Source organism: Brachycentrus maculatus, unplaced genomic scaffold (assembly GCF_059751285.1).
Source record: "Brachycentrus maculatus isolate JH-2025_06_01 unplaced genomic scaffold, ASM5975128v1 h1tg000102l, whole genome shotgun sequence".
Classification (NCBI taxonomy): domain Eukaryota; kingdom Metazoa; phylum Arthropoda; class Insecta; order Trichoptera; family Brachycentridae; genus Brachycentrus; species Brachycentrus maculatus.
Window position 1 is genome coordinate 962478 of NW_028280856.1, and position 60948 is coordinate 1023425.

The 60948-nt window shown below is 33.5% G+C and overlaps 4 protein-coding genes across 4 annotated transcripts in view; 1 reads left to right on the plus strand and 3 right to left on the minus strand.

The window, feature by feature from the left end:
- Nucleotides 1-15059, minus strand: part of m-cup (ankyrin repeat protein mann-cup) — a 17405-nt gene extending 2346 nt beyond the window's left edge. The window contains exons 1-12 of the mRNA XM_088258706.1: nucleotides 14790-15059; nucleotides 10951-11115; nucleotides 7613-7770; nucleotides 5749-5929; nucleotides 5045-5220; nucleotides 4106-4201; nucleotides 3301-3478; nucleotides 3088-3188; nucleotides 2190-2345; nucleotides 1689-1822; nucleotides 1075-1209; nucleotides 256-381 (exon numbers count right to left, since the gene is read on the minus strand). Of these exons, the coding sequence (XP_088114832.1) occupies nucleotides 256-381; nucleotides 1075-1209; nucleotides 1689-1822; nucleotides 2190-2345; nucleotides 3088-3188; nucleotides 3301-3478; nucleotides 4106-4201; nucleotides 5045-5220; nucleotides 5749-5929; nucleotides 7613-7770; nucleotides 10951-11115; nucleotides 14790-14950 (1767 nt within the window). The 5' untranslated portion in view covers nucleotides 14951-15059. The remainder of the gene's footprint in view (nucleotides 1-255; nucleotides 382-1074; nucleotides 1210-1688; nucleotides 1823-2189; nucleotides 2346-3087; nucleotides 3189-3300; nucleotides 3479-4105; nucleotides 4202-5044; nucleotides 5221-5748; nucleotides 5930-7612; nucleotides 7771-10950; nucleotides 11116-14789) is intronic.
- Nucleotides 15060-16685: 1626 nt separating this feature from the next.
- On the minus strand, nucleotides 16686-23360 carry LOC148310263 (luciferin sulfotransferase-like). Its single transcript, XM_088258686.1, has 5 exons — nucleotides 22965-23360; nucleotides 22776-22852; nucleotides 21782-21976; nucleotides 18834-18987; nucleotides 16686-17437 (listed from the first exon to the last, which is right to left on the minus strand). The coding sequence occupies exons 1-5, from the start codon at nucleotides 23170-23172 to the stop codon at nucleotides 17076-17078; spliced, it is 996 nt and encodes a 331-aa protein (XP_088114812.1). The 5' UTR covers nucleotides 23173-23360; the 3' UTR covers nucleotides 16686-17075.
- Nucleotides 23361-23782: 422 nt separating this feature from the next.
- On the minus strand, nucleotides 23783-28990 carry LOC148310264 (luciferin sulfotransferase-like). Its single transcript, XM_088258685.1, has 5 exons — nucleotides 28733-28990; nucleotides 27336-27432; nucleotides 27076-27256; nucleotides 26108-26228; nucleotides 23783-25030 (listed from the first exon to the last, which is right to left on the minus strand). The coding sequence occupies exons 1-5, from the start codon at nucleotides 28932-28934 to the stop codon at nucleotides 24642-24644; spliced, it is 990 nt and encodes a 329-aa protein (XP_088114811.1). The 5' UTR covers nucleotides 28935-28990; the 3' UTR covers nucleotides 23783-24641.
- Nucleotides 28991-33575: 4585 nt separating this feature from the next.
- On the plus strand, nucleotides 33576-59779 carry LOC148310265 (uncharacterized). Its single transcript, XM_088258755.1, has 20 exons — nucleotides 33576-33732; nucleotides 33965-34091; nucleotides 36488-36666; nucleotides 39200-39278; nucleotides 40302-40535; nucleotides 41507-41637; nucleotides 42455-42581; nucleotides 43489-43594; nucleotides 46590-46712; nucleotides 46798-46901; nucleotides 47568-47684; nucleotides 48767-48892; nucleotides 49712-49819; nucleotides 51286-51474; nucleotides 52154-52249; nucleotides 52346-52452; nucleotides 56389-56536; nucleotides 58386-58496; nucleotides 58579-58710; nucleotides 59376-59779. The coding sequence occupies exons 2-20, from the start codon at nucleotides 33966-33968 to the stop codon at nucleotides 59532-59534; spliced, it is 2502 nt and encodes an 833-aa protein (XP_088114881.1). The 5' UTR covers nucleotides 33576-33732; nucleotide 33965; the 3' UTR covers nucleotides 59535-59779.
- The last annotated feature ends 1169 nt before the right edge of the window (nucleotides 59780-60948 follow it).

Here is a 60948-nt window from a genome sequence, read left to right on the forward strand (position 1 = left end):
TTCAGAATCTTATTCGTTAAGCAAAACATTTTTCGTTTTGGCTGGCACGGAAGTCCCGGCTACCAAGTGAATGTCTTGAAAAGGGGACTTGCCCTTCTCTATAACTCGTTATGCAAAATGTCGCTCATTAAGGCAGCAACTTTTTCACTTTTTTTTTGCACGTTATGTGAATTACTCGTTATGAGAGGTTCCACTGTATTGATAGGTCAGTGAAACAATGTTTAACCAAAGGGTGAATAATAATTGTTTACAAACCTTTGTTGAGAAATTATAGGGAATAGCCGCAACGTGCAACGGAGTAGATTTAGATTCATTTTTGGCGTTTACATTAGATCCGCAATCTAACAACAGTTTCACTACTTCGTAATCCGGAAAGATGGGCTGTAAAACAAATGTATAATTAATAACTCAACACATTGCACGCATGTCTGTGATTCCTCTAACCTCCGTTTGATTTTTAGTTTAACCGCCCCTATCTCGGGTTATTTTCCTAGAAACAGGCAAAAAGTAATCACCCTTTTTTCTCCAGAATTACGAAAACAATATTTGTTGCTTTCATACCTGACAAAATTTTGCCGTAATAGGTGTATTTAGAAAGGAGAAAGATTGACGCTTTTGAAATGTGGTGTCGGAGGCGCATACTCCGAATTTCCGAGTCCATTCGTCAGGGACTACACTTGGATGGCTTGATTCTGGCCAATGTCTGTACATGACAAATTCTTCAGTTCTTTGGACACGTTGCGCTTGGCAATGAGGCCTGGAACGACTGGTTGTGATCGGTAGCCCGGAGGGGAAGAGAGTGAGAGGAAGATCCCCACACAATGGACCGATGGAGATAGGTCAGCAGCAGGCACCTCGGTGGTTGGAGCGCTACGTGCAGCGCAGTCAAGGGATAACTGGAGAAGAGTCATTGCTTCGGCAAGGGTCATAACCCTCATTTATGAGGAATAAGACATGATATACTCAAGACGAACAAAATAATACTGATGTCCACTACAGTCCATACACATAGAGCTACCTTGCGAGATATTTTGGTTACATTGTATTATCAAATCAATATTTTATTTATCTTACCCGAACGTCCATATCCTCTGCGAAATACGTGCTTTTTATGACATTCAGTCGTGACACAGAGAGATGCAGTAACGTATCCCCGGTATACGCACTTCGAACATTCATTTTCACTAAATTAGTCACCAAATCTCGGGTCTGAAAACAGAATAAGTATGATAAAATATCAATTATTCCTCTTTTGTGGCCTTTATCTGTATCTAATAACATAGGACACTGGATCTAATTGATGCAGTGTTAATAATCTCTTTATTGCACTTCAGAAAAGTATCCAGGGTGATATTACATAAATATTAGAATGAAAAAATAATTTAATGCAAGCAGGGGCGTGCATTCCATATAGGCAGAAAAGCAGTGCCTATTCTAACTTACCCGCGTGACAAAAAAAAAATGCAACCAGTACCTACCCTACCTCACTAAGTAGTACCTAGCTTACCTTACTACCTACCTCTACTGCCTGCCCTAATTAATTATCTGTGCACGCCACTGGTCGCAAGATATTCTTTAAATTTAGGAAGGCACCCCTCCTTTACCCTAATTTCTTCTCTATCCTAATCTCCCGTCACAAAATGAAACACTTATTAAAATCTCTGACTGTAAAGTATACTATAGATTACCTGTTCCTTTTGTTCGGGAGTTTCAGATGTAGTTATGAGTAGGTATATAAGGTGGGTGATACATTTTAGGGTTCTATCAAACATCTCGGATTGCTTCTTATAAAAAGGCCGCACGTCCAGAATAGCGCGAGTTTCTGAAATCAAATATATATGTATCAACACATTGTTTGCGGGAAACGCTTAAAAGGGTCTTACATACTGTTGATAGAGAGAGAAAGACGCTTATAAGTATTATATTTGCTTATTTTTGGTACAGCGCGAGATGCCAAAAAAACACTGTACAGATCGGAGTTGGGTTTGCGGTTACTATACGTGATTAGTATATGACCCTTATTTATATATGTATGTACTAATTATTGTCGGGGTAGATGAAAAAACCACCTGCCATTGTGTAAATGTTACAATAAATATGGACAAAGTGGACCAAAACTTCCGATTCTGACTCTCGTAAGTAGTCCAAGAAAAGTAGTCCACATTTTAAAGTAAAGGAATGAATCATACCTTTGATATTTTCTGTCAGCATAGTGAATGTGAAGACAACATCAAAATATCTGGGGAGATTTCTTGTATTCAGGAAGTCATCGGCCGAGACGTCTAATCTTCCCACTTTTAAATCTATCATTATCTTCACAATAGCCTGGGCGGAATAACAGGTGTCTACAAACGAATTCAAACAAAACATGCCAAATTATTAAAGTAACAAAAAAATAGCTAGAAAACATAATTGCAAATGTTTCATTTGAATTTTACATTCATAACCAAAATTTCAGACTATGGTCTTAGCCGTAATCCTCAACCAAAAGACCTGGGGTGGATAATTATTTGTCTGCTAGAACAAACTACAACATGGAAAGAGATAGATGCCTATCAGGTACTTCAGGTATAAAAAAGATAGCGCAATGATTAGTATGTCGTATACCTGAAAATAAAATCTAGTGCGAAAAAAAATGCTTCATTACAATAACTGGATAGCAAAATTAAGCAGAAGATAGTATTTTTTGTAAGTTTTTCATCAGAAGTATATTATTACTAAAAAAATGCAATTGTTATCACCTATAAATACACCATTTATAGTAAAATAACTAATATAATGTACGAAACACTGAACCTATATATAATACTAAACTTACTCACTCTTTAGACCATATAATGGTAATTTTAATTGGGAATACTTTAATATACTAACTTAATTAAATACATATCTAAATATTATTTAATCTAAGAATGGCTATTTATTAAACTTATATACTAAATAATATAATGTTAAATTTAATTTATGAGTGGGAATTTCTAGAGAATTTCTATCTTTTGTGTGAATGTACACAGCAAGAAAAAAATTATAAATGGACTACTTTGGAACCATAGACTTGTAAAATTACAGTACTTAAATTAAACTTACCAGTGTAAAGAATGGAATCTCTCTGTATTCTGATTTGAAGCGCCCACATCCAGAGATCAATACATCTTTGGTACCTTAGTGCATCAGCGTACGACGCTCCTCTGAAAATAACAACAAATAATTCAATATAGCAAATCCCTCGGTATTTACTAAATGCTGAGAATGCCGCAAATAAAAAGAGGATACTGATTAACTATATGTGTGTGGCCTTACCTATACATTAATCTGAATACTGTGTCTTTGTGTGCAATGCCTAATACTCTCTCACAAATAAGCAAGGACTGTATCCTCATTGCGTCGATATCTGTGGAAATGTGGTCGAGTTCATTTTCTGTTGTGAATTCTACGGCATGGCGATACGCAGCCCTCGGGAACATCTCCGGTCGTTTTGCTGAAGAAAAGAAATTAAAATGATGCTTATGAATTATTAGAAGTAATAAAAACATCACATACTACTATGTACAATACTTTTATTCACATGTAAAGACTTAAGGTGTTTGTATGTTGTGGCATTTAAAAATCTTGAATTTTATGAACTAAAAGAAATACACTAAAAGAATACTAATTCCAAATTCAGGTATTCCATTCTAGACTAATCAAATTTCACGATCACCAAAAAATTACTTTTCCGCGGCAATTTATAACGGATGCGAAATAGGATGGGCATTTTTTCTGTCAAAATGAAATAATGACAGCAACTCTAGAAATTTCAGGTGGTATTTCTAGAGATATCATATAGGTATATTTACGCATAAAAAATAACTCATGTGATAACATAATTTTAAATGCAAAATACCTGATAAGTCAATTGAATTTTAAAACATCAATAGTAAAATTTAAACACAAAAATAAGTTTGCGAAAATCAATGCGAGGACAAGCGATGATTACAATCCCTTAGCTGCAATTAAAGTGTCCATATATGCATAATTATGTCCCCTGAGTTTTGAATTAACGGACTTTTAGTGTATTTTTTTGACACAAAACATAAACTTATATATTTTTTTAAATGTTACCAACCTATGTAACGTTCCCCGTGATGGCGTATTCTATTGGCTATTCTCCAGTGGGACATGGCAAACATCATGTCGTTAAAGTCATCCAAGAGTGTGGAACCTACAAGAATAAAAAATTATTTAGATCAAGGTAAAAATTTAATAAAAATGATTCACATTTCCTCTAGAGAATTGGATTTGCAGCCATTAGGCAGGCACGATTAGCGAGGTGTGAGCCATCACTCGGAAAAAAACCGCATGAACACTGAAGGTAATGTATGTACAGCATTACAATTTCCAGAATACCATTTTAACACATTGTTGTTGGGACACATATAAAAACATTTTTTCTAAATTGTGCGTAGTAAGTATATGCCTCTGTCTGCCTCCGTAGTGTAATGGTCAGCACGCTCGGCTACCGTTCTGGAGGTCCCGGGTTCGATTCCCAAGGGGGGTAAAATAAATATAAGTGATTTTTTCAGTCATATTTATTTAATATTACCCTGGACTGGTACCTGAAGCGGAGGGCTGATCACCTTTCCTTCATGTGTAAATAATCAAGATAACACTGCGTTTATATGACGTAGTGCCCTATGCACCATTGGGGTGCGGATAAGGGTTTTATATATATATTTAAGTATAAATACATTTATTTTTCTATGGGTTTAAATGTAGGCGTAAAATACCACATCACAACTAATGATTCAAGTGAAAACTTCCAATGGAAACACTCATACAATGCAATGGCATGTACTACACATGTACTGGGTCACGAGATTGATGAATGTATCTAGGAGTTCCAAAAATTGTAGTAGTGTGATTGTTAATCATGGGTAGAATTGGTGAATGTTACATGTGTGTAAAGTGATCACTTGACCAGCCTATGACATGTCGTATGCCCTGTTAATGCCTTGACTTTCATATTCTTCTTCATGTATATTAATATGTCATATAACGTATTTACCGATAAGTTCGTGTGCATCGGCTAATCTCTCGTCGCTGTATCTAATTCGCTGACAGAGCAGTGTGAAGATCTGGGAGGCTCCTTTAAGACACGCCGTTTGTAAAGCATCGTCCCCGGACCGTGACAACGCAAACGGATCGGCCCCGTAATCCAACAGCAGCTTTGTGGTTTCAACTCTGCGGAAAGAAAAATATAATGAGAAAATATTGACGCCTAACTTGTGCAATGAAGAAATGAATTAGTATATTCTGCCGTCATCCATTCAAAATCATTAATTTTTCCTCCCACAGGATCCATGTTCTTAAAAATGTAGCAAACTTAAACTTTCAGATGGCGATTCTTCAGAAAATTCATAGAGAATTTATTACAGTACTTAAGTATTGTTTATGCTCAACTCACTAAAAATTAGTCTATGGTATTGCATATTCAATAATCTATGGTGCTGTCAAAATGTTGAGAATTCTCTTATACAGAATGTTATTATGCTAATTATTATCCTGAAAATAGTATGTTTATCGATTTATTACTTATTTATTGCAAGAAACTTGCCAAGAGAAAACTTTTCGGTATCTTAAATCCGGTATAGCAAGAGTCAGATATGCATCGATTTTGATTGCACTGTCATGCCCGCCAAATTGCAGTCCTGTAGTTCAAGTTGTATAATGATTTTTCAGTATAAATAATGTGTTAAATAGATTTTTTACCTGTGTTCCTGAATAGCATAGTGTAGCGCTGTTTTATTCTGCATGTCCGTAGCGTTGACATGGGCCCCGCTTTCCAGCAAGAATGTGCACAGTTTAGCGGATTGCACAGAATTAATAAGGCAAGTCCCTCCATTGTAATTAGCTTTACGAATATCGGCTCCACTTTCAACCAGAAATTTAACTGAAATCAATGAAATACGTCACATATTATCTTTATTTTTCTCCTGACCTTTGTGCGTACTCTGTTGGGTAAGTAAGTAAGATGTTGTTCTCGGTCCAGACAGACTGAGTTACACATGACATTGGTCTTTTTGGCATTCACTCTTAGGCCTAACCGAGCAAAGTTTATTTGGAGGGAGTCAGTTATTTCTTGCAGTGCTCGGATCAATGTTTCTATTAGATATTTATTGGTTCATTTAATTAGTAGAACTCCATTTTAATTTATGTATCAATTTTTAATCAAACACAGATTTTTTGAGTCTACTAAATTTTTCTACGAATTTGTTCAATAATGCCCTAACAAGGCGAAACAATTGTCATAATATAATTTTTTTTTTGCATTTTTGTTAATAAAATACAACTTAGTAGACTCAAAAAATCTGTGTTTGATTTCAAATTAATACATAAAAATAAAAATAAAAGTTTCTATTAGAACTGCATTGTCCGCATATTCTAAATCGCATAGTTTCAGAATAGAACTCACTGCGATTCCTCGATCCGGTGGGATTGACATTCACAGGATGAAGTTCAACATGATGATGAAGAGAAACGGGGCTAGTACACAGCCTTGCTTCACCCCAGTAGAGACCTCAAAAGGATCACTACACATATTATCTATTCTTATGCAGCATTTGCTGTTAAATTCAATTGGTCTGATACAATAATTTTGAATAATCAACATGTCATTCCACAAATTTAACCTTCCCCTCCCGGTGATATGTATTTACTACAACTCGACTTTTAAAATGGGCTCATAATTGCTGTATTCCTCCGTAATATAATAATGTATTGAATAAAATTATTATAATATAAAGTTATTCATTTACAGCTACGGAATGAAATAATTTTTGAAAAAATCGGCGATAAAATCACCAATACACAAACGTTTTTGAATAAGTGCGTGCGTGGACGTTCTTCGCGTATACTCATGTCGTAGCGTGTTTATGGTAGTGCATGTAGTGCGTAGATCATATTACGCGGCTGTTGTGTTGCTACGCTAGCTATTTCGGCTACTTGCGATGTATTTTTTTTCTCGTTTTCAGATACTTACCAGAGCTAACATAGCAAAATTGTTACATTTTAACTTCAACTACGGTCAATAAAAGCAACATTGAGGGATTTTCACTTTTGTCCCGTTTTTAAACCACATTTTCATATGGTGTACAAAATACATATTGCTCACTCCTTTCAAGAACGTCATAAATCAAAAAACTTGATTTTTCAGGAGAACGTTTTTAAAGTTTAAAAATATAATACAATGTATTAAAAATTAATATCAAGCCACTTATTGAACTTTTTACTGCGCAACAGATCTTTTTAGGTAAAACCTGAAGGTTTTTTCTCCATTTGAAAAATATTTAGGATATTTTAAAAAATAATTAAACAATACATTTTTTTCAAAATGTAAAAACAACACTTTCTGCCCTGTAGCAGGTAAATATTAAGTTAAAAATATGCCTTTTTTGCTGGGATATAGTACATTTTGTGGGCGTTCCGAAAACATGCACAACAGAAAATTTAAGGTTTTTTATTTATGCGTTCTTGAAAGGAGCGAGCGATATCACCGGTGCACACGGAAGTTTTTAGCACCGTAAGGGAAAGGTTAATGCCAAACCAATAAATAATATTATAATCATGTTTTTACCAATATCTAAGTGTGTCATGAAGCAGGCACTTCTAACGGGAGTAGAACCACTGTCCGATCCAGCGTTGATATCGGCACCGTTCCTTATGAGACACCTTATCACTTCTAGTTTCCCGGACACTGCAGCGCACCACAGCGGAGTAACGTAATGCACTGACCTGCACGTATTAAAAAAAATACACATTATTTTCCTTCTTTCAACCTTTATCTGCACTCAAAGGTGCATAGGGCACTGCATCGTATCAATGCAGTGCTATCTTGATTAACAATTACGCAAAGACAAGGTGACCAGTTCTGTGCTTAAGGTACCAGTCCAGGGTGATATTACAAAATATATAAAAGTTCATATATACATTTGGTAAAATAAAATTATGTACTTGAAAAAGGAGTAGACAAAAACAAAGAAAAACTTGGCACGATCAGGTATGTCAAATACTTGAAAGCGGATAGGTCAGGAGTCGAAATAATCGGCGGGTATGTATGAGGAGATGCATGAATTTGGAAAAGGCAAAGAATGTTTGCAAAGACAGAGTGGTGTGGCGTTCTATTCTCTCTACTGTTAGTTAGTTTTTTATATAAAAGTCAAATTTGACCCACTTTGATGTCGAATTTAGGACCTACAGTAAGGTAGTCAAGAGTGTCTATGGAGTCACATTATTAAAATTACTAAAGTAAATACTGAACGAGGAGACTATCCATGTCAACAATAGAATTTTTGTAATTGTGGTTTTCAGATAATGTTTATTTGGAGGATTTTAAGCTAATCATAGAATTTGACAAGTACTGTAAACTGGAATGTGGTATAAATGAAAAACATAAAAATAAGTCATTTAAATAAACCACAATCTAAATATCAAACCAAAATGTACACATCATGTAGAAAAATGAATGTATGCAAGTGAATTATTAATTCATAGAAAGTCACACGAATTACGCTGTCTGTAGTTGATTTTAAAAAAAAAAAAAATTTTGACTAGCTAGACATTGCTGCAGTGCAGTCTGGTCAAATGGAAAAGAAAAAAAGAGAAAGCACTCATTTCCATATTCCTATTACAATTATTATTCATATTACACAATTCCTGAGGTTAAACAATGTTTTAGTCAAGAAACATTCTATCTGCCACGAGCAATGTTTATTATTGCGTGTGTTCAACAAATGGCGCTACAATTGCGGCCAAAAATGCATGTTTTTTAAATGTAACAGGTAAAAATACCTGCCATAAGTATGTTAAAACATGGGTACATTCAAATGAAACGCTGTGTCAAAATTTCAAAGCAATTGGTGAATAACTTTAGGGGATTTAAGATGATGAACAAATAAACAGTCACATTTTTACTACTGGTATATTAACACATTGTTATCGGGCTATTTTTTTTATCAACCCTAACCCTACTTAGTATACTAATTAGGGTCGTATACTAATCACAGGTAACTGAAAACTCAATTCCGATCCGTACAATATTTTTTTAACGTCTGCGTTCTACCAAAAGTAAGCAAATAGAATGTATAAGCGTCTCTCGCTCTCTACCAAGAGTGTGCAAAAGACGCTTTTAAGCGTATCATATAATTCCACAATTTTATAACTTTCGTAAACATATTTTAGATAATTTTTTGACATCTCATCAAAGATGAAGAAGAATATGGAAGTCTGGGCATTTACGGGGCTGACGACCGTCATAGGCTGGTTTAAGTGATCACTTTACACACGTGTAACATTCACCAATTCTACTCATTATTGACAACCACACTACTCAAATTCTTGGAAGTTCTATATATATGAACCAATTTAGAAACTTTGTTCTTGAATCACTAGAACTTCACTAGAGACATCTATTGGTGAGATGTAAAGAAGCTTTTTTATCAAGCAGAAACTCTTATATTAGTATGTGAGGTCCGAATCCTGGATTATATTCACACACATGAGAAACGCCAGAAAATACCATTTTCATTTTTATTATTAAGCTTATAATTTGACCAGATAGTTTATTTACAACATTTTGAATGTGTCCAAATACTTGTTCACAAAATCTGGATTATCTCCAATTACAGGAGTTATTTTCTTTTTTTTTTTTTTTTTCAAACTCAAAATTTTGTAAACATATTTTATGTTATATTCTTACCAAACATGGTGATGTTACAATATCCATTGCGAAACGGATATGAAGAACGATGTCAAGTGCGAGTTATTTGTGACTTGATATCAAATCAATTTATTTAAACAATATACAAAGGGCAATCGAATAATAAGTATGCCTTGTGTATTTCAATATTTATTGACTGTGGCAAGTTCATCAGATAGAGAAGAGCAAATAAAAATGTGCAGTACTCATTCCCAAACACATTGATAAGCTTTTAAATAATGGAAAATCACAATAAGTGCTTCAAATATTATTCAAATATTGTATTAGACTTGAAATATATATTAAATGAAATATATGAAAAAGAGTCAAACCAATCTGCATTACATTTTGACGACTTCATTAGTATTTTATACATAAACATAGAAAAGAGTGCGCAAATTTATAATCAAGAAAATTTGATAAAGAGATAATATGATTAACCATTTAAGTGCCAGGAGGTGTTAGTAAGGCTGTTACCGGTAGGCCGTAACATTTTGAGAAAAATAAACCCTAACAAAATTATGTTTTTTGTATATTTATTTAAAGGATTTTATGATAACTTACCAAATATGAAAACTGTGTAGTGTTAAATATGAACATTTGTGTTCCATATTTCAAATTGAAAAATTAGTGCTCGACATATTAACACATTGTATGCGGGAAACGCTTAAAAACGTCTTTTACATACTGTTGGTAGAGAGCAGGAGGTGCTTACAAGCGTTCTATTTGCTTAATTTTGGTAGAGTGCGAGAGACGCCAAAAAAAATTGTACAGATCAGAATTAGGATCATGGTTATTTGTGATAAGTGTACTGAGGGTCGGACGGCAGACTGTCTGAGTATAATTAGGGTTAGTAAATAAAAAACCGTCCGTAAACAATGTGTTAAGAAACAGTCAAAAGTATGAGCGCGATTGCGCGCATATTTATATGGCCAGCATGGTGAGCATAGAATTGGAGAGCGCATAAACGCGCTTTAGTCAGAGAACGGTTAATAATACCAATATTGTGGTGGTTAATAATACCAATATTGTGGTGTGTGTTTAATAATACCAATATTGTGTTGGTTAATAATTCCAATATTGTGTTGTGTGTTTAATAATACCAATAATGTCTTGGTTAATAATACCAATATTGTGGTGTGTGTTTAATAATACCAATATCGTGTTGGTTAATAATACCAATATTGTGGTGCGTGTTTTACAAAAATTGAACCAACCTATCATCTGGCACCTCATAAAGACCCCTTTGTTCGATGTCCACTCCGCAAACCCCAATGAGGTATTCAACTATCTCGAGATTGCCGCGCTTGCAAGCGATGAAGAGCGGTGCGCATCCATCCTTCACGCGGCAACACACTTCCTTTCTGACCGCCAACGGAAACCTGAAAAAGGGCATTGTTGCTATTAACACGTTGACTGCCAACTACGAGGTAACTCGTAGATTGCGTTCTTTGCTAGGATGCCGACTACAAGATATCGCTCACTCCTTTCAAGAACGTCATAAATAAAAAAAACTTGGTTTTTCAGGAGAACGTTTTTAAAGTTTAAAAATATAATACAATATATTGAAAATAAATATCAAGCCACTTATTGAACTTTTTACTGTGCAACAGATCTTTTAGGTAAAACCTGAATGTATTTTCTCCATTTGAAAAATATTTAGTATATTTAAAAAAATAATTAAACAATACCTTTTCTTCAAAATGCAAAAACAACACTTTCTGCCGTGTAGCGGGTAAATATGAAGTTAAAAATATGCCTGTTTTGCTGGGATATAGTACATTTTCTGGGTATTCCGAAAACATGTACTACTGAAAATTGACGATTTTTGATTTATGACGTTCTTGAAAAGAGTGAGCAATATGTTGTACTGTGTTTACTTGCCATATTCGGGCAGCTATGATAAAATTCCTAGTATATCAGTGGTAATATGGATAGATGGCTTCTGGGGAGAGAATAAAAAATCAATGCTTCTATCAACAGAAATTTTATTACTTAATGAACAGAAAATATAATTATTTACTATAATTAGAATAATTAAATGAAATTGGCTGTTTGGAATGGAATTCTGAAAATTTCCATGGCAGTCAACGTGTTAAAAGCAGGGTAAAGACCCAAAGAAAAGCAGGGCAGAGACCCTAGTCTTGGCACTACAATTTACACAAAATAAGAGAATTCAGTTAATAATTTAATCGGAAATGGCATTACTAAACAATCATTCTTTATATTTCTTTTTAGAACCCTTATCCATGCCCAAATGGTGCATCAGGCACTGTATCATACAAACGCTGTGTTATCTGGATCGTTAACACATGAAGGAAACGTGATCACCCCTCCGCTTCAGGTACCAGTCCAGGGTTATATTGAACAAGTATTTGAGTGAAAAAATCACTTGTATTGATTTATTTAACCTCCTCCTGGGAATCGAACCCGGGACCTCCAGAACGGTAGCCGAGCGTGCTGACAATAACAGAGGCGGATACTACTACTACTGACCCTTATTGATACCCAATGGTGCATAGGGCACTGCACCTAATTGATGCCATTTTAATTTATCGTAACCCAAAATACGAGAATTCAGTTAATATTTTAATCGAAAATGGCATTACTAAATAATCATACTTTATAAACTTCAATATTTATTTTATAATGAAACATATAACTAAATAAATAAATTAAACTACTTGATTTTGAATTAACAAAATATATTATTGGGATCACAGGTCAACAACGTACATTATTCACTTAGAAGTGCAGTAAAAATTTAACACAATGCATGTGTAAATAAATTATCCCTTTATTAATGCAGTAAAGTATATACAAGGTTAATTAATTTCATAATTTGAATACAATATGGAGTTAATGCAACTACAAAAATAAATCAAATTAATAATCAAACCAAGTTCATCAATAATGTACTAAATTTTTGGTAAATTGGATCATTTTTTTCGATATCTCAACATGGATGAAGAAGAATATGGAAGTCTGGGCATTTACAGAGTTTACGATCGTCTTCGGCTTGGTCAAGTGATTACTTTACACATCGCTCACTCCTTTCAAGAACGTCATAAATCAAAAAACTTGATTTTTCAGGAGAACGTTTTTTAAGTTTAACAATATAATACAATGTATTAAAAATAAATATCAAGCCACTTATTGAACTTTTTACTGTGCATCAGATCTGTTTAGGTAAAACCTGGAGGTTTTTTCTCCATTTGAAAAATATTAAGTATATTTAAAAAATAATTAAACAATACCTTTTCTTCAAAATGTAAAAACAACACTTTCTGCCCTGTAGCGGGTAAATATTAAGTTAAAAATATGCCGCTTTTGCTGGGATATAGTACATTTTCTGGGCATTCCGAAAACATGCACAACTGAAAATTGTCATTTTTTGATTTATGACGTTCTTGAAAGGAGTGAGCGACATGTGTAACATTCACCAATTCTACCCATGATTGACAACCACACTACTCAATTTTTCAAAACTTGTAGATATACTGATCAAACTCGTAACACAATATGCGCAAGTAAAAAATAGCTATCTATGGTGGGATGAGGAAAGCTTTTGTTTTGTTAAGATGTCAAAAAATAATGTAAAAAATAACTCCTAATTGGAGATAATACAGATTTGTGAAAAGTATTGGGACACACTGAAAATGTTGTAAATTAAATGGATAAAATCCAGATTTTCTCCTTCCGCATGATAAATGACTGTTGTACATCTTATTCCATTTAGGTAACATATTCCAAAATGCTGTGTATCAATTATTCAAAATCAATTATTTTTAATGTTATAGCGTGTAATGCGAGAACGCATCATTTAAATCATTATAAGCGCGTTATAAACGCCGGGTACACTCCGTATTCTCAAGTATTACTAACTAATCAACCATCATGCCACTTCCCCGCAGGGGTAGGCAGAGAGAATAGAATGCCACACCAATCTGTCTTTTCAATGAAAATTATTAAAGAAAACACTTGTTTTTTTATCACTTGAGTTAATATACGACAGCTAGTTTCGGAAGCTAAGCTTCCATCTTCAGATCAAAATGTAAACTAAAACATAATTAATAATAAATTGTTCTATAAATAAGGAGAGGGGTAAGTTAGGGAAACAATAAATAAAATAAAAAATGTCTTTTCAATTGGTTTTTTTTTTATTTCTCATGTATAATAGGATTTTTTCAGTAGTTTTCTTTTTTCTATTTTTTTATATCCGCAGAGAAGTTATTATAATGTATTTTTTTTTTGTTTGGAATTTTGCAGTGGCACATTTTGAAAAAATGGCATAAAACACTATTTTTAAGTTATCGATACCTAAAATGTTTAATGTTATTTACCAATATTATTTACTTACATTATTCGTTCTATTATTATTTACATTTTCTTAAACAAATGCCACCTATAATATTCCTATGTAATAACATATTACCAAATTTAAAAAGTAGAATAAATTACACACAAGGCAATTAGTTGGTGTTAGAAATTTGCAAATCAAATGTGTATTTCACTTTTACTGGGGAATGGACTCATTAATCACAACCATAACACCATTACTTCACATCTTTGACATTCATAACCATGATATGTGAAAGTTTACTATTTGATATGTATTTTCAAAATTATTCAGCTGATTAAAAACGACAACAAATAATATTAGAAAAATAACAAGTTCCATCGTAAAGACCGGGAAAATAGTAAAATACACATAAATGCCGTGATTTCTAGTATCACTACTAGTTTTACAAGTTTACTCAGGGAGAACATTTGGAAAGTTTTCTGGTTTGTTAAAAACACATTAAATATCGGATGAATAACAACATATTTGGAATACAAAATATACATACTACTTTTTTAATGTATTCGTTATAAGTTTCAAGGAGAAAATATCGCTTATAATTGTCTGTTAAATACGAAATAAGGTTTATTTACGTAATTTAAAATAGCCTTGAAGTACTCGGAAATGTCCATTTCTAATGGTCTAACGAAATGAAAACCGAATAAATCTTTGTAATTCAATCATTAATAATAATTAATACGACTAAATGCTTACCTCTCAAGAGATATCCTCAGTTTTGCACCAAGACGGGCCCCCGGAGCGCTATGTTTGCATTCGTGCAACAACTCGTAGAAAACTACATCTTTTAGCTTGCTGAAATCCGTTGGAACAGATTCTTTAACATTAACGTGAAACGTCCCATCAGAGGACCACATTTTAAAATATCACACCACTCACTCGACTAATTCCGTAATAAACAAATAAAATAATTTCGAGCTCCGTTTGACACTTCACTATCCATAAAATTGACCACAGACAGAAAACAAATGATCAGAAATATTAATCATAGACTACGGACTTTGTACATAGATCGTAAGCTACAATTCAAAGATTATCGAATAGTCTATTTTTGTCTCTCTCTGTGATGCATTGAAGAAGTAAATATAGAGCTTTTGGTACTCGTTACAGTTCTCTAAACTAAAGTTATTAATTACAGGTAGCACCTTAGTAGTACTGTAAGGCCTTAAGAGTTTCAGAGCCTTAATTTCACAAAAATATGTTAGATTGCGAGGTTTCATTATTTATACCTAATTTTCATAAACCCTTGTACTAAGCTTGCATTCGTTTTGTAAACAATAAAAACAAATAAATACGAAATCTTTTTTATAATAGTTTAGTTTATACAGAGGTACCATTTTAGTTAACTACTTCATGGGTGCTTTAATATTAACTATTTAAAAAAAACACTATTAAATTAAGGGGAAAAAAAATTACTAAAATTATTTTTCAATCTTTTCAGATTTTTTTTTCTCTAAAAATGATTTCTTTTTTCTAATTGTTAGTAGAAAAGCGTTCCATGCCATGGAGAAGAGGCAGCAAAGGCACGCTCGCTAATCGCCTCGTTTTTTTTTACATTAAAAAATATATATAAATTATCTTTTATAATATTATTTGTACCAAACCTAAACTACCTACCAAAAATATTTTAATTACATACTAAATAACATACATGAGCGAAGCAGCACTTATGATTTAAAACATAGCAGTGTTACTTTGACAATTTAGTAAGAGTACTGGTTTGCAATCTCGAATGCCTTTGACATTGCGCTCACTCCTTTCAAGAACGTCATAAATCAAAAATCGTCAATTTTTATTTGTGCATGTTTTGTACTATATCCCAGCAAAAGAGGCATATTTTTTATTTAATATTTACCCGCTACAGGGCAGAAAGTGTTGTTTTGCATTTGGAAGAAAAGGGATCGTTTAATTATTTTTTGAAATATACTAAATATTATTATTAAAAAACCTTCAGGTTTTACCTAAAAAGACCTGTTGCACAGTAAAAAGTTCAGTAAGTGGCTTGATATTTATTTTAACATATTGTATTATATTTTCAAACTTTAAAAACGTTCTCCTGAAAAATCAAGTATTTTGATTTATGACGTTCTTTCTTTTCTACATACCCCAATTAAATTTTCCATTACACAGTAACATCCTGCAATCTAAACTCTTTTAATTTACAAGAGAGCAGGACTATCCATACTCCCTTCATATAATAAATTATCAATTTTACATCGCCTCAATCCCATTCGGTGCCTTGTGCACCAGGGGGGTGGAGAAAGGTCTATTTTGCACAACTTTTTTTTCATTAAAATATATATACCTATGCTGACAAGATTTTATGCATTCAATTTTTTTTAATATTGTACCTAAACCCTTTACGTCCCACATAAAAAAAGTTTGTTTGTTGTTGTTTAAAATCTTTTATTTCATATTTCGTATAATAACAATTTAATAAACATGGTGTCTTAAATATTACAAAATAAAATTACATAAACCTAAATCTAATATATTTTATTCTTATTTATTTAGCAATTTAATTTTTTGCTTTAAGTAAGTAAGGTTTTTGTATTGAAAAATAAGATTTTCTTAGAAATAAATATATGGTTTTGAAAATTAAAATAAAAAGTTTCTGAAAGATAAGAAGTTAAAAAAAGAATGATAATTTTTGTTTAAATTCTAGTTCATTCTAAAAAAGCGTTCTAAAGCGTTAAAAAATCTAAAAAGCGCGAGAAGACACGTCCGGCTGGATGCCGTTCGGTTCTGAATTTAAACGTTTGACTGATTTGAGATATCACCTTTAAATACAAGACAAAGCAGTTCTGTTTTCTATTGCTTTTTTACACGAGTGTTGAGCGCCAGTAATTCACTAGAAAATATGATGGTTTTGATTGGATGAAGGTATTATACAGTGGGTTGGGATATAATTAATCTACTTTTCATGGGCATCTCTTTTCCCAACTTATTATCTGATAAATTCTACCAAACATCTTGTAACAGTCACTCAAAATCAAGTCCAGTTCCTTTTAAATTCTCTTCGGCCCATTCGTCGAATCGCTGCGCCACTTCATCCGACATGTAATTCTTCCAGTCTCCAATCTCTCCCTTTCTGATAAATCTAAGTTTAGTATTCTCCAGGAATTCTTTCCCGTTAGTCCTCTCTATGATGGGCTCCAGGTTGACGGCCCTGTTGTTTTTCATGTTCTTGAAGGACAGATGTTCGCACAGCGTCTCGACTTGGCCGTCGGTCATGCTTTTCCCCAAGAATGCGGCAGTTTTACGAACTATTCCCGGAAGGTCTCTTTTCATCTCCTCGAACTTTAGAAACAGGACATTAGGATCGTCTTTTCTAGCCCAGTATCCTGAAACAACCAACAGTTAACATGATTTAACATACCTACATAAAAAAAACTTACGCCTGATAGAATAACGATACAATTTGCTCACTCCTTTCAAGAACGTCATAAATCAAAAATTGTCAATTTTCAGTGGTGTATGTTTTCGGAATGCCCAGAAAATGTACTATATCCCAGAAAAAGAGGCATACTTTTAACTTAATATTTACCCGCTACAGGGCAGAAAGTGTTGTTTTTGCATTTTGAAGAAATGGTATTGTTTAACTATTTTTTTAAATATACTAAATATTTTTCAAATGGAGAAAAATCTTCAGGTTTTACCTAAAAAGATCTGTTGCACAGCAAAAAGTTCAATAAGTGGCTAGTAATTTATTTTTAATACATTGTATTATATTTTTTAACTTTAAAAACCTTCTCCTGAAAAATCTAGTATTTTGATTTTTGACGTTCTTAAAAGGAGTGAGCGAATTGTCATTATATTTTATTTATTTATTTTTTATCGTTTACATATTTCGTTTTATTTATTGTTTCGGCATTCACTTTGTGATAAGATACGAGGAAATTGTAAATTGTTCAAATAAATATATCTCAAGTGGTCAAAAACCAGTGTTCTCATTTTCAATTGCATATTTACAATTATAACTTTACAATAATGTGTCTTTACTCGGCGTTTTCATGGCAGGAGCACATTTTAGGAAACAATATCTTTCTTAAAATATTGGAAAAACGTGTTATTACCAACACTGATTGTAAGGAAGCCATACATGGAATTGGCAAAAAAAATACGAAAACAGAGTTAACGCCGTCGAAATGAGATAGCTTAGAAGAATCTGCGGAAAAATCTATGAATGACTTTAATAAAAATGATGACATTAGATTTATGTTAATTTCAAAGAATACACAACTTTTTTACCACTTGAATTATATTTATATTATTTTAACGACTAGTTTCGGAAGTTAAGTTTGTTTATATTTAGACCTGAAGATGGAATTATGGCTTTTCACGTGTTTTCTTTTAAATTTCATCATGTCTTACCACAAAGTGAATGCCGAAACAATAAATAAAAGACATTAGATTATAAGAAGGCAATTTAAGTATGGGTTGAGGGATAATTGAAAATATTTATAAAAGGTCTTTTATGTGGTTTGAATGAGAGATTAGTGAATGATTAAGACCGTAAATTTAAAAAAAATTAATGGAAGAATAGAACAGCCAAGAAAAATTTGCCACGATCCAAATCAAACAGAGAGAACTCTAGAGTCGAGGCAACCGCAAAGCGTGTATAACTAGATGTAGAGGAAACTAGGAGTGTATGTCAGGACAGACGAGTGTGTCGTTTCATCCCTCTGACTACCCCTGTAGAGATTCAGGGTAGAAGTAGTAGTAAATGTTACTTCTCACCTAAGATATGATTCCAGACGGGTCCAACGGGTACTTTTCCTTCTAAAAATAATTCGCAGAATTCGTCGAAGGATCCTTTTAGATTGTGTACAAGAGTACAATAATGGTAAAAGGATACGCACATGTCCTTTGGATTCCTTGCAGTGTAAATTACCTGTAAAAATAAACTTATTAAGACATTCAAAATTTTAAATTTATGAACATTTTAGGAAATTTATAAATACAAAATATGAATTAATAATATGCTTTTCCAAAATACAACACCGTTATTATCTATTTTCACACTAAACTATCTCCTACCCCTTGATGTAGAACACATGCAATACCTATGCTAAAATTTACAAAAAAAATATGGCACAACAGATCAAAGACGCGGCACATAACAAGGATACGGTTTTTTTATTTTTGTTCTTCTTTGTGTTAAAAAATCATCGCTAGTTTTGTAAAATACACCCATTTCAAATTTATTTTTTAATGAATAAAAAATGGTAATTTTTACTACAAAACGTGAAACACCTGTAAACACTCAATATTCAATCATCCGTATAGTACAATAGTTTAACCTCTAAGCTGCTCGATTTCGAGTGTCAAACTTTCCGTCCCGTGCTGAATTATTTTACATTACAATATTTTTGACAAAAAAAGCATATTTTTGCATATTTTTTGTAGTGAAACTTTCGTATATCCATCATAGATGTTCACAGTATACAATGCACTTTACTTATTATGTTTTTATGGTGTATTTACACAAAAATATTAACATTTACGGACTCGCGGCCTAAAGTATGGCGGCTGTATAGAAGACGCGGCTGTCGTATCTGCGGAGCACGAGCCGACCGGAAGTTTTTACGATAAAGTTGACACTAAATTAAAATAATTTTGATATTTTATGACAATAAATCAAAGAGAACTAATTCATCCATGCCTCGAATCAAATTTAAGTGCAAAAAATTATCCATAGGTATTGATATAAGTACGTAAAGTTGAAAAACGACTATGCATGCGATCCGCAGTCAACGGTACTTCTATAAAAAACGACAATAGATGCGATCCGCAGCTTACGGGTTAAGAATTTTGGTGATTTCTTAACAAAAAAGTAAACAATGTTTTTACCATTTCCGTATACAGTGATTTAATTGTATACAAAAAAAACATTACCTATTTATAATTTAGTACAAAAAATATATATTACGTAGGCACCTCTTACATATTTGCTATGAAATACTTTTTATACTCGGTATCAAAGGAAAATGCGGAAAATATAAATTGAAAGTGACTGGTACAAATTTGAAAAGGCTTGTACGTCTTGTACAATCACGGGTGTGCAACCCCGAGTGATATAACCAATGTAGAAATTCTCTTTTTGTTCTCTGTTGGTGACGTAGTATTGACCTTGAAATAAGCGAGTGTCCTTCGCAAGCCGGTCCTCCAAGTGTTGACAATTATAAAACCGCCACCTATCTAATAGGGCCCAAATTACAAATCTATTAAAATTACAACTAACATACGAAAGGAATCCAACAACAGTACATACATTTTTTTAAGAATGCAATAAATATAGATGTTCAATAATGAGGAAAATGGTGAACGTTACACAAGTGTATAAAGCGATCACTTAAGCCAACCAAATACCAGGCCCTGTGATGCTCAGACTTCCATCTCCTTTCGTTTAAAAACAATAAATGCTTCATCTCAAGTTATACCTACGAGTATAATATATACTGAAAGACTACATACCATGTTTCTTGTGAACAGAGTTCAAACAATAACACTCTTCGATAGTTCCTAGATGCTATAATTTTTTTCTTTTCCTTTCCCAAATAGCAGTTCTGTCATTCGCTCTTAACTTCTTCACTTACATCATCTGAATCCCAAGAAATATATTCCAATCCCATCTCATTTGAAACTAACGACCTTGCCTTTATATTATTTATGTTAAAAATTCAGTGCCCTATGCACCAACTAAAGAAAATAAATAATGAATTTCTGAAAATGTTGGTCATGTTAAGCTATCTTTAAAAAATCCATCCAAAATGAATGGTTCCTACTCAAAAATATAATCATGTACAAAAACGTCAGGTTTTGTGCTTACCTACACATCTTATTAATTGACTAGAGATTTTAGGGCTGCCACTTTTTTTTCACGAATGAAAATTAATTTTGGAAAACGTTGATTTAATAATAAGTAATCATCTAACATCACTGAATACAAATGGTATGCATTAATAATTATTTTATTATTATTTATGATATACTAGGTATATTGCAATTAAAAATTCAGGAAAAATTCAGAAAAAGTCGGTAAAGGCTGACTCAAATCCTGGCAAAAAAATACTAATAGTTGAGACTTTTTTAAAGAAAAGATCCTACTTATATTTTAGTCATTATAAGTGTTAGAATTATGAAAATATACCACACTATCCAGACCAATTACATTTTTTTCTGTGATTTATTTTGTAACTTGCGGGAAGATGAAGAATATAGTAAGAATAATAGTGAACAAAAATAACTAAAACAATATGGAAACGTTGAAAAAGAAATTAATCTTTAATAAGATAATAGAACTAATAGCGTTTATAAATAAATAATATATCAGGAAGAAATTGCAGAATAAGAATTGTGATGCTAGAAGGAGGAAAATGTAAAATACAATAAACGTTGGAGAAGATGATGATGTAGGAAAAGAAGAAGACGGTGCTAATGGAAACGATGAAGAGAAAAAAGGAGAAAAATAACAGAGAAAAGCAAAAGATGATGATGGGGACAAGAAAAAACTGGTATTTTTCCAAACCTTTGGCTATAAAACACAATAAACTTTAGAGAAGATGCTGATGTAGAAAAAAATAAGACGATGCTAATGAGAACGATGAAGTGGAAAATGGAGAAGAATTAGAGGGAGAAATAAAGGATGATAATGGGGAGAACAAAAAAATGTATTTTTTTCAAACCTTTGCCTTCACGCTGTTATCGTCTCTGGTGAGATCCATCGGAAGAAGTTCCCAGGGAAGGTGGCTGCGGACATATCGGGGGTGAGGGATGTTATACTTGACCAAGTCCACGGAAGTGCCCTTTATAGACTCATTGTGCCATTGTTCATGGTTCTCTATGATGACAGCCGTCAACTCTAACAGAGGACAGCGAATCTAATTGCAACAATGAACAAAAAATAAACGACAATATTTTTTATAAAAAACTAGAATATGTTAATCGAAATATCATAATTACGATTGTTTCAATAAACGGAGTTAAAAAATCAGTTTATATAGTGGAAAATGTAAAAAAGGAAAAAAGTGGAAAACCAACATTTTGGGTGGAATACCAAACCTTCTCTCAAAAAAATGGTAGAAGTCTACTAAAACTAGAATATCGTAGTCGTACAGGAGAAAGTGATCAACTAACATAACGTAAAATGTTCAGGAGGGCCATTTAAGTCACTTTTGCTTGGCAGAAAATAACCATCAATGCAGTTAGTCATTTTTAATAAGTCAATATATATATATATACTTCCAAGTTAAAAATACTTTGGGATTTTTTTCGGGGTAATATTAAGCTAGTAAGATATCAAATAGTCAATGATCTCGTTTTTGTCACTTTCTCCTGTACGACTACGATATGTTAATATAAATATCATATTTACGATTGTTTTATTAAACGGAGTTAAAAAAATCAATGGAAATATGTAAAAAATATATTATCAGTGGAAAATGTAAAAAATGAAAATATTAAACATTTTGGGTGGAATACCAAAACCTCTACTCCCAAAAAAACTCTACTTCATTGGCATCTTGTAAGACTTCCAATGAAGCATTTTGTAAAATAGGAGTTTCAAACTAAACTATCATTTTTTTAACTGATTTCATGTAGGCTCTTTGTTCAAAGACAAATATTTAAGATCTTTTTACGACAAGATTCATGCCTTTTCTTTTATCAATTTTTAATTACCTGTTGCAAACTCTTCGCCCCCTCGTAATCCAAATCATGACCAATAAGCCAAACCATTTCTTGAGCCCATGTTGATCCTAAATATGACATAAACTCATAGAAATCATTGCAAAAAACAAAGGTTTAAATCAATCGAGAATTGTATTTTAGTATGTACAACATATATGTATGTTGATATTTTATACTCACCAGTCCTTGGGTAAGAGCACATCCAAACATCATTATCCAAAACAGCTAGATCTAAAATATCTTGACCGATTTTTTTGAACGCCTGGGGAAGCAAAACTTTCCCCGGATTAATTTCGATCAAGCAATTTTTCTTTTGAAACAATCTGTCCAATTTTTCGCCAGTCGCCCCCATCACTTCAGAATATGACAACACTGTAGGCGGTCTCATTTTGAAAAATATTTTATGGCTGTTGAGTTTTTAAATTTAGTCGGTCAAGTAGGTACTTTTTTCTTTGAGATGCGTTTGATTTTGCAGTGCACCTATCTTCACTAGTTACAAATTGCAAATGACTCGAATATTACGAAGAAAGTGCATGCATGCAACTGAATTTCTCTAAACAGCATTTCCTGTTTTTATTCTCCTCCACTTTCAGTTTCATAGTTACAAGACAACTTTCCATTATAACAAGTTAGTTCCTATACTTACTTACATGCAATGATCAATAGAAATTAAATGGGAGTCAATTACGTTAACCCTTTTTCTGTCATTACCGGAAAATCTGGTAAAATTACTGTCGAGAGGACGTTACGCGCTAAGGAAATTTAAATTTAAATATAAACATAAATAATGTCAGAAAAGTAAAACCGAGCCCCGTTTATTATCAAGTTATTATAATAAAGTATTTTTTGGTAAAAAAACTTCTTTTATTTCGGTTATTTGAAATTAATTTAAAAATTCCCTTTTTATGTGGAAATTTGAAATACATTTTAAAGACAACATTTTTCTTTTTTTTAAATGTGTGCCTTGTATCTTTAGGATAATTGTCTCAGTAACACTCCATAATTAATTATGAACCATTAAACATAATAAAAAGGACTACTATACTCTCCCGAAACAAGTGATTGAAATTTTAAACATAAATTTATTTAAGAAAAATGATAAAGCTAAATATTTTATCAGTATCATACCATTATAAAATAGTCAGGTATTAATAAATTTAAATATTTTATTAGAAGTTATTACTATTACAGAGGACTGCGAGTATGTATATGATTTATTTATTTAATATGTTAAAATTTTAAATACAATTTTTTATAATTTCTATACATTTCTACTTAATACAATCTTATAATTTTAGTTGCGTTGAGCGTCTGAAAAAAAGAGATTGAGCTTGGAGATTATTACGAAATTTATTTATTTAAAAACTTAATAAATAACCTTATTATGACCCTAATTCCTTATCTTAATAATTATTACTACACAAATAACTATTAAAAGTGTAAAAAACGTTACTTTTAAAAACTCCTTAAAGCATTATATTTTTACATATTGTATGGAAGTGAAGCATAGGAGTTGGTAAATGAAGGATGAAAGTAGACTGAATGCAGTTGAAATGCGATCTCTATCGATCGTATTGAAAAAAACGCGAATATCCAATCTTTTTTTTTTGACATCTCAACATAGATGAAGAAGAATATGAAAGTCTGGGCTGTTTCGGGGGTTAAAAAATAATTTGAAAAATAACTCCTTTAATTAGGATATAATCCAGATTTGTAAACAAATATTTGGACACACTTAAAAGTTGTAAATTTCCAATCACATTATAAATTTCTAAAATATCTTCCGTTTATTCATTCCGTATCCCAATTATTTCATTCTTATATCGCAACAAACACTCGTGAATTCCTATTCCAAATTCAAATTTCAAAATCTGTCCCTTTTACGAACTCTTTACTCCATTTACTAATTTCTTTCAACTGTTCCTCTGTCATATGAGCCTTGGAGTCGCCGACTTTACCAGATCTCATAAAGCAGCCATCTGCATTTATCAGTGCATACTTTTTATTCATCTCAATGACTGGTTCGTAATTGACAGCCGGGTTTTTCTTCATACTCTCGAAGCTGAGATGTTTCGTCAGCTTTTTAATCTGATCATCTGTGTAGTCTTTTCCGAGAAATTTAGAGACAGTTTTGATAACTGAAGGAAGATCAGCTTTCATATCTTCGTATCGTAGAAACAGTATATTGGGTTGATCTCTTCTCTCCCAAAATCCAAGAATGTGTGGCCAGAATGGTGCGAAACAAACTACAAAAATAAAAATAATAAAATGTAATTAATGATTTCGTTAAAAACTTTTTTTTAGTTGTTTACATTTATTTAAATCGCAATTTTTACATATTTAGAACGTTTTTTTTTCCAGAGACCTACCAAGCCGCCTTGTGTGTCTTGTCGGTGGAGTTTTTTTTAATACATTTTTAATTGTTTTTAACGTTTTTAATCTAATATACACACAAAAAAGATAAAAAATATGAAGAATATAAACATTTTACAAAATGAACTCAAGTTAACTAAAGTTATTTTTATTAAAACTTTAATTTATCAAAAATGTATTTTTTTTAGTGAATACAACTCCTAGCAACCTCCATTTTCCAATACCAATTGTGGAGTATAGCGATATATTTTTTGAACAATTTTTTATTTCAGTTTTAGGGTGTAAACACCGGTTTCAAAATTCAAATTATCCAATAAAATTATTTCTATTCACAAAAAACTATAAATTATTTAAAAGAAACACGCACACAAGTTTTTGTTTCCAAAATTGTATTCAACATATTTGAAAATGGTTTCCATTTCATTTTGGTATCTAGCTTATTATTTTAATATTATTTCGGCAACCAATAGCTCTTTTTTGAGTTTTGGTGAATTATATTTATATTTATTTTTATATTGTTTAATATACATATTTTTGCATCTCAAATTTATATTGACATTTTTCTCACGCTTGACATAAAAATACAGAGATATTTTTTTAGTAAGTGTCTTTAATAAAAGTTATTTCTATTTTCAAAGCTCTCTTTAAAGATATTGTATTCGACCCATGTTCCTGTTTGAGAATCAATTACAAACCTAATCACATTTCGTTTTGTATCGAATACTAAAACCAGCCTTTTTATAAAAAAAGTGAAAATATGATAAATTGGTCCGAGAATTACTTTGTACTGTGTCATCTAAAAACGAAATTGTCAATAGTCCTTAGAAAAAAATTTCATTCAAGGACTGATTTCTAATTTCTATTTAAATAGACGTGTCCAAACCGATTTCTGTCAGCGATTTATTGAGGATAGATTTGATTGATTTTCGAGCGCGTTTTTATAAACCTACCTCTTCCGCCTAAAAAAAGTTTGAAGAAATCTTCAAAGCTTCCTTTGTATCCTTCCATCAGTTTGCAGTGATGGAAATATGAAATGAGACAGTCCTTAGCATCTCTGCACACGTAAATTATCTGGAAAAAATCAGTTTACGTTACTAATCGTAATACATGAGGGTATCTAAATGTAACCGTATTTAGTTTATAGAGGATAAGTCAGTCATACTACTGCATTGAGAATTGTGTCGGGTTATCATACTATTCTACAGCCAAAATCAACTGCGGAGTCATAAATACCTACTCTAAAATAATTTCCAGAGAGGTCTCACTCACACTTTAGCATAATTTTTGCCTTGATTTTGACTTTATCAAATTCAGTTTGCTGATGGTAAATATCTTCTCTAATAAGCAGCGTTTAATGAGGATAAAGTAAAGATTTTTAATACGCTTAACAAAACACAAGTATATAGATGTTTTTTATATTTTAAAAAATAAAATTGTACAATTTGAAGATCATCCCTCATTCCAAAACCAACCCTCAATAACGACATTTGGACGCATGATCTAAAGATTTATCCTGAACATTATTCGCTTGATAAATCAAGCGAATAATGTTCAGGAATAAAGGAATATTGTTATCAAATGTGTTATCCACATATATTATATATAAATCAATAAAACAGATGGTAGTTGTACGCAGTGGCGTGCACAGAAAATTAATTTTGACAGCCAGTAGAGGTAGGTAGTAAGGTAAGCTAGGTACTACTTAGTAAGGTTAGTTAGGGTAGGCACTGCTTTTCTGCCTTTATGGAATGCACGCCCCTGGTTGTACGTATCAATCGTCCCTAGTTTTCGTGCGATTTATACCTTCCGATGACTCTCACCTCACTGATAGCTCGGTAACGCGCATCCGTATAAAGGCGGTTAATGAGTCAATTTAACATAAAGCCATGAATCGGGGTGATTAACTATTGCATTGTACCTTAGGATGCTCGGTGTTGTTCCATATTTGTTCGGGAAGAAGTGAATAGGGCAAATGCGTCTTTATAAATCTAGGACTTTGCATATTATTTATAAATCCAACTGAATCCGTAACGAATTTAGGGACGTGAAATTCAGGAATCCTTTCAGAAATTTCCCGGTAATCGAACAGCGGAGTGTGCCTGTAAAGGAGAGAATATTAATTTGGTGCTCAAATGGAGATAATAAGCAAACACGTATAATTTAAACATATTTTCTTACTCCAAAAACGGAAATCGTTGTGGTAAATCAACTTTTGCACCTTCATAATCCAAATTATTTGCAATGAGCCAAACCATTTCTTGAGCCCATGTAGTACCTAAAAATATTACGTCAGAAAAATAAGGCAACATGTAGGTCCATGTGACAAGACCTATTGCTACGTTTTTTTTTCATTCTACTACTTTTTAGTATTATTCTACCAAAATCTAGTTCAAATGCATAGATATTTTTGGATCTGGTAATCCATCAGAAACAATTAGGTACTCGATTATTTATTAATGTTCTAAAAAATATATCTTTGTCCGCCTCCGTAGTGTAATGGTCAGCACGCTCGGCTACCGTTCTGGAGGTCCCGGGTTCGATTCCCAGGGGGTCAAATAAAAAAAAGTGATTTTTTCACTGTAATATTTATTCCATACTACCCTGCACTGGTACCTGAAGCGGAGGGCTGATCACCTTTCCTTCATGTGTTTACGATCAAGATAACACTGCGTTTATATGATGCTGTGCCCTATGTATCATTGGGATGCGAATAAGAGTTTAAATAAAAAAATATAAAACCCTATTGTAGATAGATCTCTTCCTGAAAGTCCTGAAAGTTCTTGAACATCTGAAAACAAACCAGAAGGACGTCTTCCCTTCTAGGGTTCTTTTTGTGTCTTAAAATATCCTAAAGCGCTGAAAAAATCTGAATGAAATTTCCCTGTAAAGTATTTAGTTTGAAAAAAAAGACTTGACAATACGAGCTCACAAATAACCTATGTAAGTATTGATCTGCAAATCCTATACAGGGTGCTTTGCTCTGAACATTTTTTGAACCTTTAGCCAGCAAATTTTAGACAGAAATATTAAGTTGTACACAATAGTGGACAATGTTTTAACTAGGGGTTTGCGAAGCCGGTATAACAAGACTATACTCAATACTAATAGAAAAAATATGATAACTAACGTAAAAGATCAAAATAATCTTTTTTAGAATGGAATTTTTTATACGTAATTCAATAGTATGTATATATTGAGTATGTGAAATAAAGTGGGTTTTATATTGAGAAATTAAGGCAATGTAAACATAAACATATAAAGTGTATTTTTTTCAATAACGTGATACTGAATCATACTACATTTTAATAAGGGATATAAGAGAGCCTCTACGAGCCCCCTGGTAAAAACTTATAATAAAAATCAAATCGATTTTCCATAATATTTAAGTATTTAAACGGTCTATTTAATAAAGGTATAATTCAAAGCTGGAAAAACAATATTTTTTAAAACATTTATCTTTTTCTCGAGTGGTGCATATATTTTTATAAACTTCCACTCGCTTACGAGTAAATATGGTGCATATTGGAAATGCAGAAAATACTCAACACATCACACAACACTATGGCGTCACTTACCGCATTTAGGAAAGCTGCATATCCACACATCGTCTTGCCTAACTTTCATATTTTTAATATCACCACCAAACTCTTTGTAGTATTCTGGCACTATAGTACCGTCGATAGACAAGTACCCAGAACGAAATTGAGTTATAAATTCCGAATTCAAAATTTTTCCCAACTCGTCGGTCACATTTTCGTATTTCAATTTGGGCGCCATTTTCAAAATATTGAGAGAGAAAAATGGCCGCTATTAATTATTGTTGTGATAATGAGGATTGCGAAATGCGATTTGTTATGAACAATTGAAATGGTTTTCCTTTTATAAGGAAACTGTCTACAATTTCAAGGCCATTTTACGTTTTGACTAATCGAAGCAAAATAAAACATTTTAATCGACGCAGGGACTTTAAAATTAATTCCATTGTCCGTCAAAATGAATGATCTTCTATTTACGTGTGCTCATTCTTGCCAAATTTAAATATTTTTTATATTTGTTTTGCTATTGCATTTGCAATGAAAATACTTGTTGATTTTTTTAAAATTCTAAATAAAATGTATATTTAAATCAAGCTTTTCGATAAGAATTCTAAAATTAGTGAATATTTATCGCTACTGGAAAATAAAGGTAAAATATTAAACAACATCGTTATCGAAGTTTGAATATTATAAAATGTAGAAATATCTTTTACCTAAAACTTTTATTTTTTACCTAAAACAAAACAATTCTGAGTTTGTTAACTGTTTAAAAAATAATAGGTACTGTAAGTAAATTAATACACTCGAATATTAATTTCGTATTATCCTGGACTGGTCCCTGAAGCGCAGGAGTTATCACCTTGCCTTTATGTAAGTAACGGTCGATATAGAACTGCGTCAATACGATGCAGTGCCCTACGCACCAATGGATGTGGATAATGGTTAGAAGAAGAAGTAAATTAAAACATACATTTAATCTCTCGACCAACATTCGTCATTTATTTCCATCAAAAGATATATACGTTTTTATTATGTTAATTTATTCAAAGTAAGATTTTAGGTAAGAACGTTTTTGAGATTGCTAAAATGTTACCTATTACTAGAAATATAATTATTTAGTAAAACTCCTATACAGAATTTACATTGGCTAGCTTATTTCTATGAAATTATTTTCAAACCAATCATAAACAGAGCACTAATAGTGATCAAAGTTTGTTTGCATTTAGGGGGCAGATAGTACTTGTGAATAGCAGTTGAGAAGGAGAGGAAGGGATGATGAATAGTTTTGAACGTTTCTTGGAGACCATCAGAGATAGCGCGTTTCTGATGTTGGAAGAGAGATATCCGTTTCGATAAACCTTACCGAAAAAATCCAGAATGATTTATACATTTTAACGTGTTTAGACGACATTGTTCTACGCTGTTTTGTTAGCGTTATAACTTATTGAAACGTATCCCCGCGTTAAATTGTTTTTTGTAATGTAATATAACTACTTAAATGATCGAATTGAAATAGGGACAAACATTACCCACTTGAAAAAAGATTATTTGTTTTATGCAATATGATTTTGAAAAAGATATGATAATAGGTAGGTACGTTTAATAAATTACAATTTTTTTCGTTCAGTAACTAAACAATGGTAACGTTCAGTAACTTACTTGATTTATCATTTTAAAACTCGACGCGTAGGTATAGTTGGCAATGTCTGCACGTGTTTTATTGTACATTATTATACATAATGGATTGGATTATTGAAAGTGAATAAGCGAATGAACAAAAAAATGTACACAATAATTATAACAGATTGACAAAGTTTAAAAAAAGTCGGTTTTACATTAAACGTCGTAAAATTTACCTGTACCTACATAAAATATACTTGCTCTATTTCGAATATTTTTTGCAGATCAAGATTTTTTCAAGAACAAAATCGTTTCCTTGTAATAGGTAGTTTTTAATGTTTTCTGGGGATGCAGACCAACCACAAAAGAATTTAAACTAGTGATTAAGTAAATTTCCACAAGCTTGTACGAGTACACATAGATAAGGGTTATAACCGTAACACAAAAAACGATTTCCTGTAAAAACGCCAATACGACAGTCAGTCAGGAGAGCCTCGAATACAGGAAATTAATGTAGGAAAGAGTGTTCAAAATCAATAAATATCGTTATGAAATGTGTTACGTTTTAAAACAGATCATAATGATTCACAAGGTTTTTCGTTAATGATCTGTTTGGCCTGTAAAATGTATTAAAATAATGTTTTTAAGTTATAACTGAATATGTAACGCAATTTTTAATAATTGCCTTGACTATCTATGTGTAAATTTATTTATTTATTTATTTCAAAACATATTACATACATAAATCATATATACATATAATATTCCCGATGAGTAATTTCTATTTCTCATTTTGGGACATGGGATTAAGATTAACAAGACTGGAACACAAATAATAAAGTAACATTTTTTTAAATAACCAAAACTAATACAAAAACAATAAACAGGTATAATAAATAGGCACAAGAAGCATATAATAATAAGAAATAAATGAGAAAACATAAGGTAAGAAGCATATTTAAAATAAACAAATGAGAAAATATAAAAAATGAGAAAATATAACAATTGAGAAAATATAAAAAAACATAAGGTAAAAACAAAATAAGAAAATATGACTAATCACTACATAAAGTACCTTCTCAGATCATTTATTTAATCGCTGCTAGTACACGGGCTCACATTCCCGCGCGATTATTTTTCGTACGGGATAAACCGCATGAAGACTGAGAGATATGTGCGTACAACTCATGAAAAGTAGCACGTGTTTTATTGACGAGTATGCATGCCAAGACGACACAAGAAATATGCACGCCACTTTTGGCAACCCGCAACTTACTCATTCGTCTATAAATTTACACCCACCACATAAAGCAAGCGATAAAGTCCCTGCGTCTAAAGGCCTCAAATTAATGTCACTCTCTACAAAATAGACTGAAATGCTGCAATATGTAAGATCTATCGGGGATCTTTATAAGCAAATAAATTCATGGAAAAACAGACCATTCTTTGGTATTCTAATCAGGATCTGGGAATAAATTAAAGTGGAAGATACGAGTATAAAATATTAAACTTTCGTGAGAATCGTGACGTCATCTAATGTGACGTCATAATATGTTTTCAAAAAAAAACAATACCCTATCATGCACCTTGCAGTCATAGTGAGAAGCGACACTTAGGTATTATAGGTCAGTGCAGAGGTGGGGAACATTTCATTTCTAAATGCCACATTCATTTATCTCATTCAACATCAACAAGGCCCGGTTTGTTAAAAAAAGTCAAGTGAATCCAGTGACAAGGTTTTGAGTTTTGCGTTCACAAACGCACGGAAGCTGAATTTTTAAATATAAAATATTCAGATATTGTGTTTTTAATTGGCACTAGTCAAAAGGCTGTACCAGAACAGTTAAAAGGCCTCACGCGGTATTAAGGCCGCAGATTGCCCGCCCCTGGTTGGCACTGGTCTCCAAAGAGGAGTACGCAGAAAATTTTAGATGCTACGCCACAGTTATCTTACTGCGAGTGGATGGAACGCCATACTCTTTAGTCCTGACATACACTCCTAGCTTACTCTACATCTATACATCTAGTCATACATGCCCTTCTTCAGATGAAATAAACCTTTCTTAATCTTATCAATCATCCCTTACTCAGCCTATTACATTCGTTACTAATATCTTCATTTTTATTTCTGAAGAATGAGAATAAAATAGTAAAGAGTTCATGGTAAAATATTGTAAATATCTACAAAAATACTACGTTTCGAACCTCGCAAAATGTTTATTTAAAAAAAATACTTATTTGATTTTCTCATGTGTTTCTAAATTAGTTATACTCCGCAGCTACGTCATGCGTCAGTACGACCGAATAATCAAAAAAACCCAAATGCGATTTTCAAGCAGTCAACGTGTTAATATAATTCATTGTCATATGCCAAGTAATACAATTCATAAAAAAACGAAAAACAAGCGTGCTGCTGAAATGTCGTTTTTGTTTTATTTCAAAAATAGACGTCGTATAACATAATTAACAATATCGAGCGGGAAAACGCAGTGATGCGCAAAACACGTACCAAACACGGAAAAACAAATACTTTTTTTAAATCTGTGGATAGGTACCTGTCTTATATCATAGTCTTTATCGAGTTTTAACGTAATTCAGTGTTGCTTATAAACATTAAAACTCGATAAAATGAATAGTAACCGGCGTTTGCTCTATAAAAATATATGTAATATGTATACACACCGCACATCGCGGCCCCCACATTACCTATTTTATTACATATTTTTGATGAAATGATATTTATGAGACCTTTTTGACCACTTATTGATAAAATATTTTTTATCCAGTTCCCACCATGCGACAATGCAATTCTGTGTTGATTTGGTAACTGTGGTTTATTGGCTTCAAAATAAAAATAAATCAGGAGGCTGAGAACAGTCAAGAATTGGTAGGTTTAGGTTATGATTAAATAAATATTGGCTCTGCGATAAATCGCAGAAGCAGGAAACACTCGCTATCTAGAGAAAGCGCGTGTTTTTGCCACTTTTTTGTAAAAAAAAATCACTCAAGAATTACATGAAGCTTTAGTAACTAAAAAAATAAAAATGTATTTAAAGGTAATTAAACTTATAAAGTTGGAATCTAAGTAGGAACATGATAAGCAGTGTTTCATAAGCCATAGCTAGATTTCAAATTCATTTGAATGTTAGGTAATTCCTAAAAAAAATGCAACTTAGATTTCGTCAAACGTGTCCAGAAAAATCTTCGCTTAGTAGGTACTTAAATTCCGAAATAATAAATATTTACCCATCTATTGTATATAATCTATGTAATAGTGATAATCTGTGGAATGACATGTTTTGAATTTATGTCAGGTCCCAACGATTTTTTTATTAAAAGTCTGACAAAAGTATTCCAGAAATAGATTTCTTTAAATTTTACTCTGAATATTTGTAGTTCTTATTCTTTAATATCGAAAAGTAAGTAATTCACTCTCTTGAAACAGATATGTTGTCATATATTATCTAATGAAAACGGCACAGTACATTTTTCATTTGTATTTATTATTGTTTTGTTTTATTCAATAACTGTTTTTTTTTTACATGACATCACGGTCTCAAGTAGTTAAACCATAATGACTTTTCACTCAACGATGTGCGATCGTATTTTGTAGATCGTAATAGATTTTGTTTTCGTTTTATTAAATTGTAGAATGAACGTGGACGTCAACATGGACACCAATAAAACACAGAATATGAAGCTGTTTGTGAGTTCTGCCAGGGAATATGTCGCTTTTCATAGCGATAAGGCTCTAAGCACCATGAACAAATGTCTTTCGGTTCGTAGAAGTTTACTTTATCAAATTCTAGGCTAAAGTTTACTTTATTATATCCAATACCAGTGGAACTTTTGTATGTTGACCCTTTCTATAAAATTGCTGATTACTAATAATGATAGAGATGTGATTTTGTTTATACTTGTTAAATAAGAAATTTAAGAAAGCTAAATCTGTTAAATGAACTCTTACAATATTTTTGCCATAAAATGCTCAATATAACAGTGTGAAGGGAAAGATTTTAACCCTTTTTGGCATATTAATTTATTTTTGTATTTCAATCAAAGTTTAGTTTTCCAATATTTTATATCATGGCCAAATTTCTTAATATTAACTTTATTTATTATTTGCCAGACAGTATTGATAGAACGGTTTGTCCAAAATCAAAACTCTTTACTGGCACTATGCCATTGTTGGGTAGACAATTGGCTGCAAAACGAGGGTAGCAGGTTTAGTTCCCGCCAATAGGTTGATCGCATTCAAGAAAAATATTGGATTTGGCATTCTCTACATATAAAAGGATTTTTTAAAGATTATTTTTTTAATGCTTTCATTTGTTTAAAAGTGATTTTATAGATTCTACATATTTATAATATGAGGAAGAAAAAAACTTCATTTTCATTTGCAAAACTTGCTTTTATCCAGTGGCGTGCACAGAGGTTTATCAGGGTTGGGTAAGGATAAGGCATAGTAGGCACTGGTCGTGTTTCTATATGGAACGCAAGTAATCCAGGGTAGGCACTGCTTTTCTGCCTATATAGAATGCACGCCTATGCTTTTATCATCACTCGCACATAACTTCATGTTGATATATTTGCAACATTGTTTACCTGTGTTGCCAGGGCATGCATCACTTATTCTCCCCAGTTAGTACAAATAGCAAGATTTGCTTGAGGGAGTTTAATTTTAATTTTTTCATTTAATTTTAATAAGTAATGACTTCACATCCAATGATGTCATAGCTTGATAAGAAATATGTTCATATTTAAGGAGTACCTATCAGGAGGCATGCGGAGTGCATGCCTTAGCCAACTAAGTCAACTTTTCTTGGCAACAGTTGTGGCCACAAGTTGCGGAAACATTTAACACATTACCTTATCACATTGTTTGCGGAAAACACTTTAAAACGCTTTTACCTACTGTTAATAGATAGTAGGAGACGCTTATAAGCGTTCTATTTGCTTACTTTTGGTAGAGCGCGAGATGCCAAAAAACATTGTACAGATGAGAATTGGGTTTCTGGTTACTTGTGATTAGTATACGACCCTAATTAGTATGCTTATTAGGGTCGGGGTTGATGAAAAAACCGCCCGACGGCAATGTTTTAGTTTCACGTATTTTAAAATGTCAATCCACTGCATGCCTAAAACTTGATGTACATACATATTGTCAAAATCACAGCTTTATTCTTTATAATATTGTTGCGCACAATTTAAATATATAACTGCCGGTCGTCACCCACTCTCAGCCCCAGTCTCCTACCCTTTGTAAGAGGGAGGGAAAGCCTGCTCGTGCTTCGTTCGCTCCCTTGCTAGCCCTGAAAAGGGCCTTTCAGCAGTCCTGGTCCGACTCGCTGATGCAACAAGAGGAGACGAAATCAGCTCAAGCCAAATTTCCGTTCGAAATCATCGTACACCTTAACAGTCTTGAAAAAGACTTTCTAGCGATCCTGGTCCGACTAGCTAGTTCGATAAGGTGAAGCGATGAAATCTCAGGAGAACTCGGCGGCAGCGAAAGGAGAACACAGCGAGGTAAATGAAAACACGGAGGTTGACTTCAGACTGATTTATTAAATAATTAAGGCTGCATAGCCGGCACGGTTTCATACCGTGTCGGCGTTTTACGGCGCTGAATAACGGTAAAGTACCGTTACTCAGGTAACGGTACAATCCCGTTATCCGAGGCTTTGTCCGTACGGGCCCCTCTATGCGGCCGACCGCGCTCCCCGCTCCCCGCTCTCCCTTCCGGGCGGGCGGAGCTCAGTCGACGCATTCGCCCCGTACGGACCACATAAAAATACATATAAAACACGACGCTTGACAATTTGATGCTTAATGCTAACTTATTTCTATGATGCTACAATACAATTATTTTATTCTTAAAATATGTTAAACTAGCTTATTCTACGTCGGCTACACTTCCAAAAGTCCGATACAAATATATATCAAGCAGACACCTTGGCGTAGTAAGGGAGACACTCGATTGCGAAACTGGCTTCTGATACCTGCCTATTCAAGAAATGTTTAATTTTAATTGGTCTGGGTATTGTACGATGTATTTTTCATATCTACCTTCCCTATCCTTACTATCCCATCTGCAGCCAAACCTCTAAAATAAAGGCTTAGCAGGTTATTCATGTTAAAAATAAGAGATTTTAATTATATTTGATACAATTTCAGAACATTTCTGGATTGGACGTTTCTTCATTTTGCCCTGGAAAATTAGAAGTGAGCGCATTCTTCACTAGCTTATGGGAAGTCATGGCGCAAGCAACTGGCCCTCACTGGGCGGCAGTCTCGGTGCTATCCAAAGCTGTCCTCGACCCTTCCACGCGTCATGCGTTGGTTCATAAATACAGGTATATTAACATTCCATTTACTCTGCCAAAAAAATCCAGTAGCAATACACATGTAAAAATCAAAATAAACTAATTGAAAATCATTCATAGATAATCGCCTATATTTGAAGTGAAAAGTGATGTTTATTGATAGCTGAAAACATGAATAAATTATCTACATTCGTGTGCCATATTAATAAACCCAACAAGCAAATAACAATACAGCTACAATTCTTTTGCTATCATTACCAATCGTGTGATTTTTTTAAATGTTTTTTAGTTAAATTATTAATTGTAGATATATTGCGTATTCAATCAAATAAATTTTAACATTCTAAGAATTTTATTATATAGACAAAAAAAATAAAAGCAATGCAAGATGTAAAATCAGTATTTTGTGTGACCTCCTTTTGCGGTGATAAGGGCATATCCTGCGTGGCATGCTTTCTATGCATTTTTTTACCACCATCTAAAGGTGAGCATTGCGATGCCAGATGTCAATTAGTTTCTCCATCAGCTCTTGTTATGTAATTCTTGTAGATTTATGGACTTCACGCTTCATAAGCTCCCACACATCTTCGATTGGGTTCATGTCAGGTAAATTCCCAGGCCAGTCCAAGACAGTGATATTTTTTTCAGCTTAAAACTTAGTTTTAGTCCTAGTTTTATGGCACAGACCTCAATCGTGCATAAAAATAAGTTTTACACCATCGCTAAACCATTCAGATAGCTGAGGCAAGAGGCGCTCTTCTAAAATTTTCTTGTACTGGTCTTGTTTCATTGTACCTTGCACTATTTGAAGTCGTCCAGTACCTCTGAAATTGATCACAGACCCTACCATGACATGTATGGGATGGTTTACGGTCGGAACAATACAATCGGGATGGTATTTTTCACCCAGCCTCCTCCTTAAAAATTGCAACTTATCAGTCAAGATTTGGAAAATTGATGCATCCGAGAAACATACCTGTTGAAAATGGAAGATATCGTTTTTAACTGAAAAATTTAAAGCACTTAAGATATTTACCCTTCTCCAATCGTCAACTGTAAAAAAGTTTTACTTTTATGCCCATTTCAAATGTTTTTTCATCAGAGCCTCCGTTAACATTGGCTTGCGGGCAGGTTTGCGCGCCTTTATACCAACTTCAGCAAGCCGTCGCTTCACTGTACGCTGAGAAATATTAAATCCCTTGTTGTTTATATGTTAAGTAAGCAAACGTTTTGGAATTTTTCTGTTTTCCAAACATAAATCATGAATCTGTCTTTTCGTTCTTGGGGTTGTAACACTTTTACTCTCAGATTTACCCTTACGCTTGTTGCGTAAACTATCCTCAGAATCAATTTTTTTCAAAATATTTTTCACCAAACTCCATGATACCTCTGCAATATTAGCTATTTCATACTGTGACATTATATTTGCTTTAATCAAACCAGATATTTGGCCAATTTTCTTTTGTGACAAATCAAAAACGTTCCCCATTCTAAAAAACACATATATTGTTAAAATTTTGTACTTAAGCATGATATTTACTACACAATATTTAACAATAGACACGAACAATCATATAAAATAAACATTCAATATAAAAAATCAATTAATTTAATGCCTGTTTTCAAAAATTGTTCCGCAAACACTGGACGAAAAACCACGCGTTACTCATACGGCGCCGTCTTGACAACTGATTTCCGCTGTCGAATTCGTGATTCCGTTTTTTTAGGTGTAAAAACTGTCTTTTAATGTTGTCAGAAGTGCTATCTATTAATGTAATAAAAATACATTTTCAAATAATGCTGTTATTATCTTTTTTTTTAACAAAAAAGTCATAATGAAAATAATTACTGTCTTGGGTCTATTAATTAGGCACACGACTGTACTCATGTTTACAAACGATCGACACAAACACCTCGATTGGCTGCCCGAAAGCTACTGCCTAATTACATAATAGAAACACAACTGAGAACTGAGATGGTATGTCTTGTGTTCCCATATAATCAAGTAAAGTAAGAGTGAGATGTGAATAGCGTCGTGTAGCTTTTTTTTAGCATTATTATATCTACGATATTGCTCCTTTTTTCAAAAACGTCATATGTATAACAAACAAACTTGATTTTTCAGGAGATTGTTTTTAAAGTATAAAAATATAATATGTATTAAAATTTTTAAAAAATATCAAGCCACTTATTGAACTTTTTACTGTGCAACAGATCTTTTTAGGTAAAACCTGAATGTTTTTTCTCCATTCGAAAAATATATAGTATATGTATTAAAAAAATAATAAATAAACAACACCTTTTCTTCAAAATGCAAAAACAACACTTTCTGCCCTGTAGCGGGTAAATATTAAGTTAAAAATATGCCGCTTTTGCTGGGATATAGTACATTTTCTGGGCATTCTGGAAACATGCACAACTGAAAATTGTCAATTTTTGATATATGAAGTTGTTGAAAGTGGAGTTGTAGTAAATACATATCACCGGAAGGGGAAGGTTAACACGATTTATAACCGAATCGGCAGTTGATTTAAATGATTGAACTATTTTATATAATTTTCAGATTCCTTCCGGTGCTATCCAAAATGTTGACCTATAATTTAACCAATGATAAGAAAATGAAGTTGTTGACTCTGATGGAGGTAAATATAATCTTTTTTATGTATTTATTTCATAATTTCTGACATCTCAACATTGACGAAGAAGAATATGGAAGCCTGGGAATTTACATGGCTTACAACCATCATGGGCTGGTTTAAGTGATCACTTTACATACATGTAACATTCATTAATTCTGCCCATGATTGACAACCACACTACTTAAATTCTTGCAACTTCAGGATATATTTTTTTATTATTTTTATTAAAGGAATAACCCGCATGCCTCTACTTTAAGAGGCTGGTCTGCAGGTAGGATAGTAAGGATAGGGAAAGTAAATGTTAGAAAAACATCACCAACACCCAGACCAATTGAAAATAAATATTTCTTCAATTTATTTTGCACTTGGCGGGAATCGAACCCGCGACGCCAGTTTCGCAGTCGTGCGTCTACCCAACTACGCCACGGCGCCTGTCAATTGAAAAACTTGAAAAACAGGTCTTGAATTCAATAGACTACACGGGAATTATCTATGGTGGGAATTTTGTTTGCGTTTGTTTATTTTTATTTATATCTAAATACAATGTTCGGATTTTAAACAGTTTTACTTATTTATTTTTAAACATCTTTTTATATAACATATACAATTAGTCCGTTATATTGAGGTTTCGCTGTGATCTCAATCAGTAAAAATAACATAACGGCAAAGTAATCAATCTTAAAATGTTTAACAATGATAAACAGGAACGAAATGCATTATTCGCCTATGACCAACGCTCCTCAAACTCTCTACACCTAAACTGAAGACAAAAAATTATCACTTGGGTATAACGGATTTCACCCCCTCCCCCGAATTAGTCTGTTATATCCTGATTTTACTGTATTTATTTTAAGACAATGTAGTACTTTTATGAGCGGAGCCGCAATAGCAATTGTGCAAGCCCCATGGCAAGCTTTTTACTAAGCAGAAACTCTTCAACGACCGACCCGCAACGTCAGTAGTTGCAAATTTAGATTAGTAGGCGGAACTGCTACAGTTGTTTACATATATTTCTTTTTATTTCAGATATTGTCGTATGGCATTAAAATAACATGGGAGGAATCCTACTTGGCTGATTTGCTGAAGCTGCTGTCCCGCTGGGTGATGAAGTACGAGGCGTCGGACTTGCAGGCCAAGGCGGTCGCCTCCATAGCCCTGGCCGTCCTGGTCAACCTGTGTTCGGGAAACCCTCAGGTCGTTCTGACGCTGATGAGGACCGTGGACACCCGGGAAATGATCAAGGGATTGATCAGCCTCAAGGTAGGATCCGACATACATTTTCTTCTATTATTTTATCATTTAGAACAGTATATCTCAATGTGGGCATTCTAGAAGACTTTTATTTATTTATTTAAACTTCACGTACAGAAAATAAATAAGCACATTGGCGGGCTTATGAAGAGAAAGTCACATTTGACACTAAAAACATTTGTGATGTTGGGGGATATTTTGACTTTCGCGTGTGTCAGAGATAGTTTTCGAAATTTCAATGTGGGGATTTCGATTTGAAGAAAATCCCTAGAATTGTCACTCGGATATTCATGGTCAAATAATCAACAGTTTTTAAAAGATCGACACATTTTCAATGTGTGCAGACAAGGTAAATGTATACCACATGCGCCATGCTACTAGCACCTCAGTGACCGAGTGAACGCATGCGAAGAGCTGTTACGAATCCAATAAGAATGTATTTTTTAAATGATGTCATCATTTACCCTTTTTTTTTATTAACATGAAGTATACATTTATTTAAATCACAATTTAAACATATTTTTTAAAAAAATTGCAGAGACCCACCAAGCTACCTTGAGTATCTTGTCGGTGGAGTTCTTTTTTAATACATTTTTCATTGTTTTTAACCGTTTTAACCTAATATACACACAAAAAAGAGAGAAAAATTAAGAATATAAACATTTTACAATTTTCATAAAATTAACTCTTGATCATTTACCCATTCCTTTATTTTGCCTATGTTCCATATTTTATTTTGACCTCTAACATACGTCGGCAACAAATTAAAAATGTTCAGAACTATATATTGCAGTGTTTGACTCCCATATTTATTGTTAATTCTTGGGACTATCAAACCTTCGTTGTGTGTAAATCGTGTATCATGGATTAATAACTAATTCCTCGGGATTACATTAAAATTTCCCTGGTTTTCGGGTTTGGGGAAACTAGGGTCAAGGTGCGGGGAAATAGTTGATGAAACAGGAACATTGACCTTTCAGGAAGGCGAGGTGGCGGGAGTGCAGCTGTGTCGGCTGCTGATGGCGCTGCAGGAGTCCCGAGGAGCCCTCACCAACCAGGATGTGAAGAACTTTCTTGCCGAAGCGATGCAAGCGTTTGTGCAAGGCATCAAGTCGGTGAATCCATTTTCTCTTATATGTATTTTAACTAAGATATAGATTAATGTGTACTTAGATTTTGAGAGCATTCATAGGGCGCTTGTCCACTACCCGGAATCCCCTGTAATTCTGTGCAATTTTACCGTCCGGCACGTCAGTTAGCATTTTAAAATGATTGGCTTGGATTGGCTTGTGCTTTTGTCCATCTTCCTTCAGATCCGAGCTCTTGATCGGTGCGTGAATACGTTGCGCGTAAATTCGATCACGCTAAAATGTCATAGCCGTTTTCATTTTTCAAACCCGGACTGCCAGACGGTGAAATCCCGTGTAGTGGACAAACGCCCATACTCAATATAGGTAAATCAAATCCCAATATATCAGGAAATTTAACCCTTTTGGATACAGTGTGTCAAAATGATTTAGAAAATGATATTCATTCTATTTTATTTATTGACTCGGCATTCATTTTGTGGTAAGACATGATGAAATTGTAAATATATGTTTTTTACCACTCAAATGGTAAAAAACAAGTGTTTTAATTTCAGCAATTAGCAAATGCTAAGCAGTTCCTGATTGGCCACACTAGATTATCCTTCCTGTTCCTAACACAGATTAAAATAAAAACAAGTTTTATTTTGTTCCGAAAGTTTTATTTTAATCTTTTAAAAGAAATAAACAAAAATCCAAGGTAAATAAAAAATGCAACTCCCATAAAAAAGGGCGGAAAGCTATTTTTATTTTCCCTCCATTCACATTTATCTTGTTTGTTTGTTTTTAACAAAGGTGTTCTTTTTCTTGATGTTTTAAATTTCTGTCATTATTTAATTACAGAGATTGTGACTCAACTCAACTAAGACACAGCAGCACATTTTTCTCCGATCTCTGCACAGACTCCCTAACCAAAACACATGTCATCAACTACGACAGATACGACGCACCATTACAAGAAGTTATCAAAGTAGGTTATTTCTTATTATAATGTAAATTTAATTTTTTTTATTGGTTTTAAACTATATTTTGTGCTATGAGCTAAGAAGACCACCATAGAATTTCTTTGTGAATTTTAAAAATCTTGCTACTCAAAATGATGAAACTTAGTTTTTCATGTGTACAGTAATGAGTTTTAGAAAGGTGGAAATTTTTATGTAAACTGATAATGATGAAAATTAGTATACATCCCATTTTGTTCAAATTTATTGTTTGTTTTTCATTTGATATTGAAAAGTAATACATTATCTCAAGGGTGGAAGAAAATGTCGTTTTTCATTGTTCTTAAAATATTTATTTTAGGAATTTTGATGCATTTTTCTTGGGAATATTTTGAATATGTAGTTAACTATTCTAAGATTAGCAATTATATATATTTGTTCATATGTTTCTCTATAAACATAGCATTGTAGCTTCTGGACTAGACCAATAATGACTAATCTCTTTCAAATTTTTACTAATTTTCTTTAAAAAGTCAAATTCAAGACTAAATTTCAACAGCATATTTTGAAAAACTTAACATTATTTTTTTTAATAATTTATCTTCGGCTTTGGTTTTACTAATACTTCTGTGTATGATTTTTGTTTTCTTTTTTAAAGTAAATGATTTTAACAGGATTTAGTCCAGCGTATTTGTAATTTACAATCTCAAATTATATTTTGAAATCTCTTGCTGTCCAAACGAGAAATAATTTGATGAAATAAGAAATAAATTATTTAAGAAATTAAGAGATAAAGTGATGCAGAATGCATTGAAACACATATCATAATAGATTTTATGAAATAGTGGTATTTACCAAGTAATTAAATAAATAAATTGTTTTATTTATTATTTTATATACCGTGTTTTAAAAATTAATATTATTGTATCTTTTCAGTTGTTTCCCCTACTTTTATCTAAAACCAGCAGTGAAGATAGTGAATGTGAAGGAAATAAATGTCTTCAAAGCACCCTACAATTCCTCCTGGCTCTTGTTAAAACAGGTTATTAAAAATACCACTTAATATTTTTGCTTTTTGATATTACAAGTATGTTGATATGGAGACCAAAAATGTTGAAAAATCTATTTTGGTTACGTTACTTTCTGGCTTTATTATCACTAAATCATATTACATCATTGTGAATTAGGAAACTAATATGGGATTACAGTAGAATCGCGATATAACGAAATCCAAGGGACCAAAAAATATTAATTCGTAATAACGAATTCCCACATATAACGAATTTTTTAAAAATCTTACTTAGTATGTATATGTTGCACGCCGTTGCAAAAAATGTTGCGCGGCTTTTCAAAAAGATCGCAAGTTCTGCAAACAAAGGAGGAAGGGGGCCATAGGGAACTGAATACCTACATATTTTCACTTGTTTTCTTATTAACCTTACGGTGATAAAAGTGCCGCGGGAATCGATGATACTCGTTTGTATTTTGTACACAATATGAGAATGTGATTTTAAAACCGGAAAAACGTAAATATTCCTAGTTGCTTTTACTGGCCATATTTAAAGTTGAAATATAACAATTTTGTAATGTTGGGTCTGGTAAATATGTATCTGAAAATGAGAATAATAACATCAAATATAATAATAATAATATCACAAGTAGCCGCCAAAGCCGAGAACGAGAACGGCTTGCGCGCTACTGACGGCCAGTGTTGTCAGACGTCAAAGAGTAGTTTTCGATATTGAGATTGCGAAATTACGAGACGGCGAAAAAAAATTTTTTTCCAATATTTACGCGATGAATTTTTTTTCGCCGTCGCTAAAAATTTCCTAAAATCCGTTAAAATTCCGTTACAATCCTTCAAATTCCGTATAAAACGGACAAATTCGTATTTGTCCAAATTTGTCCGTCATATTTAACATTCCTAGTTGCTTTTATTGGCCATATTTAAAGTTGAAATAAAACAATTTTGTAATGTTGGGTCTGGTAAATGTTATTCATAATTTCATTCATTTGCGGTGACGGAAATAAATAATTTGTAAAAAAATCGGGAATCAAATCCTAACATAAAATCGTAAAAATACACAAACGTTTCTGTGTTTGCGCGTGTGGCGTGCTTTGTAAGTATGCGTGCATGTCGTACGTCGTAACACGTCACTCCGCTAGTCCAATAGTGTGCAGATTGTCTTACCCGACACTACGCCCCACTTAGGGCGCTTGTCCACTACCCGAAATTCCGTGTAATTTTACTGTCCGGCACGTCAGTTAGCGTTTTAAAATGACGATTGGCTTGGATTGGCTTGTGCTTTTGTCCATCTTTCTTCGGATCGGAGCTCTTGATCGGTGCGTGAACACGTTGCGCGTAAATTCGATCGTAAAATCGTCGTTTTAAAACGCAAACTGACGTGCCGGACGGACGGTAAAATTATTCCGTGTAGTGGACAAATGCCCTTACGATGTAGATAAAAGACGGATGCAATTTGAGGATTATTATTGTCAACAGAATCATTTCATTGAGATTGTAATTTGAGAATTATTATTGTCTACCATTGAGATAAGCAGGTGGACTGATTATGGGAGAGAATATACTTGAGAATTTTTATGGCCTACAGAAATAATTTCATTGAAATAAGAAGAGAGATTATAACTACGTCGCCTACTTTCAAAATCCGCCAGATCCATATAAGTCGATTTTACAAAAAAAAAATCCAAATTCTCCGGATAACATTTATGTTTCAAAGATTTGTCTATCTTTATATAAAATATTATAAAATAGAGAATTTTCCCATTTTTTGGAAAGTTTTTCAGTACTCAAAAAAAAACACGAGACACAAATCGATAATGACGTCATCTTAACTTTTGACCTATCTCCGCTCTCTGATTGACCGATATGGGTCAGAAGGCAAGTTTCATGAATATATCGGAATTTTAAGGTATTTTTTAGCGGGGTTTTCAAGTATTTAAAATTTTTGAACAATAAAACCCACAACTGGCATTCCGATAGAGTATTTATTTTAAAATCTTATAAAACTGGATCTAGCGGATTTTGAAAGTAGGCGACACAACTAAAGAATTATTATTGCTAAAGTAAATCATTTCACTGACTCATTGACTCTAATTACTAATTACTCAAGCTGATGGGATATTGTATTGAATTACTTTTAAAAATCGCCATAAAACCATCCGCATATGGTGCGGCGGCGCAGCTTTGAAATATTTTTATCTTAACATTTTTTTTATTTCGGCGCGGCGCCGCGGCGGCGCGGCTTTGAAATATTTTTATCATAACATTTTTTATTTGTTATAAATTTACTTAAATGTATTGGCATTTTTTCGTACGGGACAAAAGTGATTTTGTTATACATAATAACGGGATTTCGTTATATAAATGCATTTTTGTATGAAAAATTAGTTTTAGGGAATAAATTTGGTTTTTTTTTTCGATATACGTCATTTTTCGATATATCGCGATTACTTATATCGCGATTCTACTGTATTGGATGAATTAAAAAATCATAAAAAGTGTCTACCTCCTTTTTATATATAACACTAAAAATCAAACGACTCGCCGACAAATGTATGTAAAAAATATTTTACATACATTGCTCACTCCTTTCAAGAACATCATATATCAAAAATTGACAATTTTCAGTTGTGCATGTTTTCGGAATGCCCAGAAAATGTACTATATCCCAGCAAAAGCGGCGTATTTTGAACTCAATATTTACCCGCAACAGGGCGGTGTTGTTTTTGCATTTTGAAGAAATGGCATTGTTTAATTATTTTTTTAAACATACTAAATATTTTTCAAATGGAGTAACAACCTTCAATTTAACCTAAAAAGATCTGTTGCGCAGTAAAAAGTTCAATAAGTGGCTTCATATTTATTTTTCATTTTTATTTTTAGTACACTTTATTATATTCCTAAACTTTAAAAACGATCTGAAAAATCTAATTTTTTGATATGTGACGTTGTTGAAAAGAGTGAGCGATATGTACCTCTAGTTAGTAAGATAATATTTTTTTCCTCATTACAGAATTGTATTCCCTCCGACCGTTTTATGGCATCATGGCAGAACTTTGTGTCAAGTCTACTCACATATCGGACTGTATGCCTTCCATATATAGTTTATTAGGAGCCATCATCACGCAATATCATGGTAAAAAAAATATATTTCAACTATTTGTAATAATGTGCTTTATTTATTTGTTTATTTTTATTTTTACAAAAAATTTTCCTTTCAGAGGATGGAATGTTGCCAGATGAACTGATGTCGCTCCTGTCCTCAAGGATAAATGAATTTCTCGCCCCAAAATCATTAGATGCCAAGACCTGTGGCTTAGAATGGGTATTTATTTTCTTACTACTACCATCATGCCGTTTTCCGCAGGAGTAGGCAGAAAGGATGGAACGCCACACTCTTCTGTCCTGACATACACTCCTCGCCTCCTTCACACCCATACATCTAGTCATACATGCCCTCCGATTACGCAGACTTTTGACACTGTCAGATTTTAGGTTCTGATTGATCTGATCGTGCCAAGTCTTTTTCGGTCGTCCTTTTTTTCTTGAAAAGCATAATTCCCTAGTATAAAAAGAAGTCCAGTCAAATAAAATAAAAACTAGCATTATTCTTCTTTCTTTTTCGTTTAATCCTTATCCGCACCCAATGATGCATAAGGCACTGCATTGTAGTGACGAAGTGTGTTATCTTGATCGTTATTGCATGAAGGCAGGGTGACAAGCCCTGCGCTTCTCGTACCAGCCCAGGGTGATATTAAACAAATATGAGAGTGAAAATCACCCAAATTTATTTTGACCCCCCTGGGAATCGAACCCGGGGCCTCCAGCATGGTAGATAAACGCGCTGGCTTCTACACTACGGAGGTGGAGCATTATTATTTTAACATAAAAAAATACTTAGTTTGAAAAATTTTAAATATTTATCATTACACATATATTACAATAGATCATTATTTTTCTCATTGATTTGACTTGTAACTCCTCTTTTTAGATCCAGTTAGTATCTGCATTATGTGAATGCAACGCCACCCAGAATGGAGTTATACACAATGTGCGATGTGACCAATTTGAAGGGATCATTTTTGACATTTTACATGCAGCATCACAGGTAATTTTTGTATATTTATCTTCACCCGATCATATTTAATTTGTTATGAATGGGATGTACTTCTGCACGCTAACAAATAAATTTACATCTGAGAATTTTTTTGTGAATATGGCTGTGTCGCACAGACAGCGTCTGTCCAACACACCGCTAGACTGTGTATAGGTGTGGATGTGATTTCTCCGCTCCGTCGCTCTCGGGGTCGTAAATCCCGAAAGTTATGAGCTGTAGGTCCGTGTAATCGATTCGTAGTCCAGTGGGTGTAGCGATGGTCAAGTCCCAGAAGATTCCGAAATCGAAGTAGTGGCGCAGGGTCGTTGAGGATCAAAGTGAAACGCAGTGCTCGGTGTGAGTGGAATGCTTTATTCATAAAATGGCACAGATTTTTATTCGTTCATATACAGCGCGGTCCGTCGAAATCGACCGAGCGACAGAAATCTTCTCCCCTTACCCTAACCTGCGCCAGGCCGGCCGCCCGCAACGTAAATACGGTCTTAAACACGTAAATACTACGTAAAAACGCCGCGCGCGCCGAGCCTAGCGCATTCGGGATTCGGTGGTCATGGCGAGAAGTCGTTGCGCTCGACCGATTTCCCCGCTCACAACGTAAATACGGTCTTACGCACCACGTATAAGACGCCGCGCGAGCCGCGCCTAGCGCATTCTATATTTGATTGTCGTTGCGAGAGGACGTCGGTGCGCTCGCCCGATTTCCCCGCTCATAACGTAAATAACGTCTTACGCACCACGTATAAGACGCCGCGCGCGCCGCGCCTAGCGCATTCTATATTTGATTGCCGTTGCGAGAGGATATCGGTGCGCTTGGTCGACTTCCCTATGACACGCTCACATATATTTAATTTAATACATATACTTTACTCAATCCATAAATATGGTCCATTTTAGGGCTGTGTGCTCAGCTGGTCCGTTACAATGGCGCTCCACCTTTGAGTTTTTGGTTAAACAAATATACACACGGCTTTCAGAATTGTAGTAAAGATTTAATGTACTTTAATTAAACATTTAACATAGATGGAAATAATAAAGAATAATATATTATTTTATAATTTATATAACAATTTCAGAAAGGATGTTTGGATTCCAACACGACATATGATTCGGTAATAACGGCGTGTAGCTTATGTCTGGACTTGGCACAAATCAGTTCTCCATGGGACGCAGTTCTACAAAAAATGCTGAGCAATAGTTCTGTAAGTAAATTTCTTTAAACTTCGGACAGGAAAGGTATTTCCATCCGTTTGGTCGATTGGTGCCTTAAGCATCAATCGACTGTCCTTAGAAGGGAAGGGTATTTTTACTTTCTGGGCCGGCCTCATTTCAAAGGCAGAAAAGAAGGAATAATCCAATGTTTTTATGAATATTATATATCAATCTCTTTGTTGAGGTCTTAACTATATGTACATAATTATCAAATACCGTTGCCAGCGGTCCGCAGGCGTAAAAAATAGCCATTTGAAATCGTTCACTTCTTTCAACAATGTCAAATATGTATTAAAAAACTTTATTTTTCAGGAGATTGTTTTTAAAATTTAAAAATATAACGAAATGTATTAAAAATAAATATCAAGCCACTTATTGAACTTTTTACTGTGCAACAGATCTTTTTAGGTAAAACCTGAAGGTTTTTTCTCCATTTGAAAAATAATAAGTATATTTAAAAAAATAATAAAACAATACCTTTTCTTCAAAAAGCATAAACAACACTTTCTGCCCTGTAGCGGGTAAATATTAAGTTGAAAATATGCCGCTTTTGCTGGGATATAGTACATTTTCTGGGCATTCAGAAAATGTGCACAACTGGAAATTGACAATTTTTGATATATGACATTGTTAAAAATAGGGAGCGATATCATGATTTTTTTTAAAGACTTAATGATTGTACTAAAGATTATCCAACTACATAGTACCATGGTTTGCGCATTTTGCTACCATGTATAGGAGCCCAGATTTAATTCCCGGCAGGGTGAAGATTGTCGAGTATTTTTATAATAAGTAATGGTTTATTTAAGGTTCAAAAAGTGCTTAGTTCCTGCTTAAGTACTGTCAAAGGAGAAAGAAGAAAACAGGCCCTCAGTATTATTAAGCATCCCAGATTTCCTACCGAGAGAATTAATCAAGTAAGTGATGACCATTTATTTTTATTACACGACTATATATAATGGTGTATGGAGAAAACCTTCTCAAAGCATATCATGTGTTTACGGATAAATCTTATGACCTATTGTGTTTTGTAATTTATGTTACATATTAACAATCTATAAAGGTAAACCTCTATAGCATAATGGTTAGTGCATTTGACTACCATACTGGAGGTCCCGAGTTCGATTCCCAGGAGTCAAAATAAACATTTGGGATTTTTCACTACAATATTTATTTAATATCGGCCCAGACTGCTACATGAAGCACAGAACTGATCACCCTGCCTTCATGTAATTAACGATCAATGCGTAGATGCGATACAGTGCCCTATGCAACATTGGGTTCAAATAAGGTCCAAAAATATAAAAGTTTATAGATTTTTCAATAGATATTTGAATAGTGCAGTAAAGTACAATATCATTTATTGAATTGGCATTTTGTTTTCAGAATTCCATAATCTATTACAGTGGAACCTTCCATGAGCATAATTCGTTCCAGAATCTTACTCGTTAATCGAAAAAAAATTGTTTTGACTGGCGCGGAAGTCCCGGCTCACAAGTGAATGTCATGAAAAAGGGACTTACACTTTCTCTGTAACTCGTTATGCGAAATGTCACCCGTTAAGGGAACAACTTTTTCAATTTTTTCCATTGTTATGCGAATTACTGGTTATGAGAGGTTCCACTGTATTATCAACATTAAACTAAAAATACTATTTATGATACTAATCACTCATTTCACTCTCATAAATTAAAATTATTACACCTTGTTCCATATTAAGGCCAAATTATGAATTATCTTGAAAATTTAGAAATCTTAAATAATATATTGTTTCAAAATTCTTCACCTTTGCTTTCCATTTTTCCTTTGTTTTCAAACTCCGCCCCTTGACTAACCCCCTCCCCTAACTTTCCCCTCTCCTTATTTATAGAACAGTTTTATATTTTATATTTTAGTTATTATACAGACCTGAATGATGGAAGTTTAACTTCTGAAACATGTAGTCTTTAATAAAACTCAAGTGGTATAAAACAAGTGTTTTCTTTAATCATTGTACTATTTATGACTTGAAAAAACAGCTGGCATTTGAAAAATGCCCTTGCAAGGCAAAACAGATTTCAATAATTCGTTTATTTTAATAATGATAATGTATGAATTGATCCGTCTGCCTCGGTAGGTCAGCACGCTTGGCTACCATGCTGGGGGTCCCGGGTTCGATTCCCAAGAGGGTCAAAATAAATATTTTTGATTTTTCAGTCTATTATTTATTTAATATGACCCTGGACTGGTACCTGAAGCGGAGGGCTGATCACCTTTCCTTTGTGTGTTAACGATCAAGATAACACTGTGTTTATATAATGCAGTGCCCTATGCACCATTATGGTGCGGATAAGGGTTTGAATTAAAATTGAATGTATAAATTGATAGAAATGCATTTTTTAAGGTATTTTGCGCCATGGAACCAGCAGTCTCTGACACAAATTGTACCCTGGAAAATGGATACAGTAATGGTGGCACTATTCCTCCAGAAATAGCCCCTTCATTGACAGCCCCGTCGGTGCTGACAGCAGCTCAGGAAATAGCCCTGGATAAGATCATCAAGAGACTCAGTATAACCCTGGAAAATAATGAGGTTATTATAAATATTATTGGTTTTATTCTACACTGATGTTCATGAAAAACTATTACAAAATTCCTTCCATTATCAATTTATTAAAATTCAACCTCAATCTAACATTTTTAAGAATCAAGAAAGAGTTTAATATATGTAGCAAAATTCAACCTTTTAAGAAATCTTGTAAGTACATCTAATAGTGTATTACATACTACAATAGTGAGAATAGAAAAGATCTTTAAAAAAAATATGTTTTCGTGATGTGGAGAACGTGTTTTACAATGTTTTGCCATTAGTTGGTAGAATTTTTTACTAAAAACTTTCGATATAAATAAATATTTTAAAACGACATTTCAGTTTCCAACCTCCCTTAACCCTTTCTGGTACAATGTGGAATCTCATTCGACATTGATTTTTTCCTCTTAGGTCCCATGTCGAATGTTATTCAACATTTTTTTCATCATTAGTATTATTTATTTAAATTCCAAGCTTACATTTTTGTCACTTGTATCTATTACAACAGTATGTGGAGCAGGGGACAAAAGATTTTTTTCCAATGGAATGTAACTATCCTAGATTTTTGTTTTTAATTTTGGGGGACCGGAAAGGGTTAATCCAAGTTTTGTTTGTATTGAATTGTATAAATAAAATAAACATTCAATTTGGATTTCATTATAGATATATGGCCTTTTTTCAGATTGAAGATTTAAGTACATCAAATATAATGGAGCTGTACGGATGTAAACTATCCTGCTTAGAGCAGAGATTACACGCCTCTTCAGTTGCTCTGCAGGTAATATTGCAGATGCTTATATTAGCAATTCAAATATAACCAACAATAAAAGTCTAGTAATTGTGATCTAACAAAAAATTAATTATTTTTTTGCAGGGCGCAACATACAATGTCGCTTCACTAAACCACTCCATGGCTCTGCTGCAAGCAACAAACAAAAACCAACAAGAAGTTTTATACAGGACACAGTTACATAACGAGAAGTGAGTAAACTGTAACCAAAAATATTTTTTATATATATTTCGTGGCGCGTGTAGTATGTTATAGATATGGCTCACTCCTTTCAAGAACGTCATCAATCAAATAACTTGATTTTTCAGGAGAATGTTTTTAAAGTTAAAAATATAATACAATATATTAAAAATAAATATCAAGCCACTTATTGAACTATTGTGCAACAGATCTTTTTAGGTAAAACCTGAAGGTTTTTTCTCCATTTGAAAAATATTTATTTTATTAAAAAAAATTATTAATCAATACCTTTTCTATAAAATGCAAAAACAACACTTTCTGCCCTGTAGCGGGTAAATATTAAGTCAAAATATGTCGCTTTTGCTGGGATATAGTACATTTTCTGGGCATTCCGAAAACATGCACAACTGAAAAATTGTCAATGTTTGATTTATGACGTGAGGAAACGAAAGGAGTGAGCGATATATGATGTCAAAAGTTAACACATTGTTTGCGGAAAATGCTTAAAAGCGTCTTTAACATACTGTTGGTAGAGAGCGGGAGACGCTTATAAGCATTCTATTTGCTCACTTTTGGACGCCAAAAAACACTGTACAGATCGGAGTTGGGTATGCGGTTACTTGTAATTAATATACCACCATAATTAGCATACTGATTAGGGTTGAGGATGATGAAAAAACCGCCCGCCAACAGTGTTTTAAATCAGAAATGTTTTTTAATGGGAAAGTTCGCTTCTGCTGACTTTTTCCACACCAAATATCTCAGAATGATGTCAACAACTTTTCTTTCATGGCAATGAATTGTTTTTAGAAATGAAACATTGAAATATGTGACATTCGGCAGTAAGAAAATTTTGGCAGTAACCAGAAATTGATTAGTTTACCCGATCCACGCGGCTCGAATAACCGTATGTGTTTTCACAAAACATGCCCCATACGCGGCTGACATAAGCATATGTGTTTTTACTTTGCTCCAAGTTTCGAACCTCAGTTCAACTTGGAGGGATTTTTTCATGGTGTGGAACTGTGGATAAAATAATACGTCAATCCTTGGCCTTATGACATCTGTTGAAATATCTGACTAATAATTTGTAACATCACAAGGATAAATAAAAGAACAGATTCCTGATTTTTCTTGCTGTCGGTAATTAGTCCGCACCATAATCATGCCCTATATCTGTCTCACTCTCGATGCTACGCATCGCCAGTGGATAAGAGTGACACACGATGCGTGCTTTGATTTATTTATGTTACGATCTTATTTGTTTATATTACGATATATTTCAAGAATAATGTGACACAAGTGTATTATAGAGTACCAAAAAGGCATAATGAATCCCATTAAACGTTTTTGTTTAGGAAAATAAATCGTTTCTTAACTAAATACATGATAAAAGTAATCATTTAAAAACCGGCAAAATACCGCCGCGTACGGGCGTCTCTTAGGAACAAAGTTAACGCGGTTAAAAGGTTAAAAATATATAATAATAATAATAATAAAACCCTTATCCGCACCCCAATGGTGCATAGGGCACTGCGTCATATAAACGCAGTGTTATCTTGATCGTTTACACATGAAGGAAAGGTGATCAGCCCTCCGCTTCAAGTACCAGTCCAGGGTAATATTGAATAAATATTACAGTGAAAAAATCACTTATATTTATTCTTACCCCCCCTGGGAATCGAACCCGGGTCCTCCAGAACGGTAGCCGAGCGTGCTGACCATTACACTACGGAGGCGGACAAAATATATAATTCAAATAATAAATTGTCCTGTAAATTGAAAAAAGGTCTACATATATTGATACTGTCTACAGATTTTGAAAGAATCCGTTTAAATTCATATAACTTGATGTGTGGCATTTTTAGTCTGGCCGAAAATTCAGTTGCGATAAGGATAAAATTAAATAATTTTGTTAAAAATAAATATTCCGAAACAAAATGTAACGAATATACCTGAAGCTTGAAGTCACGGTCAGCTCAGGTATCGGGCCATTGTCTGGAAAGGACCCACGGGGTCGAGCCAGACGGATGGAAATTTCCATGCCAGGGGTCGACCTGGCAACTATCTTCCCCTTCCTCTAGGCGTTTTTATGGCCCTCAGCCCGGAGACGATCCTCGGGCCGATTTTGCAAAAAAGGTCGGCATCCGGAGCCCCTTGCGGCTGGACGTATTGCTTCGCGAGCTCCCCGGTTTTAAACCGGGGAGGCTAAGTTTAAATAAAAAAGTCGGCGTCCGAAGCCCCTTGCGGCTGGACGTATTGCTTCGCGAGCTCCCCGGTTTTAAACCGGGGAGGCAAAGTTTAAATAAAACGTCGGCGTCCTTAGCCCCTTGCGGCTGGACGTGTTGCTTCGTGAGCTCCCCGGTTTGAAACCGGGGAGGTAAAGTTCAAATAAAATTAAATTGTTGTTGTTGTTCAAACTAAACTAAACTAAGTTGTCAAGTGTAAGTGAATGTTGTGAAGTGACGACGGGGCGGTGCATCATTGTGGCTGATTGCCGGCCTCTTGCGGACCGTCAGGAGGACGCTCCGCAGCGCATCACGTAGGTGACCTGGGGCGAGTCATCCGGTATTTCCTCTTCGATACGCGGATTACGCCCAGCGCCTCGACGTGATCGCCGCTCTTCTCTCTCCCGCCGGCCGCCTCATCAGCACAAGGGATGTCACACCGCCCCCGCGTTGGGCCACTTTTGCGGCCTCGCACACGGCCCCTTGCGCCCCCCTTCCGCGGGCCTGTCTCCAGGAAACCTTGGCTGCGTCGTCCTGCCGACGCCGCCCCGCGAGTGTTAGTGTCGTCGATGTGACATTAAGTGGTTTAGATATAAGGTAATTTTTAAGCGTTAATTAAGTCAGTTATAATTATGTTTAGTGTAGGTTAAGTTATATATAAAGGACAATTAGTTTTTAAGAGTGTCTAGTTTTAAGGTTATACTGGTGGTTTTTTTTTGTTTTGTTTCAATTAATAAATCGATGAAGATAGAAGTGTCATAGAGTTTCAATTAATCCTGGCCTACTTGACCCCTGCCTCCAGCACCCTTTTCTCCGTTTTTCCATCATAAAGATCTCACTGCTGCTGAGGCGGGTGTGTCAAACTATATAGAAACAAGATGTATGAAATAAATTATTACAGTTGTGCTTACCTACTTTTAAAATGATCTCATACAAAATTTTATCAAAAAATATATGTGTAGTGTTATGAATTTTGAGTGTTGTATAAGGAGGTGTATTTATTTTTATTTTAAAAACGGCTAATGCCTTTAACAAGATTAATATAAAATCAATATCCAATAAAGAATACACTGACAATAAGACTTAAAAATATTATAAAACAATACAGTGAAACCTCTATCTATCGTTATTCAAGGGACCTATCGAAATAAACTATGAATGCGGGAAAACAATAAATGCGGGAAAACAATTTTTATGACATACCAGTAACTCGAGTGTACTTTTTTGCAAATTTGCACAAAATAGTTGATTTTAGAAAAAATATAAAAAAACGGAAATGGGTATCATGCAAATTGACAATAAAACCAGTTGATAAGTATTTAAAATGGTTTATTTAAAAAAAATAAAGACAATTGATTACTACTTTAAATTTTTATAGTCAAAAATATCAAATTTAGAGCGTAATTCAAACGATGAATGCGATAAAATGATGATAGAGAAACAATCAATGCGATCCATTTTTGTATGAATTGAATCCGGGGTAGAAGAAATAAACGACACATCCGAGGAAAACGATTATTCGAGGAACGATAGATTGAGGTTTCACTGTATAACGAATTGTAACCTTTTGTCGCAAGCACTGATAAATACTTTATAATATATAATATTTAATCGCACCAAAGGTATTTATTGTATCCTATATTTTTTTTCTTCACTCTATTGGCAGTAAATTTGCACACGATTTTCTTCCTTCATGCTATTGTTGTTGGTGATCTTCAGGCTGAAGGAGACAGTCAGGAAGCTGTCGGAGCAGCTGGGAGGGGCGGAGCAGAGCGTCAAGAGATTCCAGGGGAAGCTGGCGGCCGAGAGGCTGGACCGGGAACAGCAGCTTGCTAACTCGAACCACCGACACGGCCAGAAAATCAAGGTCAGGCTTTCACCGGAGACTAGTACACTGCCGCTCTGGCTAGAGACTACTCACTCTATGCGATGATCATTTTGGTTTTAGACTATCATAACATTGAAATTCAAAGTTTTAATTCTACATGTAAATCTGGTATATGGCCTTTTTGAGACCAGCACTTATGCTGACCATTAGTTTGTTAGGTGTGCAAGAGTTATGTAGTAGATAATATCAAATACTTTTTTTTTATTATTGATTTTTTTTTCAAAATACATATTTAAATAATACAAAATAGTCGTTAAATATACAAAACATTTCTAATAAAACGTTTCTACCTCTCTAATAAAGTAGATACTTGTGTTTAGAGAGGGAGTTTGTTTTGCAATTATTATTTTTTTATAAACAAAGTAAATTAAAACAATTAAAAAATTTAAAAAATATTCCTTGGTATGGAGTCTAGTTAGGGGTGAGTCTTATATGTTTTTTAAATTTAGTTTTAAAGGTTTGATAATTTTTTATAGATTTTAAGTTTTATGGAAGTTTATTTAAGTTTATTTTTTACCTACGTACGTATGTATAATGATTTAATGCTGCTGTTGTTTTACATCTGTGCAATATGCATTAAATTATTAGAAAATCTAGAGTTACTTTAGTAAGGTTTTATGCGAAACTTTGCAAAAAACGTGGGACATGTCGCTCCTTTCAAGAACGTCATAAATCAAAAAACTTGATTTTTCAGAACGTAATACATAATACAATGTATTAAAAATAAATATCAAGCCACTTGTTGAACTTTTTACTGTGCAACAGATCTTTTTAGGTAAAACCTGAATATTTTTTCTCCATTTGAAAAATATTTAGTGTATTTCAAAAAATAAACAAACAATACCTTTTCTTCAAAATGCAAAAACATCACTATCTGCCCTGTAGCGGGTAAATATTAAGTTAAAAATATGCCTCTTTTGCTGGGATATAGTGCATTATCTGGGCATTCCGAAAACATGCACAACTGAAAATTGACGACTTTTGATTTATGACGTTCTTGAAAGGAGTGAGTGATGTATGTAAAATATTTTTTCCCCGACATCTATGGGAATAAAGAATTGCTAAAAATATTCCAAGTGTCCATTGCGGCCATCTTTGTTTAGAAAAATAACTTATTCTTGGTGTACAAAAAAATATCAAAAATTTAATTACACACTTTAATAACATGATATATTTCATTATTAATAATAATTAAAAACTTCATGTTAATAATAAACCTAAAATGTAATTTAAAAATAAAATAAAAAAACTAAAATAATGGAACAAGTTGAAAGCTCTCAAAATAAAAATCTTTTCAAATCTCTACATTATATCGCTCACTCCTTTCAAAAACGTCATAAATAAAAAAACTTGATTTTCCAGGAGAACATTTTTAAAGTTTAAAAATATAATATAATGTATTAAAAATAAATATCAAGCCACTTATTGAACTTTTTACTGTGCAACAGATCTTTTTAGGTAAAACCTGAATGTTTTTTCCCCATTTGAAAAATATTTAGTATATTTAAAAAAATAACTAAACAATACCTTTTCTTCAAAATGCAAAAACAACACTTTCTGCCCTGTAGCGGGTAAATATTAAGATATGCCTCTTTTGCTGGAATATAGTACATTTTCTGGGCATTCCGAAAACATGCACAACTGAAAATTGACGATTTTTGATTTATGACGTTCTTGAAAAGAGTGAGCGATATATCACAAATAACTACATCACTATTATAATGTTTACATTACTATTTCTCCTTTCACATAGATGACAGTCCACCGGTGTTTGTACAAAACCTGATAAGTTTAGCGTATTAACATATTTTGCATATTCTTCTTGCAGGAGATGGAAAGTGAGATTGAGAATAAAGAAGCACAAATTTCAGCCGCTAATGATAAACTCAATGAACTGGAAACCAACAACAAAAATTTGAGGACAAAATTAACCGAACAGGTATGTTTATTATAATGGATAGTGGACTTCTGCCGGAATCAAGCTCTTCTTAATTTACTAATTATATTTTTAATTCTTTCAGACTGCTAAGAATAATGAGCTGGCAGGAGTGCTAGTGAAGTTTGAAGAGAGGGTGAAGCAGAGAGATAAGAAGTTGGAAGAGACTACATCACATAACAACACTATCAAGAATGACCTCAGTCAAGCGCAACAGGTAAGGTTTACTAAATGATGCAATTTAATTATAATGTTACCTTGAAATCTGTCTTTCGCTCTGATTTCTAATATATCTAAATAGTAAGAGCGGGGAAACAGTTGGTGACTGATATCAAGGTCCGGAAGGTGTCCTATCTGGGGCATGTGCTGAGAGGAGAGAAGTACAAGCTGTTTCACCTAATTATGAAAGGCAAAATAGAGGGTCGATGAGATGTGGGCAAGTCAGATCTCCTGGCTCCTGAATATACGAGATTGGACGGGGATCAGGACTGTCGAGGCGCTGTTTAGAGCTGCCCGAGACAAGGAAAATTACTCTCGAGTGATAGTCGACATCAGGGGACATGAAACCTACAAAGAAGAGGAGATTGCTTTATTACTTTGCTTTTATCTATAAAATACTTTATTTTTAATTTATGATGGATTTTAATTCACCTTCATATTCCAAAAGAAACATGTTTTATCTGCAACAGTAAAATCATATTTTTATATAGACACTCTGAATCAAGAGTCTACAACACCAACCTTAGAACCACGAATCCTCTTCTGACACAAATTGTTATATTTTTTGTGCTTTTGAAGATATTTTCCATATTTTTAATCAATCTGCAAAAATAAATAAACATTGTTGCGTGTTATTTAAATGGTGTCCGTTTTGCATTTCAGACCATTAAAACGATGGAGAAGACACTCTTGGAACGTGAAAAGAGACTTACTCAACTCACCTCACAACTTGAAGAGATGAATCGCATACAAGAAATTATAGCAAACCTCATGGGAAACAAGGGGGCGTCTACCAACAGTTCCAATAACTCTGTAAACTAATTACCAACAGTTCCATAACTAATTACGATCACTTTTGATGTGGTGAAATTGTCATCTTTCTTTGAATTATTGACTAAAGCAGCCATGTTTTTACCTTGCTTAATATGTAAAACCATTTATGTCATTAGAAGTAAAAATGTTTAATTCATGGTGTATGTTTGGTGTATGCAAAGTTTTTAAAAAGAATCAAATGATACATAATATTTTATCTTCAAACAAATAAAAGCTGCAATTATTTTTAGTTATTATTGTAATTATTATTTAATGAGTAAATATCTGTCCAAAGTATAATGATTTAAGCTCTAAACTGAAAATTCTATTAACATTATTAGGAAGGTAACACTTTGCGTGAAATGTATTGTTTATATTGAAATTTATTCTCTCTCTCTCTCCGATGGTGCTATGGCCCATATCGTGCCTTGGTCTTCTGCAACATTCACCTCCTAACATCGGCTCCTATCTTCTTCCTCTCACCTCAGTCTGGGTCTTCTCACTTTTTCCTTCCACCTGGGTGTATAGTCTTGTCAGTTGGTGAAATGTATTACAGTAGCAAAAACACATTAATCTTGCGCCTTGTTATTCTGTGGCAGGGTGTCTTGGGTGGCACTTGTAAAAATATCAGGATATGCAAATTTTTATAAATGGTAGGTTTATACTGAAGTTTATTTTCATCTCCGCCTCCGTAGTGTAATGGTCAGCACGCTCGGCTACCGTTCTGGAGGTCCCGTGTTCGATTCCCAGGGGGGGTAAAATAAATATGTGATTTAAATTTTTAACTCTGATATTTATTCAATATTACCCCAGGGTACCAGAGTCCAGACTCTGGTACCTGAAGAGCAGGGCTAATCACCTTTCCTTCACGTGTTAACGTTTAAGATAACACTGCTTTTATATGATGCAGTGCCCTATGCACCATTGGTATAGGTAGAGACTGACCGGAGCATTTCGTCGTAACATCGCTCACGGTGAGCATCAGCGAGCATCCGAAACTATGGATGGAGCGCTCGGTTCGGTGTACTGACTGCCTGAAAGCTCGCATCGTAACGTGTTACGTTACGACGAGATGTTCCGGTTAGTCTCCACCTTAAGGGTTTGAAGTGAAGTGAAGTTATTTTAATGTAGGAATAGATAGACATTTACAAAATTGCATATATTTAATATTAACTGAAAAATTGCATATATTTAATATTAACTGGTTTTTCTTTTCCACCTTCTATCCCAGTAAATGGAGTCTACTGTAACAAATTTACCTTTTTGTTTATGGGGTTATAAATAAAAGCATTTCATCCATTAACTAAATTTATTAAATATTCTTAAATAATAAAATAGTTTTCTCTTAATAAAATCGGTAATTCGGATACAAAATCAATATTCTCTAATCATTGTATGAGATTGTTACAAATTAGCTGCATAT

Coding starts and splice junctions, on each gene's coding strand:
- LOC148310263 (XM_088258686.1), bottom strand. CDS start 23,172: ATGAGACCGCCTACAGTGTTGTCATATTCTGAAGTGATGGGGGCGACT. Junction 21,977..22,775: donor GGGCGAAGAGTTTGCAACAG/GTAATTAAAAAT, acceptor TGTTGCAATTAG/ATTCGCTGTCCTCTGTTAGA. Junction 17,438..18,833: donor CGTCTGGAATCATATCTTAG/GTGAGAAGTAAC, acceptor TGGTTGTTTCAG/GATACTGGGCTAGAAAAGAC.
- LOC148310264 (XM_088258685.1), bottom strand. CDS start 28,934: ATGGCGCCCAAATTGAAATACGAAAATGTGACCGACGAGTTGGGAAAA. Junction 27,433..28,732: donor ATGCAGCTTTCCTAAATGCG/GTAAGTGACGCC, acceptor TAATATTTTTAG/GTACTACATGGGCTCAAGAA. Junction 25,031..26,107: donor ACTTTTTTTAGGCGGAAGAG/GTAGGTTTATAA, acceptor TTATTTTTGTAG/TTTGTTTCGCACCATTCTGG.
- LOC148310265 (XM_088258755.1), top strand. CDS start 33,966: ATGAACGTGGACGTCAACATGGACACCAATAAAACACAGAATATGAAG. Junction 52,250..52,345: donor CCTCTTCAGTTGCTCTGCAG/GTAATATTGCAG, acceptor ATTTTTTTGCAG/GGCGCAACATACAATGTCGC. Junction 52,453..56,388: donor ACACAGTTACATAACGAGAA/GTGAGTAAACTG, acceptor GGTGATCTTCAG/GCTGAAGGAGACAGTCAGGA.